Below are 71097 nucleotides of genomic sequence, written 5' to 3'. Positions count from 1 at the left end.
ACTGGTTCAATACAATAAGTGAACGACAGAGCTGCGTGTGACTTTCCTCAGTTCTCTCACTATTGTTTCCCTGTCTAAGGGCACAACACCAGAAGCACAAAAATGTGTAAGTCAGGGTAAAATGATGAATTCAGGGCTGTCGTGGGATGTTGCAGTCTGACTGCCTTGTTTTAACAATATAGTAAACAGGAAGTGTAAAAATGAAAATGCACAACCCACAAATCACGTTGCATACTGTCAAATGAGAGCTACTTACAGGCTGCACATGTGAGGGAACAGATCCACCAGCTGGTCTGACTTTATTGGTGTCATTTTGCTCATTGTACTGTCTCTTTATGTCCATCCGTCTGTTCTGGAACCAATACTTGACCTTCAAATAAGGAGATACAGTTGAGTGAACAACAAAGATAACATTGCTATACCTGTGGTTCAACAACTGTCTTAAAATAACTTGATTTGTCACCTGAGTGTAGGTCAGTCCTGTTTTTTGGGACAACTTCTTCGCTTCACGTAGGGTGAGATATTTCTGCACACTAAAGCTTTGTTGCAAGATGTCCATCTGACTACTTGAGAAGGTGGCACGGGTTTTTCTTTTTGGATGACGTGAGACATTTGGAGGGTCATCTGAGCTGCCACTGCCAGAACTCCGTGAATCTAAGTGAGAAGAATCTATGAGTGACACTATTAGGGGTCCAAATGGAATCAAGTCTATTACATCCAGGATCCAAGAAATCCTGACGGAACTCAATCAAAAAAAGAGACCCAAGAGATTTGTTCATGTATTTCATGGGGGTTTTTTAGTCATTTTAGTTTAGCTAAGAAATACGGACCTGGAGAACTCCGGCCCGGATCACTGGTGGAGCCGCTGCCTGTCTCCAAAGGATCTGTGTCGGTGCTGTCAGGTTTGACAACATTCGCTCCCTGAACGGAGGGGCGCTTCTCCTCGGTGTCCGGAGGAGACCTCTCGGTTCTGGTGGGGGCCCTTTGGCGGGTTTGTTCTACTTCTGGGTTCTCGGTGTTTCTCGCACAGGAAAGGTCCAGAGGTTCTGGTTCGTGGTTCAGGTAGGGATCGTCCGTGTGTTGGGGAGAACAGGATTCCCTGCGTCCGTTGTATGGAAGCAACATCCAGCGCGACATTCCACGTGTTGCGCTGCAACGAAAAACAAGCAATAAACCGGCGCCCAGCAAGAGCAGAAGTTGCTTCAGATCCAGCAGGAGTAAAAGATTCTAAAGATTCCGAAGGATATCTTGAAGTTTGAGGCAAATCAAACAGCGAAGCGACTCCAGTGAAGCCACCTGCCCGGTGGCTCTTTATAAATGCCCCGGCGCCTCATTGGTCGTCTTCTCAATTACTTCTCAATTTCAGGTTCCAGACAAAAGAATGAAGAAGGTGAAACAGACTCCAATAAAAAGGACTGAATTCGGTAACTGTGTCGCTTTACGCTCATCAAAATATGAATTTTATATGTAAATACATTGATTTTCTATTCTTGATGTCTTTACATCACATATCAGTCAATGTGTGAGTCATAGTGTTATATATCCATTTGTTTTTTTGTACTTTTCCTCAGGCTTAATCGCCACAATAAAGAAAATTAATTTTAGTCATTATTTGGTCAGACTTCTTGCTTTTGTTGGCATTTCATGAGATGTGATTTTTTGTTAAGAAGAATGTGCTCTCGTCTATCAGACGGGATTTTTGTATCTGAGACCATTTTAATACAACAATTTGTGTTGGTATCATGTTACCAGTGACAACCCACCTCATTAAGAGAGCTGTAACATTAAAGAACCAGATGTAAACAGGCGAAAATAAAATTATTTCATAAACCAAGAATTTTTCAAACCCTTTGAGGGAATTTTACATTAAAAAAAACAGCAATAGATGCTGCTCAGAGCAACAAAGAAACATAACCAAATCAGGACCTCAAAAATAGGGCTAAAGATTTTATCAATCAAGTTGAAAGAAGAATGGGAACAAAAACCTGCCGATGATACGATGATGCAAAAACAGAACGCAGCATCCCTAGAGTGTAAAACATGCAGATTCTAGGAAGCTGAGATAAATTCCGAATTGCTGAGCCCTTTTTCAGAAGCTGCCCCTCTGATTGATGCCCAGGTGTTGGTGTGAGGGGGCGTGTTGGACCAATCAGGAGCGAGGGTGGAACCAGGAAGTAGGAGTAGCCAGGTCCAGAGAGGAGCGAGGCTGAAGACCGCAGGGGACCAAACAGAGAAATGCTCTTTAAATTGACGAGCTACTGAAAAATGTTGGTGATGGAAACAACAATATAATTATTTGTCTGATTTTCCTTCTGATGTAAATAGTCTTTTAAATAAAATACAATCCCAAAAGCTCTTGTCAGATTTTCAAGAATGACACATTCATTGAAGTTTTTTCCTTTATTTAAAGTAAATATTCAATGTACAGCAACTTACTAAAACTTGAAAGACACGCATTACAGATTGGTGTTTGAGAAATGTGATTCTCTTGCAAATACATTGCTTTCCACCGTCTAGCACAGGAAACATGCAGGCCTTCTCTGTACATGCTTTTTCTTTGCACTCAGCTATACAATTAACTATGATGTACAGTAAAAATGAAGCAAGTGCAATACAAATGTTAATACCAATTGAATAAACATGCAAAAAATTGTCTAAAAAATCTGATCAAAAATGTGGGGCTCTCAGCAAAAATCTGTCTGACAAAAAACACACCACATGACATCAAAAGTTAATCCCCATTGAATAAAAAAGCAAAAATTTGTCTAAAAAATCTGATCAAAAATCTGGCGCTCTCAGCAGAAAGCTGTATGAATACACACACCAAATTACATCACATAAATGCTTTAAAAATTCAGGGTAAAATCAGTATGAATGGAGCCAGTATAGTACAAGCATTTGACAGAAGGAACTCAGTAACCAGTAATGATAAAATGAAACTATTACAGGTTGACATCACCCAAAATGGCACTAAGGTCATCTTGTCCAATCACTGGCAACTCGTCATTCATTTGAAAGTAGAAATCAATCGGGTCATCTTCATCGTGGTTGGTGCCTGGAGGCATTGACCAGCCACTGGCCTGTGGCTTTTTGGGCACTGCAGCCTGGTTTGAACCAGAAGAACTTGTGGGGTTGTCAGCTGGTCCCCCGGAGCCACAGGGGAGGAAAGCGGGTGCTCCTTGGAAACCAGACACCATAGGGTAGCTAGTAGATGCTCCATGGACACCAAAGCCCGTCGGGTAAAAAGCAGGCCCTCCAGGAACACCAGAGACCATTGGGTAGCCAGGAGATGCTCCATGGACACCATAGCAATTGGGGTGGACAGCAGGTGCTCCACCAGAGCCACTGGGGAAGAGAGCAGGCCCTCCAGGAACACCAGAGAAATTTGGGTAGCCAGGATATGGTCCATGGAGACCAAAGCCATTTGGGTGGACAGCAGGCCCGCCGTTGACACCAGAAATCTTGGGGTAGCTACAAGATGCTCCATGGGCACTGAAGCCATTGGGGTGGACAGCAGATCCTCCGTTGACACCACAGACCATGGGGTAACCAGAAGATACCCCACCGGAACCTGAAGCAAACAGGTTCTGTGGAGAAGGTTTCTGTACAGTTGCTCCAATCGTGTGCCGGGGCAGAGGATGTGAATGTCCTTGATACTAAAAGAAAAGTTAAAAAACGGAGAGAATGTATTATTACATTTCAAATATAAGTCACAATTTGATTTGATCTGACATCTTGTTGTAACACTGTAATAAACAGGAAACCTGGAAGTAAAAATGCAAAACCCACAAATCACGTTGCATACTGCCAAATGAGAGCTACTTACAGGCTGCACATGTGAGGGAACAGATCCACCAGCTGGTCTGACTCCACCGGAGCCATTGCGCTCAGACTCCCGGCGATTGTGATTCTGTTTTCTCCTTATGTTCATCCGTCGGTTCTGGAACCAAGTCTTGACCTTAAAGAAGATGCAGTTTTGTTTTTGTTTTTTTATTTTAATTTTATATACCGATTTGATCCCCGAGGGGCAATTAAGAAAGCTCACTCTAGTTAGTGGTTCGGCAGTGCTCCGGAGCTGAGCTCAGCTCACATTCCGGGTGTTTTTGGGCGATAGCGGGAAATCGAACCGCCGATCGCCCCTCAACGAAAACAACATTGATATGCCTGTAGTTCAACAAACTTTAAAAAAAATTCTCACCTGTTTGTGGGTCATTCCTGTTCTTTGCGCCAAGTTGTGCATTTCATCTCTGGAGAGGTATTCCTGCACATTGAAGGCCTCGACCAGCATCTCCATCTGACTTCTTGAGAAGCTGGAACGCGCTTTCTTTTTGGGCTGACGGGGGGCAGTCGGGAGTTCATCTGGAATTCCGCTGCCAGAACTGCACGAAACTAAGGGAGAAGAATGAAACTATTAGTAAAACTCATAGTTTCTCCAGGTCCGTATTACATTCATTCAAAGAAATACAGACCTGGAGAAATCCGGTCCGGATCGCTGGCCGAACCGCTGCCTGTCCGCTGGATCTCATTCCAGGGTTGAGGATCTGTGTCGGTGATTGGAGCGAATATGGACTGCGACATTTCGCTGTTGAGATGCAACGAAAAAACAAGTAATAAACCGGCGACCAGCAAGCGCAAAAGTTGCGAGAGAACCAGCAGCAGTAAAAGATGCTTAAAATTCAGCAGGAGGTCTTGAAGTTTGAGGCAAAAAAAACAACGAAGCGACTCCAGTGAAGCAGAACACGGAATAAAACTCGATCGTCACCAGTTCAGGCACAAAATGAACGTGGAAGGACATCCAAAAGTTTGGCCCCTCACCTGTCTGGTGGCTCCTTTTCAAGGCTCCCAGCGGGTGGGGGCAGGTAGATGAGGGTGTGGAAGCTGATTGGTCGTCTTCTCAGGTATTTCTCAATTCCAGGTTCCAGACAAAAGAATGAAAAAAGGTGAAAGAGACTCCCAATAAAAATGACTGAATCTGGTAACTGTGTTGCTTTATGTTCATTAAAATAAAAATGTAAGCACATTGACCTTTTGTTTTTGATGCCCCCACACCTAATATCAATGTGCAGGTCATATATAGTGTTACACATACATTTGTTGCTGTTTTTTTTTTTTTAAACTTTTCCTCTGGTGTAATCACCACATTAATAAATAAATTTAGTTTTAATTTTTAGTCAGTGAATCATTGTCACTTTCCAACAGTTCTTGAAAAGAGATTTTTCTCGTACACAGGAATTTGTTGTCAGACACAATTTTGTGTTGGTGTCATGAATGTTTCTTTAAATAATTTATCTTTAATAAAGGAAAATGATCTGTGATACAGTTGTGAAGTCAGGGCTGGAGTCAGGCTAGTGTTAAGTTTTTGTTCATATATTTTGTTGACCCTTTTTAAATCATTCAAAAAAAATACATCTTGCTTAAAACTTCATCAATGCAGTCATTTGAATCGAATTGTTTTTATTTCTTATTCGAAAGGATTTTCGTTCTAGAATTAATATTTTCGTTTACACACATGTTGTTTATTATTAATTTATGAACATAAGGTTGTTTATTATCTGTTAATAAAATGAAGGCCGGTCCGTGGTAATAAAGTCTTCGATGAAACCGATCCGTGGCGTAAGAAAAAAAGAAAAAGAAAAACCAGAGGTAGGAGAAAGATGCTTTAAACAAAACTGCATGATAAAAGTGTGTGTTCCAAACACATATAAGAGAGAAAATACAGTAAAATTCAACAAGTTGCCTTGTCAGTACATTAGAGTGTTTTTAGGAGTGATGAATCTGTAAAATCTCCTCCCGGCGTGATTAGTTAAGTTGTTGTTTTTTTCTTTTTAAATACAGGTTTTAATCTGAATTTTTTTTTCTTTTTAAATACAGGTTTTAATCTGAAATCAGTAAACCGCGTAGGATTCTGTGCAGAAAAAGTTTACAAATCAAAAATACTACAAGTCAGAAATCCCTGTTTATATATAAACAAATGGAAAGCTGTCGCCATTGTGTTATCTGTTGATATCATTAACAAATCTTAGACCTCGTCTACTAGATATTACATTGATTCAGGGATGGTCTGATGCTAATGGTATGGTCTGATGGTCCACTGGGGGCATTGTTCTCCACCGGGGTACTCAAAAACGCATCTGGTGGGGGGTTGTTGGGGTGTGTTTGACTGATCTACTCTGAAAGAAGTTTCGTTGAACTTTGATGACTAAGTAATCCATCTGTGAAACTGCTGCATCACCTTTGAAGCACCACACAATTAGACATGTTTCTGTGGTGTCTGAAGGTAATTATAGTGATATTTATTATAACTGAAATGGAATCAGCTCCACATCCAAGATTAAACACCATATTTTCCATTTACAACAATAATGTACAACAGTACAGTACAGTTCAACAATAATGACTACATTTTTATTTGCAAAATAACACATACCAAAACACACTCCATATAATTCCGAATAGATAAATAAAAATAAAATATGATAAACGTTTTTGGTCCCGCAATGGCGAAATTTCATTGTTGCTGCTTAATGAAATAAATAAGGGAGATATCATATAGCTGCACGTTGACTTCATGGGTTTGCAATAAATAAAGCGTTCAGTGTGCAGGACGGCTGCACCGCAGGTTGGTGCCGGTGTTTGATTCCACCGGGCTGAAACCAATGACAGCAGAAGTTTCCTCCAACTCCTCTCACATGGAAGGAGGGCAGTGGTATGAGATTCTGCACACAGTATTTTGGTAACAATCTGATAACAACTGAATAGGGGTCAGGATCGCCGATACCGATACTTTTGAATGAATATGTCATTGAATTGCTAAATCTCAAATATTTTTCATGGCCATCAGTGTTTTTACTTTGTTTCCTTTTCTTGACGTGAAATAGTTAACAACCAGAACAGAATTAGGACAGTTTAAAATTAATATAAATGTTTTATTGGATCGATCCGCCCACCACTAAATGAGGGGCAGCCTTAGTGCATTGAGGCAGCCACTATTAGTATTTTGTAAAAAAAATAAATAAATAAATAAAACTTCTGTAAAGAGTTTGAAATGAGTTTGATGATTCATTCCTTGACCACAGCATTTAGTCTTATTTAATTTAGGTAGAAAGATAAAACTTCCATAGCACAGGATACATCCTGGTCTAATTGAACATGGGCATAATATGTTCATTTTTTGCAAAAATGGAAAGCTTCGGAATTGTCTGCAATGGTTTAAAAATCAGTGACTGCCCTTTTTTCATTTTGACATTCATTCTCAAAGCTCCTCTGTTCCTAACATGGAGTGTAGAGAAGTCCAACAAAATACTCCTCTGGACTTACAAATGTGGCAACCTTGTTAAAGAAAATTTAAGCTACTCGTGATCAGGAAGACATGGATAAAATAAATGCTCTATAAATTGATGAGCTACTGAAAAATGTTGGTGATGGAAACAACAATATAATTGTTTGTCTGATTTCCCTTCTGATGTAAATAGTCAGGCTGGAGTGGAGTCAGGCTGCAGTTTAGTTTCCTTCATATTTTTTGTTGACCCTTTTTAAATTGTTCCAAAAAAAATAGAGCAGCTGCTCCTTTACTTTTGTGATTACAGTTGGCTAGCAGCTAAACTAAATGTTGTCTCGTTTCACTGTAACAGACGTAGCAGCCAAAAGAAATGTAAATGTGAGATGAAGGGTCACATTTTGTCTTAACTACTCATGGTGCCAGTAGGTTTCTCTTGCTGTCCCCTTTTCAGGGAGCCGCGAAGCTGAAACAGGCTTTCCAAGATCCGGCCATCATCCTGGCCCTTTGTGCTGTCATGAGGGGCTCCCTAAACCCTCAGGTATTGTGGGGAACTCTGTTTTTGTGGAAATTAGTAATCAGGGGGTCGGGGGTCACATCATGCCACACAGTAATTGTTCAGATATTAATTATCATTGAATATCACTCCAGTCCTTTGTGATTTCTACCCTTTAGATTTGACAGTCAGCTGCTGTGATGCTGAGGATGAGGGTGAAGAAACACTGGAGGAAGATCAGCCCCAGTGACAGAGAGAGGTTCATTCATTCAGTCTTCATTTTATTGAAGAGTTTCAAAATCAAACACATGATTTTAATTGTGATCAATCATGCAGCCTTGAAGCAGAGGTGCTGCAGGACTTGCATGCAGTAAGCTGCAACAGTCACAAAATAGCACGTTTTACTGAATCATATAAAAGACTTTTTCCTCAAGTGTGTGTGCACTTATTAGTCAGACTGCATATATTTGTGAGAGCTTATGTCTTAGTGAGCCTTACTTCTTACATGTTATTCAGACACACAGTTCAGCACTCGCTGTCTCAGCTGTGTGCAGTAATGGTAAAACACGAGACACCAGACCGCTGGCCTGCCCTGCTGCAGCTCCTCAATCAGTCAACCAAGACCAGCAACCCCCATGATAGACAGGTAGAAAACACATTCAATAGCTTTGAATTTAAATGAGGTGATTTTTTTTCTTCTTATTCAACTCTATTTTTATAGTCAGGACCTACAATGTTAATAAAACATGCCTGGACTCCTTTTTACACTGGCAACAAATGATATATTTTCCTGCATGCTTGAATGCCACAATTAAGTTGTCTTCAGTCAGTTTTCAAGATAGCTTTGTCAGAGTTACCAGATGATAACTATGTTTTCAGCTAAAAGTAGAGTACTTTATATATTTTGGTGTAGTTGACAACTCAGATTTACACTTCTGTAGTTAGTCCTTTTGTGATCGAAGTTACCTGCAGATATTTATGTGATTGACTCTCCTCTTATGTTGTATTACATGGTAAATAACCTTTGATTATCAGGTTGGCCTTCTGCTGCTCAATGTAGTGTAGCCTCACTACAATCAGCTGCTGCAGCTGTTTAGTTCTGTACTACAGGACCACAACAACCCAACAGCGTTGTACTACAGCATCCTCAGGTTCATCTCCACTGCGGCTTCCACCGGCTCAGAAGAGTTGGTAAGACAGTTTTACTCTTGGTATTTAACAGAAACAAAAGTTTAAGTAGGAAATTCAAACCTTTAAACATGGGGTCGTTTGGTGATGCATTCCTTCCCATAAATCAGTGGAATGTTAAATGAACCATGGTATGAGTCCTTTTTCTTTCTTCCTTTCTCTGAGTGACTCTCTGCGTGTGAAAAGCGCTGTCTTGTATTTCTTTCCTCATCAAGTTGAAGAGCAAGGTACAGTCATTATCAGCTGTTCTAAATAAATGAGGAACACCTCATTAATTTAGATGTGGTATCATGCAACTTCCTCCAGGATTAATAAAGTATCTATCTATCTATCTATTTACTAGGGACATTTTTTATTTAATGCAAATGAAACAAAATTGTCCTGGAAGACTGTCCGACACCTTAGGAGGAGGAAACGGGGGACCATCCAAGCTGTATGCAGCAAGGATGGAACACTGTTGACCTCAACTAAGCAGGTTGTATGTCGATGGGAGGAACACTTTGAGGAACTAAATCCAACCAGCCCAACTGACCCGTTCTCTGTTCCAGAGGCAGGGCTGGAGGATGATCGGAGATTTAAATCAATCTCTCTGGGTGAAGTCACCGAGGTGATAAAGCAACATCACGGAGGCAAAACCCCTAGTTTTGATGAGATTCGCCCTGAAATGCTGAAGGCCCTGGGTGTTGAGGGACTGTCAACACTGATGACACACCAGTTTAACATTCAATGGACGTCTGGAACAGTACCGAAAGAGTGGCAGAATGGGGTGGTGGTTCCTCTTTTTAAAAAGGGAGACCAGAGGGTGTGCTCAACTACAGGGGCATCAAACTCCTCAGCCTCCCTGGGAAAGTTTTCTCCAAGGTGCTGGAAAGGAGGGTTGGCCGATTGTCAAACCTCAGATTGAGGAGGACCAATGTGGGTTTCGTCCTGGTCTTGGAACAACGGACCAGCTCTTTACTCTCGCAGAGATCCTAGAGGGGGCTTGGGAGTATGCCCATCCAGTCTACATGTGTTTAATGAAGTTGTATCCTTCCACTACTAGAAGGATACAAGCGGCCGAAATAGGTTTCCTTAGGCGGGTAGCTGGTGTCTCCCTTAGAGATAGGGTGAGAAACAGTCCTGTTCATGAGGAGCTCAGGGTAGAGTAGCTGCTCCTTCATGTGGAAAAGAGTTATCTGAGGTGGTTTGGGCATGGGGTATGGATGCCGCCAGGGCACCTCCCTAGGGAGATGTTCCTGGCACGTCCAGCTGGGAATAGACCTCGGGGCAGACCCAGGACCAGGTGGAGGGATTATATCTCGACAAAGGCTTGGGAACACTTTGGAATCCCCAGGTCAGAGCTGGCTGATGTGGCCAGGGAAAGAGAAGTTTGGGATTCCCTGTTGAAGCTGTTGCCCATGTGACCTGACTCCAGAAAAGCGGAAGATGGATGGAAGTTTTATGTTTTGGTATCTACGTGTGAAATTTCATTACATGCTTTGAAAACATGAGTTATGCTCGTAATTTGGTTTGTTAAACCCCTTTATGTGATGGAAATTCCTCTGAATGCTAGACTAAAATAGCAAATTTTTTTTAATATTTATGTTATTTCATTATAACCACTGTCAGTTAATCTTTCTACACATTTTGATGAAGTAAAACAAGTCAAAATATTTCTAAAACATGTACATAATGTAATATAACAATAGTAATAATAATAAACAATGACAATTCTCTTTGTTAAACGAGATGTTAAACAGTCTGTGAAAATCTTAGCAAACAACATTTTCGATGGATCTTGAGCAGAGTTAATCACAGACATCTTGCAGCACTCTTTAAAGAGTTTAAAAAGAATTAACATGATCGGATTGTTGCAACACTTCTGCAGCATTAGCTGCACAGGTTTGCACATAGCATCTGCTAGATTATTCCTGGATTATTCCTAGATTATTTCTGTTTGGGGCTTCCATTTGATTCCACCAGGTTGAAACCAGTGACAGCCTAAATTTCCTTTAACTCCTTTCACATGGAAAGAGGGTTGTGTTGTGAGATTCTGCATGTTTTAGTATTGATCCGAGACCAAGTGAATAAAGGCCAGGCTCATCAATACTGATACTTTTCAATGAATAAATTGGATTTGTCATTTTTCATGACCTTAAAGGTTTTTATGATTTTTTCCCCGTTATTCTTTTCCTTTCGGCTTTTCCCCTTAAGGGGTCGCCACAGCAAATCAATTGCCTCCATCCAACCCTGTCTTCTCTCACACAAACTACCCTCTGTCCCCTTTCGCTAAATCCATAAACTTCCTCTTTGGTCTTCCTCTAGGCCTCCTGCCTGGTAGTTCAAAACTCAGCATCCTTCTACCAATATATTCACTATCCTCTGGTTATGTTCAAACCATCTCAGTCTTACTTTATCTCCAAGACCTCCAACATGTGCTGTCCCTCTGATGTACTCATTCCTGATACTATCCATCCTGGTCACTCAAAAAGAGAACCTCAGCATCTTCCTGTCTGTTACCTCCAGCTCTGTCTCCTGTTATTAATTATTCAAAAACCAGGTAAGAATTAGGACAGTTTCAAATTTAAATGCCCTTTTAAATAAATGGCTTTAATAAGATCCCAAAAACTCTTGTCAAATTTTCAAAGAATGACACATTAATTAATGCTGGTGCCTTTAAACAAAATATTCAATGTACAGCAAATTACTAAAACTTGAGAGGCATGCATTACAGATATAAATGAGAGAAATGTGATTCTCTTGTGAAGACATTGCCTTCCACCCTGTGGCACAAAGGAAACATGCAGGCCTTCTCAATCCATGTTTTTTCTTTGCGTTCCTGCAGAATTCGCTCACTTAAACAATTGACTATGATGTACAGTAAAAATGAAACAAATGCAATATCAAAGTTAATCCCTATTGGATAAAAAACAAAATGCCATTGTATATCACACTGTCCAAAAACCACATGAAGTCAAATACATACTTAAAAAACAGTTTCGTGGTAAAATCAGTATGAATGCAGCCAGTATGACCAGCCATCTGGCAGAAGGTAAGTAAGTCTAGATGATACAATCATACACCTACTGGCTGAAATCACCCAAAATGGCATTTAAGTCATCTTGTCCAATCACTGGCATCTTGTCATTAATTTAAAAGTCAAAATCACGTTTCAGCGGTAGTTATGCCTGCATGCTGAGTAGAAATCAATCGGTTCATCTTCATCGTGGTTGGTGCCCGGAGGCATTGGCAAGCCACTTGCTTGTGTCCTTTCAGGCACTGCAGCCCAGTTTGGACCAGAAGAACTCGCGGAGTCATCTGGTCCTCCACGGGACCCACTGTGGAGGACAGCAGGTGCTCCTTGGAAACCAGACATCATCAGGTAGCCAGTAGGCGCTCTATGGACACTGAAGCCAGTCGGGTAAACAGCAGGCCCTCCAGGAACACCAGAGACCATAGAGTAGCCAGAAGATGCTCCATGGATACCAAAGCCATTGGGGTGGACAGCAGGTACTCCGTTGACAACAGACATCATGGGGTAACCAGAATTTACCCCACCGGAACCCACAGCAAATCGGTTCTGTGAAGCAGTTTTTTGTACAGCTGCTCCCATCATGTGCTGGAGCAGAGGATGTGCATGTCCTTGATACTAAAAGAAAAGTCAAAAAATTTAGAGAATCTATTATTACCATTTCACAATGGTTGATCCCTCCTTTGAGGTCATTATTTAACCGTAAGTGTAAAAATAAAAATGCATAACCCACAAATCACGTTGCATACTGCCAAATGAGAGCTACTTACAGGCTGCACATGTGAGGGAACAAATCCACCAGCTGGTCTGACTCTACCCGAGCCATTGCGCTCAGACTCCCGGCGACTGCGATTCTGGTTCCTCTTTACAAGCATCCGTCGGTTCTGGAACCAAGTCCTGACCTTCAAACAAGGAGATACAGTTGAGTGAATAATGAAGACAACAATGCTATGCCTGTAGTTCAATAACGTTTTTAAAATTCTCACCTGTTTGTGGGTCAGTCCTATTCTTTGTGCCAGTTCCTTCGTTTGATCTGGGGCGAGGTATTTCTGCACACTGAAGCGTTTGCCCAGGGCTTTCATCTGTTCGTTTGAGAAACATTTATGCGCCTTTTGTTTATGAAGATTTGAGACAGTTTGGAGTTCAGTTCCGCTGCCGCTGCCAGAACTCCTTGAATCTAAGTGAGAAAAATCAAACTGTGAGCAAAACTCTAAAGCAGTGGTCCCCAAAGTAATGCCTGTGGGCCGAATGCAACCAGCCTCCACAGTTAGCATGGCCCCCTATACAGTACCAGGACCCCCCGTCCCAACATCACAGTACAAGAGCTGATCAATCCAGACATGACAGAAATGCTGAACAGCTTAACTTGCAGCTACGAGAACAGGGCAAACTCATTTGCACAGTCATGGATTTGATTTGCATGTTTGAGTTGGCCAAAGTTTTATGTTGGTTGCCCTTCCTGACAATACCCTCTGTATTTATCTGGGCTTGGGACCGGCACAATAAGACACTAGCTTTGTGCACTCTTCCGGCTACATTGCCCTCTTGCGGCTACATTTGCGATATGTATTCCTACATAAATGCATTTGAGGTGAAACAAGTGTTGGTTTTTAGAACAAGTGAAAACGCACAACTTCTCCCTGCTAACAAAAACCTCTCTACAGAGAATCCAGCGGTCCCGTTCCCAGCTGAAAGGTGTGTGGAAACACTGGGAACACTCAAGGTGGAGTTCAGTGTGCGATTCTGTGGCCTACATGCTAATGGAAAAGAAGTCCATCTTTTCCAGAAACCCTATGTTGCCGACATCAGTGAAGCCCATGCCTTATCAGTGTGAGTTGGCGTAGTTACAGAAGTATGATGTTCTGAAACACGCATTTGAGCCCAACAATCTCATTGACTTCTATGCCACCATCCCAAATGACACCCACCCTAACATTAAAAAAACCCAAAACAATGAAGATGTTCATACTTTTTGGAAGCACATATATCTGCAAACTTTTTCACACATGAAACTCCTAAAAAGTCTGACAAGATCAAGATTGACAGATGTCTGTGTACGCTCTCAGTTATCCAGTTCATGGTTATCCAAAGCTGTTTAAATGAATCTACAGCACTTTCTTAATATCCAGTGGATTGATTTAAACAGCTTTGGATAAAGATTGACAGATGAACAAATGCATCAGTGGATGAAACTGGCTATGACTCGCACGGAACCCGACCCTCAACTACTTACCAGCCAGATGCATAGGTAGGCTCTCATTTCTGACTTGAGTCAGAGTATAAACAAATGTAATCATAAAATCTAGTAAGAAATCCATATCCACAGCCATACTGGTAATGAAATGTATTGTGCTGTGTAGTTGCTGTATCACAGGTGCAGTTTGGTTTTGTTAACCTGCTTGCTTTGCTGTTTTCACAGGGAAGCCGATGAGCGAGAGGGAGCAAACAGTGGTGTCTACAAGCCTACTGGACCCTACAAAAGGATTATAAGGAAGGAACACAAGAACTTTGACAGGCTGCTCATATGAGTCGTGCTTTGTCAACAAAGCTGTACTTTTACCCGTTATGATTGTGCACAGCACAACAGAAAGTTAATGTCCATGACCTTTTTTCTGCGAAGATCCCAGAGAGGGTTATTTGATTATTATCTAATAAATAACCATTTCATAAATAAATATTGAGGAAGATATCCTGAAGGTACTCAACCCAAAAAAAAGAGACGTACGAGAGACTTTTAAGTATTTCATTGGGGGTTTTGATCATTTTAGTTTAGCTAAGAAATACGGACCTGGAGAACTCCGGCCCGGATCGCTGGTGGAGCCGCTGCCCGTCTGCTGGACCTCATTCCGGGGCAGAGGATCTGTGTCGGTGCTGTCAGGTTGGACAACATTCGCTCCCTGAACGGAGGGGCGCTTCTCTTCGGTGTCCGGAGGAGACCTCTCGGTTCTGGTGGGGGCCCTTTGGCGGGTTTGTTCTACTTCTGGGTTCTCGGTGTTTCTCACACAGGAAAGGTCCAGAGGTTCTGGTTCGTGGTTCAGGTGGGGATCGTCCGTGTGTTGGGGAGAACAGGATTCCCTGCGTCCGTTGTATGGAAGCAACATCCAGCGCGACATTCCACGTGTTGCGCTGCAACGAAAAACAAGCAATAAACCGGCGCCCAGCAAGAGCAGAAGTTGCTTCAGATCCAGCAGGAGTAAAAGATTCTAAAGATTCCGAAGGATATCTTGAAGTTTGAGGCTAAACAAACAGCGAAGCGACTCCAGTGAAGCAGAACACGAAGTCCACCGACCAAACGGAATAAAAGTCGATCGTCACCTGTTCAGTCACAAAATGTAACGTGAACAGGTGTTAAAAGTTTGGCCCCCCTCCCACCTGTGGCTCTTTTTAAATGCCCCGGCGTCTCATTGGTCTTTTTCTCAATTACTTCTCAATTTCGGGTTCCAGACAAAAGAATGAAGAAGGTGAAACAGACTCCAATAATATTATTAATATTATTAGAATATACACTTGTAAACACATTGATTTTCACATTTTCTGGTCTTGATATCTTTACACCACATCAGTCAATGTGTCAATCATAGTGTTACACATCCGTCTGTTTTTATACTTTCCCTCAGCCTGAATCACCACAATAATAAAGAAATTTCATTCGTCTTTATTTGGTTACAGATTTTTTCTTTTGTTGGCATTTCATGAAATGTGATTTCTTCTTAACAGGACTGTATTCTTGTCTATCTGATTGGACGTTGTGTCAAAGACAATTTTTACAAACAATTTGTTTTGGTCATCATGTTACTTGCAACCCAGCTTATTAAGAGAGCTGCAGCATTAAAGAATCAGATGTAAACAGGCTAAAATTAAATTATTTAACAAACCAAGAATTTTTCTAAACTATTGCAATGTGGAGTTTTACATAAAAAAAACAGCAACACAAGGGCCGATAGATGTTACTCAAAGAAACAAAGAAATATAACCAAATCAAGACCTTAGAAATATGGCTAAGGATTTGATCAATCTTGTTGAAATATTCTTCCTGATGCAAAAACAGAGCGCAGCATCCCTAGAGACTAAAACATGCAGATTCTATGAAGCTGAGATCAATTCTAAAATGCTGAGCTCTTTTTCAGAAGCTGTCAAAACAGTCCACAATTTCCCAACCAGCCAGCAGGGGGACTGCACACATGAAAAACCAGCTTCCACTTCTGCACAGCAGCAGCAGATTTGAACGCTGCCCCTCTGATTGATGCCCAGGTGTTGGTGTGAGGGGGCGTGTTGGACCAATCAGGAGCCAGGGTGGAACCAGGAAGTAGGAGGAGCCAGGTCCAGAGAGGAGCGAGGCTGTAGACCACAGGGGCCCAAACAGAGAAATACACACACGTCCACCCAGACATACAGCATTACTTATAAAACATTATCTTCACTTGAAGGAATATGATATGTGATGCAGCTGGAAAGAACAGCTGATCAAGTGTATGCAGTACCTGTAACTATTGACTTACAAAAGATCAATCACATTTTCCTGTTTATCTCAAGCAGGTGGCAGAGTCCCCTAATGGCATGACTAGTAATATTTTAATGGGTTTTAACCATAAATCAGCAAATCACTGTACGTACAGTCTTTTGTGCAGTAAAAAAGTTTATGTATCAGAACTACTTAAAGGGCGGCAGTGGCTCAGTGGCAGAGTGGCAGGTTGTCCAACGTTCAAATGATCAGCGGTTCAATTGATCAGGTGAGCTGACAGTGGGAGGTGTCAGCTCACCTGTGTGTGTGTGTGCGTGTGTGTGTGTGCGCGTGCGTGTGTGTCTGTGTGTTCGCGCGCGCGTTTGTGTGTGTGTGTGTGTGTGTGTGTGTGTGTGTGTGTGTGTGTGTGTGTGTTTCGGGCCTCTACATTATAGATGCATGTGTGTCAAGTGGAGTCTTAATTTCCTCTCGGGGATTAATACAGTTAATAAAATGAAGGGAAAAAATTAGTATTATTGTTGAAGTTACGAAATCCCTGTTTAAATGTAACCTCTAAAAACACTTACTCATGTATGTGACCAAATATGATGTTTGGAAGTGTTGTCTGTGAGAAGTGATCCCCATCATCTCAGATGGGATTTATATTTGATTTGTTTTCATGTAAACAGAGACAAAATCTTTTCATGTTTAATTGTAAGTTGTAACTATAATTTAGACTATTCGCTGCATGGCGAAGTACAGTATAGGGCAACACCACAAATCAAGAAAATATTGACATTAAAAACATCTGAAAGCAATATACGGTTCGTTTGTCGGGGGAGGGGCAATAGCAATTATTATTATTTTCTGTATAATAATAATAGCAAAAATAATATTAATAATATTAATAATTACTTCCATTATTAAACAATATTTAAAACCGGATATTTTGTAAAAAAAAAAAAAAAAAAAAAGGCAAACAACATCTAAAGGGATCTTGAGCAGGGAGAAACAAAAACAATAAATAATAACACATCACAAAAACCACTCGATATAATTCCAGTTAGAAAAAATTAAGATAGAATCAACTTGATTGATCCCGTAACGGTGAAATTGAATCGTTGCAGCAGCAAGAAGCCGCGTCATGGCGCATGAGTATACTGTAGTAATGATTTAATATGAATTGTTCTCTATATCGAGGTGTTGACACTACGTCTTTATACTGTTCACTTTATCGTTCATTCATCCACTTGATTTGAAGGCGGAACAATCAGTAATGGTTTTGTCCTCAGCCGCTTGTCCGAATACAGGTCACGGGTTGACGTTGGGGCCCATCAAGCTGATGTAAAACTGTTCAAAATTATTGATTATTTAGATGTAAGTCGTCATCTTTGGATCTATCGCTGTTTAATGAAATCGAAAGATCTGAGATCAAATTAATATACCGTTTCTAGTCTGGTGGAAACGAGATATTATATATAAAGAGTTAATGGTTCAATCATTTACCACACCATTCAGTCTTTGCAGGAGTATTTTAGGAAGAAAGAGTGATTTATAAAACTTCCATAGCACATGGAACCATAATTGAACAAGGGCATCATGGGTTAATTTTTTGCTCATTCTGGAAAGCTACGAAATTATCTGCAATGGTTTCAATATCATTGAGTGCCCCTTTTTCACTATGACATTCATTCTCAAAGCTCCTCTGTTCCTAACATGGAGTGTAGAAGTCCAAGAAAATAATCCTCTGGACTTACAAATGTGGCAACCTTGTTAAAGAAAATTTAAGCTACACGTGATCAGGAAGACATGGATAAAGTGAATGCTCTTTAAACTGATTAACTACTGAAAAATGTGATGGGAAAATACAATATAATTGTTTATCTGATTTTGCTTCTAGTGTAAATAGTTTTTAAAAAAAATAAAATGGTTTGAATACAATCCCAAAAACTCTTGTCAGATTTTCAAGAATGACACATTCATTGAAGTTTTTTTCCTTTATTTAAAGTAAATATTCAATGTACAGCAAATTACTGAAACTTGAAAGACACGCATTACAGATTGATGTTAAAGAAATGTGATTCTCATGGAAAGGCATTGCTTTTCACCCTCTGACACAGGAAACATGCAGGCCTTCTCTCAACATTCTTTGTCCTTGCACTTACTCAGATAAACAATTAACTATGATATACAGTAAAATGAAGCAAGTGCAATAAAAAAGTGAATCCACATTGAATAAAAAAGGAAAAAATTGTCTAAAAAATCTGACAAAAAATCTGGGGCTCTAAGGAAAAATCTTTCCAAAAAAAAACAACCCACACTACATGACATCAAATACATGATTACAATTTTTTAGGGTAAAATCTGTATGTATGTGTACAGTATAGTACAGGCATCTGATAGAAGGTAAGTAAGGAAGTAAGCCTATGGTACGATCAAACTATTACTGGCTGACATCACCCAAAATGGCATCTAGGTCATCTTGTCCAATCACTGGCAACTCGTCATTCATTTGAAAGTAGAAATCATGGTCAGCTTTATCCATGCCTGCTGAGTAGAAATTAGTCGGGTCATCTTCATCGTGGTTGGTGCCTGGAGGCATTGACCAGCCACTGGCCTGTGGCTTTTTGGGCACTGCAGCCTGGTTTGGACCAAAAGAACTTGTCGGGTTGTCAGCTGGTCCCCCAGAGCCACTGGGGAGGAAAGCAGGTGGTCCTTGGAAACCAGACACCATTGGGTAGCCGGGAGATGCAGCATGGACACCGAAGCCAGTCGGGTAAACAGTAGACCATCCAGGAACACCAGAGACCATGGGGTAGCCAGGTGATGCTCCATGGACACCGAAGCCATTGGGTTGGACAGCAGGTCCTCCTGCAGAGCCACTGGGGAAGAGAGCAGGCCCTCCAGGAACACCAGAGACCATTGAGTAGCCAGGAGATGCTCCATGGAGACCGAAGCCATTGGGTTGAACAGCAGGTCCTCCACCAGAGCAACTGGGGAAGAGAGCAGGCCCTCCAGGAACACCAGAGACCATTGGGTAGCCAGGAATTGCTCCATGGACACCAAAGCCATTTGGGTGGACAGCAGGTCCTCCGTTGAAACCAGAAATCTTGGGGTAACTACAAGATGCTCCATGGGCACCGAAGCCATTTGGGTGGACAGCAGGTCCTCCGTTGACACCACAGACCATGGGGTAACCAGAAGATACTCCACCGGAACCCACAGCAAATCGGTTCTGTGGAGAAGGTTTCTGTACAGTTGCTCCAATCATGTGCTGGGGCAGAGGATGTGAATGTCCTTGATACTAAAAGAAAAGTCAAAAAATGTAGAGAATCTATTATTACATTTCACATACAGTATTAGTCACAATTGGATTTGATCTGACATCTTGTTGTAACGCTGTACTAAACAGGAAGCCTGGAAGTAAAAATGGACAATCCACAGATCACGTTGCATACTGCCAAATGAGAGCTACTTACAGGCTGCACATGGGAGGGAACAGATCCACCAGCTGGTCTGACTCTACCGGAGCCATTGCGCTCAGACTCCCGGCGATTGTGATTCTGTTTTCTCCTTACGTTCATCCGTCGGTTCTGGAACCAAGTCTTAACCTTCAAACAAGGAGATGCAGTTTTGTTTTTTATTTTAAATTTATATACCGATTTGATGCCCGAAGGGAAATTAAGAAAGTTCATTTTAGTGGTTCGGCAGTGCTCCGGAGCTGAGCTGACACTTCCCACTGTCAGCTCACATTCCGGGTGTTTTCGGGCGGGAGCGGGAAATAGAACAGCCGATCCTGAATCAGGGCGAGCCGCTCCACCACTGGGCCTCTGCCGCCCCACAACGAAACAACATTGCTATGTCTGCAGTTAGGAGGTAAGATCGGGCCTGAAAAATCCCGGGTCGGGCTAAAAAGACCGTAATTATAATTACGGCCTTTTTAGCCCGACCCGGCCTGAATTTCGGGTCGGGTCGGGCCTGAACTCGGGCTTGGGCCTAAGATCTTGCCTCTACTGTAGTTTAACAACGTTTTAAAAATTCTCACCTGTTTATGGGTCAGTTTAGTTCTTTGTTCCAAGTTGTGCATGTCATCTTTGGAGAGGTATTGATGCTTATTGAAGGCCTGGACCAGCATCTTCATCTGACTTCTTGAGAAGCTTGAACGCGCTTTCTTTTTGGGCTGACGGGGGGCAGTCGGGAGTTCATCTGGAATTCCGCTGCCAGAACTGCACGAAACTAAGGAAGAATGAAACTATTAGTAAAAATCTGGAGAGTTGAAATGGAAAAAGTTCCATTGCATCGAGAATTAATCATCAGTCACTGAATGTACAAAGAAATACAGACCTGGAGAAATCCGGTCCGGATCGCTGGCCGAACCGCTGCCTGTCCGCTGGATCTCATTCCGGGATTGAGGATCTGTGTCGGTGATTGGAGCGAATATGGACTGCGACATTTCGCTGTTGAGATGCAACGAAAAACAAGTAATAAACCGGCGACCAGCAAGCGCAAAAGTTGCCAGAGAACCAGCAGCAGTAAAAGATGCTTAAAATTCAGCAGGAGGTCTTGAAGTTTGAGGCAAAAAAAACAACGAAGCGACTCCAGTGAAGCAGAACACGGAATAAAACTCGATCGTCACCAGTTCAGGCACAAAATGAACGTGGAAGGACATCCAAAAGTTTGGCCCCTCACCTGTCTGGTGGCTCCTTTTCAAGGCTCCCAGCGGGTGGGGGCAGGTAGATGAGGGCGTGGAAGCTGATTGGTCGTCTTCTTTTCAAGTTCCACACAAAAAAGTGAAAAGGATGAAAGTTACTCCAATAAAAATGACTGAATTCGGTAACTGTGTTGCTTTAAGTTTATTAAAATATAAATGTTATATGTAAACACTTGGATTTTTTGTTCTTGATGCCCCTACACCACATAATAATGTGTCAGTCTTACACATACATTTTAAAAAAAAACTTTTCCTCTGTTTTAATCACCAAAATAATAAATAAAATTAGCTTTAATTTTCATTCAGTGAATCATTATCACTTTCCAACATTTCTTGAAAAGAGATTTTTCTTGTTCAGACGAATTTGTTGTCAGACGGGGTTTCTGTGTCAGACACAATTTTAAAAAGATTGTTTGTGTTGGTGTCATGCATGTTGCTTTAAATCATTTATCTTTAATAAAGGAAAATGATCTGTGATACAGTTGTGAAGTCAGGGCTGGAGTCAGGCTAGTGTTAAGTTTTTGTTCATATATTTTGTTGACCCTTTTAAAATCATTCAAAAAATTACATCTTGCTTAAAACTTCATCGATGCAGTCATTCGAATCGAATTGTTTTTATTGTAATTATTTCTTATTCGAAATGATTTTCGTTCTAGAATTAATAATTTCGTTTACAGACATGTTGTTTATTATTAATTTATGAACATAAGGTTGTTTATTATCTGTTAATAAAATGAAGGCCGGTCCATGGTAATACAGACTTCGATGAAACCGATCCGTGGCGTAAGAAAGAAGTAAGAAGAAAAAAAAAACAGGTAGGAGAAAGATGCTCACGGCGTGAGTTAAGTTTCATGTTTTTTGTTTTTTTTTACTTCGGGTTTTAATCTAAAATCAGTAAACCACGTAGGATCTTGTGCAGAAAAAGTTCACAAATCGCAGGTACCTCAAGTCAGAAGTACTTGCGTTTGGTGAAGATAAGAAATCCCTGTTTATATATAAACAAATGGAAAGCTTCAGCCATTGTTGATATCAATAACAAATCTTAGTCATCGTCTACTAGATATTACATTGATTCAGGGATGGCATGCAAATGCCGTGGTCGTTAGTCCGTTTGATAGTCCACTATATGTGGGGGCATTGTTGTCCACCGGGGTAATCAGAAAGGTGTCTGGTGGGGGGTTGTTGGGGTGTGTTTGAATGATCTGCTCTGAAAGAAGTTTACTTGAACTTTGATGACCAAGTAATCCATCTGTGAAGCTGCTGCACCACCTTTAAAGCACCACACAATTAAACATGTTTCTGTGGTGTCTGAAAGGTAATTATAGTGATATTTATTATAACTGGAATGGAATCAGCTCCACATCCAAGATTAACCACCAAACTTTCTATTTGCAATCCAGTAATACAATAATGACTCATTTTTATTTGCAAAAGAACACAACACAAAACACACTCCATATAATTCCGAATAGATCAAAATGAAATATGTTATTGGTCCCACAACGGCGAAACTTTAATTGTTGCTGCTTAATGAAATACATAAAGGAGATATCATATAGCTGCACGTTGACTGCATGGGTTTGCCATAAACAGAGCGTTCAGTGTGCAGGACGGCTGCACCGCAGCCTCCTCTCTGGTTGGTGCCGCTGTTTGATTCCACCGGGGTGAAACCAGTGGCGGCAGAAGGTTCCTTTAACTCCTCTCACATGCAGCTTTTGGCCGGTTCTGATCCGCATGCAGACCGGGGCTCGAATTTGCCACAGTTACTTTTAGGCATATAAAAACGTTGTATATATAAATATATATTTCTGGACTTCTGGCGTGAATATTTACGTTAAAGTTGCTCGTTCATCGGGAAAAAAAGTGTCCGTTCCTGATTTGTTTACACACATGACACGAGTTAGCATCGTGGGGGGAAAGCGCACCAGAAGTTCAAGATCCTAATTTATCATCAGATTTATAATATTATATAAAACCCATCACGGAAGTTGTAGCTGTTTTCTGAGAAGATGACAGAGGAGCTTGAACAAATTCTGTCACAGCTGTCACAGCCTGACAATAACGTTATTCAGCAGGTAATGCTAATCACTAATTTGTCCATGCTAGCATCAGACAGACATGTGGGGCAACTTTGAACTCCCTGAAGAGGAAAGTTTCTTCTTTATTCTCCGAGTGGGGTTTCTGTCTGAGTCGCTATCAGATGCTTTTAATACATTATTATCTAATTCTGCTTTTTTATTCTTCTGATTACAGTTTGCTAGCAGCTAAACTAAATGTTGTCTCGTTTCTCTGTAACAGAGGTAGCAGCCAAAAGAAATGTAAATGTGAGATGAAGGGTCACATTTTGTCTTAACTACTCATGGTGCCAGTAGGTTTCTCTTGTTGTCCCCTTTTCAGGCCACCGCGAAGCTGAAACAGGCTTTCCAAGATCCGGCCATCATCCCAGCCCTTTGTGCTGTAATGAGGGGCTCCCTAAACCCTCAGGTATTGTGGGGAACTCGGTGTTTAGGGAAATTAGCAATCAGGGGGGGTCACACCAGGCCATACATGTTAATTGTTCAGATATCATTGAATATCACTCCAGTCCTTTGTGATTTCTACCCTTTAGATCCGACAATCAGCTGCTGTGATGCTGAGGATGAGGGTGAAGAAACACTGGAGGAAGATCAGCCCCAGTGACAGAGAGAGGTTCATTCATTCAGTCTTCATTTTATTGAAGAGTTTCAACATGAAAAACACGATTTTAATTGTGATGTTTGTCTTCAATCATGCAGCCTTAAAGCAGAGGTGCTGCAGGCCTTCATGCAGGAAACAGAGTAAGCTGCAACAGTCACAAAATGGACACTTTTAGTTGAATCGTACAAATGAATGTGACATCAAGTGTGTGCGCACTTAATAGTCAGACTGTATATATTTATTAATACATGTGTGTTTTTCAGACACACAGTTCAGCACTCGCTGTCTCAGCTGTGTGCAGTAATGGTAAAACACGAGACACCAGACCGCTGGCCTGCCCTGCTGCAGCTCCTCAATCAGTCAACCAAGAGCAGCAACCCCCATGACAGACAGGTAGAAAACACATTCAATAGCTTTGAATTTAAATGAGGTGTTTTTTCCCCCCTTCTTATTCCTTTTATCGTAAATACCTACAAATGATAATAAAACATGCCTGGACTCCTTTTTACACTGGCAACTAAATGAAACATTTTCCTGCCTGCTTGAATTCCACAATTAATTTGTCTTAAATCGGTTGTCAAGATAGCTTTGTCAGAGTTACCAGATGATAACTATGTTTTCAGCTAAAAGTAGAGTACTTTATATATTTTGGTGCAGTTGACAACTCAGATTTAAACTTTTGTAGTTAGTTCTTTTGTGATCAAAGTTACCTGCAGATATTTATGTGATTGACTCTCCTTTTATGTTGTATTACATGGTACATAACCTTTGATTATCAGGTTGGCCTTCTGCTGCTCAACAAAGTGATAGAATCCAATCCTGAACCTTTCAAGCCTCACTACAATCAGCTGCTGCAGCTGTTTAGTTCTGTACTACAGGACCACAACAACCCAACAGCGTTGTACTACAGCATCCTCAGTCTCACCGCCATTACGGCCTCCACCGGCTCAGAAGAGTTGGTACGATAGTTTTACTCTTGGTATTTAACAGAAACAAAATTTTTAGTTGGACATTCAAACCTTTAAACATGGGGTCGTTTGGTGATGCATTCCTTCCCATAAATCAGTGGAATGTTAAATGAACCATGGTATGAGTCCTTTTTCTTTTTTCAGAACCAAATGCGGTCGATCATCCCGAGCCTGATTGTGGCTCTAAAACACCTGATTAAGGCCAATGAGGTAGACTGTAATGTAATGTATGTTTTTACAATATGGCTGGGTTATTTTGTATGTGTATTTTTGTTTTTAGATTTTTTTTTTATCATGTGTAGGATCAAGCAAGTGAAGCAATGGAGGTTTTGAATGAACTCATGGAGAGTGAGGTGTCCATCATAGTCCCTTATGTGGCTAACATTGTCCTTTTCTGCTTGGAGGTGGGTACTGATGGTCTGAAATATCTTCTGTTGTGGATTTAAGGCCCGTCCGTGAGAAACTTTAACATTTGTTCACAATCAATGTTTGTGTCAGGTGGGCTGTGACGCCACTCTGAGTGACTCTCTGCGTGTGAAAGCGCTGTCTTGTATTTCTTTCCTCATCAAGTTGAAGAGCAAGGTACAGTAATAATCATCGGCTCTAAAGAGAAACGAGGAACACCTCATTAATTTAGATGTGGTATCATTTACTGGGGACATTTTTTATTGCAAGTGTAACTGTGCGGAGGATAATTGAAGTCCTTGGCTTGTTAACGTGTTATTAACTAAATAACTTCTGCTCTCGGTAGACGGTGCTGAAGCAGAAACTACTCAACCCCATCCTGCAGGGCATTTTCCCTGTGCTGGTTGCAGCTCCCCCACCTGGTCAGCAAGACCTGGAGGACGAGGAGGATGATGATGGTGATGGCACAGAGAATGACAGCCCCAAACATTGTGCTGCTCAGGTGGTTATCAGCTTTGATATGGAGTCTGTTTGTCTTTTGTGTAATTAAAAAAATTGGCATTCACTTCAACAGTTTGATCTCAATCATGACCTGTTGCAATTTGTTGACCTTATTTCTAGATCATCGATACTATGGCTCTGCATATGCCTCCAGAGAAACTGTTTCAGCAACTAGTAGGTCGCTCAGATGTCGACATGACAGTGAATTTTTGCAAAGCTACGACTCACACGTCTCCTCCTGACATTGTTCCATTGTGGTGTCACAGATGCCCCTCGCCAAGGCCTGCCTCACTAGTGAGAACCCTTATCAGAAGAAGGGGGGTATCATGTGTTTGGCTGTTTTGGCTGAAGGCTGCGCTGATCATATACGCACCAAGTATGTCGTGCTGATGTGACGAAATTCCCTGTTTTTTTTTTAATATTAAATAATTTTCCCCAAAGTTTTTGTTGGTTGACCAATAACACAGGATCTGAGGGTAATGCTGTCTGTGTCTGTGTTAGGATGCTCCCGACTGTGCTGCAGACGGTGTGCCAGAGTCTTTCAGACAGTAACCAGGTGGTGCGCTCCGCTGCCCTTTTTGCTCTGGGGCAGTTCTCTGAGCATTTACAGGTGATTCAATACACAATCCAAAGCTGTTGTTTCTTGAAGACGTTTCACAGTCATACAGTCACTTTGATGCAAAATCTAGTTCAAATATAAGTCCAGTTGTTTTTTCTGAGTCAGTCAGATTTCTATTGACTGTTTTTTACTTCTTCCTCCCAGCCTGAAGTGAGCAAGTACTGTACTGACTTGATGCCTTTGTTGCTTGGTTACCTGTCGTCCCTGAATCAAGCCAAGATCGGCCATATTACTAAGGTCTTTTACGCCCTGGAGAACTTTATGGAGAACTTAGGTCAGTAAAAATTTTTAAAAAACTAAATAAAAAGTTCACATTAAATAGTGTTTTTTTTGTTTTTTTTTTACTTTGAACGAGTAGAAATGATCAACAGTCCAAACTTTTTCCTGTAAGGGCCACATAACTTTTCGCTTCTCTAATGGGGGGCCGGGGTCAGTTTGTAACAGAAAAACTGAAGATTGGGTGTCTAAATGTAAACATTTATTGTCTTCCAGAAAGCCACACGTCACCAAACATTAATAACCCTTTATGGGTTCTTAACAGACTTTAAAAAAAATTCCTGGTACTGTTCAGGGGGCCATGCCAAATGTGGAGGCAGGCCGCATCCAGCCCGTGGGCCTTAGTTTGGGGATTACAGATCTATGTGAAACTTCAGCTTTGTTTGAGGTTTTGAGCTGAAGTGTTTTTGAAAACTCTTTACATAATATTTAGCTTTAGTCTTTACAACCATGCAATGACCTGGTGTCTTATCTGACGATGTGTGTGTTTTTGCAACAGTTTTCCGTCTTGTAAATATTTTATTTATTGCATTTGTTTTCTGAACAGGAGCTGATATTGAACCCTACTTGCCCACACTGATGGAGACAATGTTGTTGTCCCTTAATAACAGTGAAAATCTCAAGATAAAAGAGCTTGCTGTTTCTGCCATCGGTGCCATAGGTAACAAGAATTGTCCAGAAATCTGCACAATAAAGTTATCTGATTTTACCTGTTTCCTGTGTGAGCCTAGCACATTATAATTCATATTGACAGTCAATGTTCAGATTTTGTCATACTCAGACATTAATAAACAAAACAAGAATGTAACAGCAAGCATAATGTTGAATTTTAAACTTCTAAGCAATATTCCCCACAAAGGAAGCACTTTTACAGTCAAGAGTAACAAAACATTTGTTTTTGCTTCTGAAACGGCTTCAGATAAAATATCCTTTAGGGTTGTTGTGTAAAGTTTTTTTTTTTACACTTGGATTCTAAATGGACTATTTTTGAATCACTGTCTCATCAGCTAATGCTGCCAAGGAGCTGCTGGAGCCCTACTTCCCTCCAGTCATTGAGAGCCTTAAAGGCTTCTTGACTACCACCACAGAGGAAATGAGGTCTCTGCAAACCCAATCTTTGGGTGGGTAAAACACAATTGTGATTTTTGTACATTTATAAATGTTTCTGGACATATTTTTAATGGAAGTCATGTATTATTTTGTCGTGAATTGTTAGATACTCTCTCTGTGCTGGCCCGTACCATCGGCAAAGATGTCTTCAGCCCTCTTGCTGCAGAGTGTGTTCAACTTGGCCTCAACTTGACCGACACCATAGATGACCCTGATTTAAGACGCTGCACGTATGTGACAAAAGCATTGTTTTGTACATGGATCCCACTGAGTTACCCAAACTATTCTGGCACTGCTAGGGATAAACTGTTTACAGGTACAACTGTGTTCTGGAAAAAAAAAAATCCTTATCACACATTCAGAGGGTAATTCTGAAGTAGATGCTAATGGTGTCATTCAGACCATGGGGCGGTCTGTATGTTAATGATTACCTATGACTGCAATACTAAATTTAAATTCAGAAGACGATGGGGCGTGGCTTAGACTCCACAGCCACAGCCATCGTTTTCACCTGGTACATGTTGTCCTTCCCTGAATGGCCGATGGCTTTCAGGTGCAAAAGCAGGAGGCACAGAGGAGGCGGGTGATTGTGGTGGAGACGCCTCAAAGTTGAATATAAAAGGCCTGAAAGTGTCCCTTTGGCACCGGGGGTGAAAGTCCAACGGTTCGCTCGTTACACGTTTTGCATTCATGTATTGCTTCTTTATGTCGACCAGTCATTGGTCAGATCGTGCTCCTACTGATAAGTGTTGTGAAAAACACAGAGTTCCTCAATGACGAAATACCCACCAGGCCACATGAGGTCCTTTGATCGTTTTTTTTTGCACATTGTCCCCCAACAATGCTGTTTCCACTCACAACACAGCAGCTCTGGAAGCAGAGATTAGCCCAGGACATGAACCTGAATATGTCAGGAATTGACATGTTTGAAAGATTTTAGTGTGAGTCAGACAAAAAGCATCAACAAATTTATATGTATGTATAACCATGAGTTATACACACCATGGACACACAACATAAATGATCTGTAATAGGATTGTAGGGATAAGTATAATTACACTTTATTAGTCATGGGTTAAGAGTTAAGAGACGGTTAAGCTTCATAGCTGCATCCAGCTTACACAAAACATAAATGCACCCTAACCACACCATAACACATAAACCATATGTGTGCACAAAGACATGCACATAGTCTTGGTTACATGATAGGATGCTGCCCTCCTGTGGCGGTGGGAGGTAGTTTTTCTGATATTTCATGTTTTTTCTCAGTGTGGTAATTCTTCATAACACAGTCTGCAGCGAAAAAGTTCCAGGAAATCACAATCATAACAGGATGTAATGACCTAAAATTGTTCAATGTCTGTCTGTCATCCCGCTGACAGGTACAGTCTATTCTCTGCTGTATCCATAGTGAGCCCAGACTGCCTTACTCCTCACCTCACTGACATCACAACAGTCATGCTCCTCGCCCTCAAGTCCAATGACGGCATCACGGTATGAAACAGAGACGACATCCAGAGTTGATTTTACCTCCACAAAGTAGTGCATCCATGGGATGTGCTTCAAGAAAAAATTGTGCATCCCATTATGACATTTATGCATCCCAAAAGTAACAAGGCAGTCAAAGCACTAGCTTTGATCTATGGTCTTACACTGGCCTTGTCCCTCGTCTTTCTATCTTATCTCGTTCCTGAGATAGATAGATAGATAGATAGATAGATAGTGTACAAAAGTTGAAATTTGATCTTGATTTACTTTTCTCAAGGTCATCATCTCATTTTTATCCCCTTTGCCGCCTGAGTAATCTGCTTTTTGTTTCATCTTTCTATCTGCAATGGTTGCGAAGATATTTGGTGGACTAACGGACAAACGGACGAACGAACACTGACAATAGTAAAATATAAAAACTAAACTGTTAATTAACTGTTTAATTAAAAAGAAAAACGAGTAAAAATTATATATTAGTTTTATCAAAATGTAAAAGCCTGGTAATCATTTGAAAAACAGTTTTAGAAATAAAGATGTAATAGTTTTTTTTTTTTTCACTTTTTGGTTTTCACTAAATAGTTGTCTTTGCTTTTAATTCATATACTGTATTCTCCTGTGGGAACAGCCCCAAGCTGACAGAACCTTTAACTTTTGATCGTTTTTTATACAAGAAAGTACTCATTGTCACTTGGTTTTTTCTCCACCTTTTGCATCTTTTTCGGAGCCATGGTGATAATCAATCTTTATTTACAAAGCGCGTAATCACATCAGCAGATGTTTCATACCGCTTCCCGACAGGACTCTCCAAGTAGAACTGACAGATTATGTTCGCTCTGGAGGGTCTAACTAAGTCCTCGCTCTCACTGCAGCGTGTAAAACGATTTTAATGAGGCAGAATCACGCAGGTGAGTCTCCTCACGAGAAACTCGCGCAAGTTTAAAACATAATGGCAATTTCTGTTTTCTAAATTTAAGTGGAGAAATGGAAGAATTGTGAATATTTTTGTTGAATGGAAGGACGCACGCAAATGAGAACACTGGACATTATGAAGCTTGCAGCCTAGTGGTGATATATCATCATGTCTGACCCCCCCCCCCTCTTTTTGTCAGGCGCACCTTGAAGAGGACAAGACCTTTGTCCTGGTGGATGATGACGATGACGATGACAGCGGAGAGCAAAAAGATGAGGATGATATCCTTGAAGATGAGACAGAGATAGATGTTCATGATGTCGCGGGGTAGAGTTCACACACAAAGCACTCACATTCGTCAAATGGTTGAGCTGTTTCTCATAATGTGATCATGTGATCATCTCCACGTGTCTGTCTCTCAGGTTCAGTGTTGAGAATGCCTACATTGATGAGAAGGAAGATGCTTGTGAGGCTCTGGGAGAGATCGCCTTCAGCACAGGGTAACAGAGACACACACACACACACACACACACACACGGGTATATATAACGTTATCCTGGTATTCCTGTTCCAGTCTGACGCTATCATCAGAAATCTAATCTAATCTGTGAGTTTCATGTCAAACATTTCTTTGTGTGTGTGTGTGTGTGTGCGTGTTGTTTCTCCTGACAGCGTTGCTTTCCAGCCCTTCCTGGAGTCCAGCTTCGAGCAGGTTTATGAGATGAGAGATGTAAGTCACTGTAGCGCTGTCATGTAAAGAAAGCTTTTTCAGCCAATCACTGCAGCCGTTTGACGTAGACTTTCGGTGTATTTTTATTTTCCTCGTTTCTTTAATGAGAAATTCTTCAGGTGACAGTACGGTTAGTGATGCTTGATAAATTGCGGCTAATAATGAATTCAGCTGAAAACGGATATAATTTTCACCCAGATATCATGCTGCTGTTATTTAGTAGTACTGTTGTTGCTCTGTGTATTTAAGGGTATATTTTCTGGGACTTGAAACAACAGGAGGACATGAAATAAAGCTTGTGTGTAGTGTTTTGGTGGAAGGTCCTGGGCTGGCCTTTCTAGAGCTAGCTGAAGCCCATGTCCAAACACACACTCAACTCATCGTAGAACCCTTCTGTATGGCATGTCTGGTCAGTTTATTCTCCACACCCTGCATATTTACGGCATCATTTACAAACTTTCGTGTGTCCTCAGTTTCCCCATGACGACGTCCGCAAGGCAGCGTTTGGAGCCATGGGCCAGTTTTGTCGAGCTCAGCATCGGGTGTGGAAGGAGAATCCCTCGGAGGCCAACCACCAGGGTACAGCCGGGGGGGTTATTAATGAACATCAAATTAGACAAGTGGGTTCTACGCAGATCTGTGCTTAACCACTGCAAACAGTTCAGGCATTTTTCAGCCCACAGGAGGCAGCCTTTGTGCTATTTAGAAACTTTTTCTCCATTTAAATTTTTCTGATTCCAGTAAATAAATAAAAGTTGATCTGAGGCTCATTCTGAGTGGGATTTCAGACGGGGGCTTCTGAGCTGTCTCTAAGTGAGCTTCTTTCTCCCTCCGTCAGCCCTACTGAAGCTTCTCGACGCGGTGCTCGCTTGTTTTGTGGAATCGGTGCGAAAAGAACACGAGCGTCTTGTTGTCATGGGGATCCTGGAAGCCATGAACAACGTCATCAAGTCCTGCAAGGAGCAGGCGTTCAAAAACCCTTCGCACCTGAAGGAGGTCAGCTGCGTCATCCGTGACGTGCTCAAGAAGAAGGTGAGGCAGAGGAGGCCGCTGAGGATGAGAAGATAGCTTTATTTGTTAAATGAAAATGCAATAAAATAATTTCAGATAAATTATATGTAGCAGGCGGAGCTTTTTACTGGTAATCCTCCAATGGTTTTTCTTTCTGTTCTTTGTGTTCAGATTGTTTGTCAGGGCGACAGCGGTGATGAAGCTGATGATGAAGACCAGCAGGTTTGCTGTCATTGTGTTGAGCACCACAATCATGAACACTGAAGTTCATCTACGTATGTTTATATGTCTTGTGTGTCACCTTGTTCCTACTTACTGAGGAGGTGCTCTCTGGTTCAGGCAGAGTATGATTCCATGCTCCTGGAGATTGCTGGGGAAGGAATCCCCCTTGTGACGTCATCTGTACCTGGAGACAGCTTTGCCCCTTTCCTCAACGATCTGCTGCCTCTCATCATGAGCAAAACGGTGAGTCGGTACTCACTGCTGGACACGGCAGTTCAACAAAAGTCATTTTAACATATTTTCTCCGTTGAAACACCTGAAACTGCAGCGGTTGTAAGAACTTGTTCTAAACAATCAGCAACTACAAGATCCTTGTCAAACGTCAAATGTTCTTTTCATGATTGTGTAAATCTATTAAATAGAGGTACAAATCTGATTAGAAGAATCTACCAGGCTATTAATAGCCATCATGACCAGAGGGCATCACAATATTTTGTTTGTACCTTTTATATTTAGCCAATCAGTGTCTGAGTTGCAGTTGTGAATCTCTTTGTCCTCCAAAAGAAATCCTCATGCACCGTGGCGGAGCGATCCTTCTCCGTGGGAACCATTGGAGAAATCCTTCATGCCCTGGTGGGCGTGCTCGGCGGCCGGGGCGTGGCTGGCCGACTGTCCAATCGTTTGCTTCCTGTGTTTGTAGCGGGAATGAGGGATAGCGATCCCGAAGTTCGCAACAACAGTGTGTTTGGAATGGGATGTCTGGCGGAGGCAGCCGGACCATTGGTTGTGTCGTATCCTTCTCTCTTGTTTCTTGTATAACAGTGTGTTTTACCGCACCAACAACACACACGTGTTCCTTAATGAAGCGTGTTCCAGAGACTATCCCATGATGCTGTCGGTGTTTTCTAACCTGCTCACCAAAGAAACAGACCTCTTAGTGATCGACAATCTGTGTGCTGCCCTTTGCAGGATGATCATGAGCAACGTGGGCGCTGTCCCTCTAGAGCAGGTATGTTTATTTTACAACTCACAAGCAGCGACCTTTGAGAAAACCTCAAAGGTAGTTCAGCCAGATCACTAAGTGTGTTTTCTAACAGGTTGTTCCTGCACTGGTGGCTTGTCTCCCCCTCAAAAAAGACATGGAGGAGAACAAGACGGTGTTCAGCTGCTTGGCTATGCTGTACACAAATAGTCCTGATCTGGTACAGTACCAATGCCTTCTATACATACAGGATCTAAAAGTGATTTGACCTCTGTGTCTCTAAATGGTTTTATCACAGAGGTGCAATCACCTGAGGCACATAAATCAAATGTAATGTTTTCCAGGGTTTTGACTGCTACACCATGAATGCATCATAACTTCCTGCCTCGCTGTGTGCAGAATTTAGTCCTCACATGAGATTATAAACGTGATGCATTGTTAGTGTAAACCTTATGTCTCTAATAAAGGCTTCTCTGCGCATTTGAAGTTACTATATAGTATTTACAGTAATCCCTTCCGTATTCGCGCATCAACACTCGTGACTTCACCACATCGCTGATTTTTAGTAGGTAGTTTTTTTCGCTCTATCGCAGAATTCGTTATTTGTGTGTGGTTCCTGGAATGCATTAACCTCGAGTAACGAGGGGGGCACTGTATTAAAAATGTGTTGTACTTAATAAGATAACCACAAAATAAAGACTTTGTTTATACGTAGTTAAGAAAATGTTTCCTGTTCATCAAACTCTCCGAATGATCCCTGATATTTTCGACCGAGACCTTAAAGGATTATCTCATGACATGCAGGACTTGTGTAACAGAGACAAACACAAGCAGGACTGCTATGAGGTCATCTTTCAATATTTATTACATTTAATTTTACATAATATTAAAACATCATACATTCATTATACATGTTAACACTTTATGCAGTCCTACAGAATTTAGACAAAATTTCATATATTTCATTGAGAGTTTGACAACCTGTCACACTTTGTGAGTTCGTCCATAGACCTGGACATACAACAGTATTGTTTTATTTAAGTCTGATTTTATTCCTTTCAGATTGTGAAACTAATGAAGCCCATAGTTGCTGCTTCCAGTCATGTTCTGGGCAACAAGGATGTGGATCAAGGTGAATATTTCTCTCTTTTCCTTGTCCTGTTTGCTTTCTACGAACTAAGCTGAATAATGAAGCTCTGACATTCTGACAGCGTGTACCTGATCGATAAACATCCTGACTGAGCCCCTGCCTGAGACTCCTGTCAGCAAGCTGTCATAAAGTCGTGTTTGGGATATTTCTTCAGTGTTCTCCTATCATTCCTAAATTCTTCTCATGTTATTTTTCCACAGAGACCCAGAACTCTTTGTCCATGTTGATGACACAGTTTGCCCAACAGCAGCCTGCTCACTTCCAAGCAGCTGTGACCTCACTCCCTGCAGAGCAGCAAGCCAAACTTAGCGTAGCCATCTCCACTTTGTAGCGCGCTCACAAACACACACACACACATACACACACATCTTCCACTACTCTGTTAAAGCCCAGCCAAAATATTTTAAACCAGACATTTTATGTTTGCCTCAGATGGATCTAAATACAAGGACTTCAACCATTTGGTGTAGCCACCATCACATTCAGTAGTTATGCTTCCACTTTTAATTTATGTCCTGTTTTGCATGCATTCTTCACCTTTTATTATTCTACAAGTTAGCATGTGTTGCTCTGTGGTTTCATTCTAATGAAGTTCTATTAGTTTGACTCTACCATGCTGTTAAAGGCAATGAATGTGATCTCATGCATTCTCATTCCCAGCATTAGGCAGGGGGCTGTTAAATTTTGTTCCATTTTTTTCTCTTTTCATATTGCCTTACTCTAGATTTATCTTCTCTTTGCTCAGAGGTGTCTCTAATTGGTCATTTTTCCACTCAGCCAAAGCAGAAATAATGAGACCCTTCAGAACCTGGATTTCTTAGACCGTGGTCAGTTGCTGTGGTGTCGGTCCTTTCTCTCCTGACAGATTAGAGAGGTCTTTTTTAAAAATACAGTACCTCATGAACCACATAGTCTCCATGTGCTAACGTGCGAATGATGGAAAGGACAAATACCACACCTACATAGCAGCTATGAAATGTTTGTAAGAGTGTACATTAAAAACATTAAAATAATAGCATTACTATCTATTTCTGTGATGGATTTTATGCTTAAATTTAGTTACATGAACATTTATCATTTCTAGTGGAGAAAAGATAAATGCCTGTGATTTAAAAAAGACACAAATCCCTAGTTTTTATCTGGAGTGTTTCGGATGATCTCATTGATGGATGTGATCATCCTCATCCTCAGTCCACCCTATCTGTGGGAGACCTTTGAAGCATCGTAGCTCTTACGGATTTATTAGAGAAACTATGAGGTAAGAGATGCGCAGATAAGCAGGTCTGGAACTAACAGTGAGAGCTGAAGACACAACATGAGTCACGGTAAAAGCTTCACGGGTGTGAAATTACACAGACTGAATCCAGACCCGTTGAGTGTTTCCAGGGCAGGATGTTCATTCCTGTGCGACAGAAGGAGCGGTTAGTGTGAGCCTCAGTGCTGTACAGGACCTCCTGCAGCTGGCGGTCCCCAGGCCTCTGGGCTTTCACTCTCACCTACCAGAGGAAACACGTTACCTCCCTCCCTCAGACATGATTTTGTCACTTCAACAAGGATCAAGAGTCAAACATGAAATCTAGACGCTTTGTTCCTTCATACCTCTAGTATGGTGATCTCCTTCTCCTTCAGCTTCCCTGCTCTGTTCTTAACCTGGGTCTTCACGGTGTCAACCCAGACCACCCTCTCCTTCACCTCAGACCTGGAAACACAATCACACAAACCCGTCGGTAAACCTGGATGTCGTGGCTGTTTTAAGGCCCCTCGTGTTGAAGAGCAGACTCACTCTTGGATGCCCAGGTCAGCGAGTGTGGTGTCGAGGAAGGGGAACGTTTGGTGGGCTGGGTCGGTGTGCATCTGGATGGGCAGTGTGACCGACATGGGGATCTCCCACTCCAACTCCACTCGCACTAGTTTGCAGTGTGGCTGGGGTGAGTCCATGCTGACGGGGCCGACTGGGACGCCGTTGGCCTGCTCCACACCGACCTCTTCCCCCTCCAGTGGGTTGTTGGGTTGGTCCACCGCCAGCTTGACCTTCTGACGAGGATCTTAAAGCCGAGGATCTTCACTTTTTTGTTCTTTTATCTGTGGGAAGGATGTTCTGTAACGCCACCTTTAGTTTCCATCAGGCATTGCTGCTGATACCATTAGGTCCACTTTCGTCTCTGTGAATCGGAGCTATTGTAAAACCTTATGGAAAGCGTCTGTAATGCATGCAGGCTTGTGCTCTGCCCCTGGCTCTTATAAGCACTTGGTGTGAATGTGTACTATGTGTCACTCAGACGCTAGGTTCATTAGACTGTCTGGGGTGACGGGCAGATAGATTGATGGTGTTTGCCTGCTGGGGATCTTCACGGTTTATCAGTCTGAACAGTCGGTGCTTCCAGGCTGGGAATGAATAAATGCAAACTGATATAACGGATCCCTGTATAATTAATGACCAAATATGGATATTTTAAAAAAAGTGAAGCGGTCAGTCCAGTCCTTCACTCATCACGTGTGCCTCCCCAGACTCATCTCTGCCTGTTAAATTAAACAGGAAGTTGATAAATGGGGGTTTCACAGTGCTGTGTTAAAAGTACACTTTAACAAAAAAAAAGTGATCTTGTCTGAATATTACAAGAGGACGCAAACACGGAGCATGTGTGTGTTGTTCTGGACATTCCTTGAGTCGCCATAATAATGATCTCATACAGATAGCGTGACATCACCGCTGTGGAGGGAAGCATGATGTAAACACCTGGGAATGTATGAAGCCGAAGGGAGGCTGGCTGTCGCCAAACACAACACATAATGGGTTTTCTGCTTAATTTTAAACTGATACAATAAACTCTACTCTCGAATATCAAATCACCCTGCTGTGTTAATTTTTCTTTGGTAATTTGTGTTGCACGAAAAGAACAATTAACTTTTAATAATTGAAAGTTAAAAAAGTCAATAACACAACAACTAACACACAAGCACATTTTCTCTAGTGATAAAACTGAAATACAGTATATAACATTTCACACAATCAGTACTTAGTGCCCCCCCCCCCCAATCAGCAATGATTACAGTAGTAATCTTTCTCCCCATGGATTGACACAAAAGGTTTGTACCTGCATGACAGTTAATTACCAAGGCAACGAAAGGCAGGAGTCGGTGAGTTTTAGTTATCTTTGTTGTCAGCAAAACACAATGTGACTGGAAAGGACATTTCCTGGTCCAACACCCCAACCTGGCGTTTCACCAGTGGAAACAACAAAGCCATCAATCTACTATGATGATGTGAAACATGATCTCTTTTCTGTGACTGTGACTCTCAGCCACACCGAGGTGCCACATGGGTCTGACCCGACCAGTAGTCCTCTCAATGAGACAATGCTTCAACTGGATTACTGGTGAGGCAGTAATCCCTGAAAGAAGGTGCTTTCAGGGATTACTGTTTTCTGTAGAATAAACTAAATTCAGATGAGACCAGACCTCTATTAGACCTTTATGTTCAGGATAATTATAAGCTCAGTGAAGATTGTAATTGTGTGTAAGAATAAACTTCCGTTAAAATTTATTTGCAGTGACTTAAAATGTACATAGAATATATTAGAGAATAATTTGCTACAGAAAATCACAGTCCTCATTATAAATTTTTATTAAAAGCAGAAATAGAGTTATGAGGCAGTCTTGCTGTGATTGTTTCCAGAAGTGAGATATTCAAAATCTCTTGAGCATAAAACATTTCATTAAAAGTTACAAATAAGTAAAGTGGCAAACGTTTCATGCAGCCAATACAAAAAACATTCATTTAAACTCGTTGCGATGTGTGAAAATCCACACAGATGTTGTCTTTAAAACCTGAATAACATTATGGGTGGAAAAATACATTAAGTACAGAATCATGAGAACTTTAACAAGATAAAACTGTTAATATGTTTCAGTATTCCACCCTTCTTTCAAACAATCATATAAAACCAATAACTTCTATAATTTGATGGTCTTGTGGAACGGAAAACGTCACAACAATCCAACATATTCGTCAGAGGAGTCGGTTATCAGGAACTGGATGGGTAACCATGTGAGGATGTTCAGACAGCCATTCTGAGCACTGGAGGAAATATGATGATGTCACTGTAGGGTTCAGTCTGCTGGACCGTCACCTCTCCTGCAGACAGCAGCTCTGAAGACAAACATCTCCAATTAATACAATCACACTGGATACTGGGGTGGTCAGGGAGTAAACTCAAGAGTAAAGATTTATCACATTTCCTCACCCAGCAATTTATGAAGTGTGTGAGCTGCAGTGCTACGGCCGGCCTCTGGGGGCACCAGAGAGCCAAAGGTCACCTCTCCAAACCTCTGCAGGCTCGAGGCGATCCATCTGCAAAAGAAACCGTGTAAACCGTGTATGATGGGATCAATAGAGACACACTTCCAGCATTTCTTCTGATAAATAATAATATATGTAAAAGCCCATTTACTGCTGCTCCAGTACTAATGGTGAAAAGTGTGAACATTACTTAGTGAATATTTATGGTGAGCCAAGCGTCCTGGAGTATTTATTTAGATACCTTTGTTGATGCAGACAGTAGAACATAGTCTGTTTATTAAGGCCAAAAAAAGGGAAAGAAAATGACTTCCAGTAATATTGTTCCATAAATTCAAACATTTTTTTTTTGATGACCCACTTGATGACCCATGTCTATTTTCATGGACTTCTCCAGGCCTTTCTATTTTCGGATGAGCGACCTTTCAAGGGCTTATGAACCTTGATTTTAGACATAACTGAGCCTGAACATGTATGAAGGTCATGATGGAGAACAAAGTGTAACAGCCTTGTGCAGCAGCAGCAGGAGAAAATATGATCACAGTGAAGTCAGGGCCAGAAAAAAAAACTTTAATAAATGCTAATATTGAAATAGTGGAGGGTAAAGAGTGGGCATCCAATACATTCATGATGATTCTGGTGACAATTCTGTAATATAGAGCTTCAGTATATGCCAGTAACAACAATAAAGGGGAGATGAAGGCTTGCAGTATCAGTACGGAGCCAGAAAATGAAATTCAAAGTCTAGAAAGGAAGGAATTCTCTGGGAAATTGCAATGAAGGAATTAAGGAACAATGGATTTGTGTTCTATCATCCAAGTCTCTTCCAACATGATAATTTTGTGTTTCTCATGAAGGTGTGTGTTGTGAAAAGTGATTTCATGAGCTTGTTGAAATCAGCAGAAGATCTGGGTCGACCACGGTGTGTTGTGTGTAAGGAATTACCTCTTCATGTTGCTGTTCTCTATGTCAGCCTGAGCCTCAGGCATCTCAATGTTCTCCTCCACAATGGGCTCCATTGGTGGCTGGGCCTCCTCTTGTGGAGACCTGTGCAAACACACTGACCTACTGCATCACTTCATCCTTCAAACTGCCATTCTATCTTATGTGAGACTCACCATTTGCTGACAGGCGCGATCACATCGCTTATAGATCTGTCCTCTTTGGACGTTTCCTGCATTGCATCTAATGCAGCTGCTCACACAAACACAGAGGAACACATGACGGCTGCTGTCATCTCATTGTGTGTCTGTTAGACAGCAATACATGGACTGAGCAGAATGTGTGGGACGAAGGAGTCTTACATGAGCCCTGCAGTCCGGACTCAATGGACATCTGAGAGAGAGAGAGAGAGAGAGAGAGAGAGAGAGAGAGAGAGAGAGACATTGTTTCATGAAATAACCTGAATTGTCTCTGTTGTGACTTCAGGCTAATGGATTTCCTTTATAATCCCATTCATTTCATTCTTTAAATCATTAAGTGTAAAGAAACTCAGACGCACCTCCTTCAAGCTTGAGTGTTTCCTCTTCCTGTCTGTCCTCAGTATCTCTCTGTCCTGCTCCTCCTCCCCTGTCAACTCCTCATCTTCCTCGCCCTTCCAACTCTTCTTCTTTCCGTGTTCAGACGAGACTGTGAGCGAGGCATACTGCTTCCATAATGACATGAGGTCAGCATGGAGCAGTGCTGTTGGGGGGGGGGTTTCAACATTTTAAACAAGCTTAACTTTTACTTAGATTTTATATTCAGAAAATATTTTAGATTTTTTATTCATAAAATCTAAATAAAAGTATGTTTTTTGTATTTTCCTGTTGGTTAATTTTGTGTGTCTGTTTGTTTTCCATCATATGTGAATGTGATTTTATAATAATGAAGGTATTCAATGAGGGACTCAGTGAGGGGTGAAGTGCTGCACTTGGCACTGACATCCACAGGGGGCGCTGAAGAGCTGAGCAGGAGTGGCGTGCTTTGTCAAGGAGGGCAAATCCAGCAACACCATGAACTGAGAAGAAAAACAAAATGTTAGCCTGATGGTGCAGTTTCAATCGGAATTCTTTGTGTGTGTAGTTCCACAGGAGGGAGAGAGAGAGAGAGAGGGAAGGATTGAAAGTCAATGATTGTGTCTCAAAGGAAATTAAAGGAATATCGAAGAGAGATTGTAAGGTGGAAAAAAATCAGATCAATAAACAGCCTCCCAGTGGGTAGTTGTTGACTTTAATTATCTGACAAAATAGTGAACTGATTACAGCAGGGCAGAGACTGAAAATTCAATTGGGTTACAACTAAAAGAGTGTATTTATGTGTGTGTGGACACAGCCTACACAGTGTAAATGTTTTGTCTCTGTGTGTGTGATAAAGATAAAGAAAATGTCACATGTGTAAGTGCCACTTAATAGAACAAACTGTAAATAAGTAAATTGCATTTCAAGTCTGTGAAACTACTGAAGCGTGTAAACGGTGTCACTGTGTTTCTGTACCAGGTCTAGTGTTGCTGCCTGCGGGTCTCTGATCTGTTCCTTCATGGCTCTGTCAGAAATCTGGACCTCAGGGTCTGCAAAGACCAGCTGACGCCTGCGACCTCCAGCAGGTCTCCTTCGAGGTGGAACGGCCGCCTGCATGCAGACAAACACACAGGTCCAATGGTTATACACACCACACATCTTTTCCATTGCTTCTTTCTGAACAGGAGCTGCTCATGAGTCCCTGTGTGGAATGGAAATTAAAGTTGATGACAGCTGTCAGAGCAGCAAACACTGTCTTCTGTTTCCTAAATGTCACAATTTGATTTACGAGGAAAATGTAAAATGTTTCAACCCAATGTTCCAAAATAAATTTTCCTAAATGTGGAATAAAAGTTATGAAGTACTAAGTTTGGCTACATTAGCAATGTTAGCTTATTTACTGTACACAACTGACCTTTTATTGCTTTTATACATAAAACCAACAAAATGTCTTCCTGATCTCATTAACAGGGAGGCTCCCGTGTTGCAGTTTGACAGATTGCTTGTTGGTTGATACAGGATACCCAGATTATAATCCTATAGGTGACTACAATCCTGTGGATGACTATAATCCTGTAGGTGGAACAACTACAAACTCTGGAGAGGTGACCTATAACCAGAGGCTGTGTCTAGATTTTCTTCTTTTTATTGGTTATTACTGCTATAAATTCCCCCAAAAAAGAGCATCTATGGAAATCTGGAGCTGACAGATATCATCACCACCTCTAACTCATCAGTTGCTCTACGCTTCAATTTCAGAAAGTTTCAAGGAAAACAAAAATCCACATCTGGTAAAGTAGTTAGCTTGGCATAATGAGAAATGTAGCATCAATTGGTAGGTAAGACGTAAAAGTCCAACAGTGTTGCAGAAATTTGGATTTTCCACATGTATGTAAGATAGAACAAGACTTCTATTCTATAAGGACAAACTGGGTGAAATCTTATTCATGACTCTTTCTATGTTAGGGACTAAAAGAGAAGATACATAAAAAGGTATTGGTTTTGTTTTAGGTTCACAATGAGTGAAAAGTCACAAAATTTTAGATTATTAATAATCCTTTTTATTAATAGGTCTTTTCTTCTGCATGATATTAAATCTACTACTGGTAAATAGTAAAATGTCTCACCTCCTCATAAGAACTTCCTGTTTCTCTGCCTCCCTCTTTCCCAGGGGTCCCAGAGGATGGAGTTGGCATGGGAACCTGGATTGGGGTCATCTCTGGGCCAAAAGCCTCAAGAGGATGCTTGACAGGCTGACCTGTCTCTTCGTCTCGCAGATACACACTATCCGTTTCTGCCCCCAGCACCGTCTCCTTCAGCCTGGAAACAATAATGATGTTCATGCCAACAGCGTACAAAACGTTTCAACCCACAGCAAATACGTGTCGCGCCACAGGTCGAAGTCAAGCACACAGACTGACTGATGAACAAATATGCAGTCACTGCAGGATCAAGCCTTCCTTAATAATGCAGGACATTCTTTTTTTGTCAGTACTGATCCGTTTGTTAATACACATGAATAAACATCACATGTCCTCATTGCCCTGAAGACTTTCTTTAAATTTTGTAGCTGCTGTGGAAGATGGGCAGACATTTGTCAGGTTAAAGTTTTTCTACAAGCCTCACTGGTCGATGGAGACGATGCCTCTGTCAAGATCTCCGGTCTTGTCCGCCACTTCTATTTAACACAGGTAAATAAAAAAAAATTAAAACAGTGAAAACACAATCAGAAGCCACTAAAACAGTTGGTAAGTGTCATTATTGTATTTAAATGTTTTCTTGTTGCATCAACCATCTTCACGATTTCCCTGTCTACTAACTCACTGCTGTTTGAAAGCAGAATGTGAATATAGAGGGAGACTAGCGTTACCTGACTAAAGGCATGCTGCCGCCATGTTTTCCCTTTGCTACCTTTGCACTAGTGCTAGTCATACATTCTTGGTGTCCAAAGCAAAGCAGGCTTTCCCAAAATTACTTCATTCTTTCTCTATTTTCCCCTGTTAATAAATATTGTTTCTCTGCCAGCAAATACTCACACAGCCAGAATAGCTTTTTTCAATTACAGCAGCAGTAAATAAAAATTGACCTTGTTAACTGTAGCAGACACAAGACAAGAAAACAGGCCTTCACCAGAGTTAAATTTAGTACAAACACACAAAGACAGCTGAAACACAAAGATACGTTTTCAGTTCTTGCCGCACACAGAACCACACACCTCTCCGGAACTCGTCCGGTTGGTCCAGCAATAAGTCAATTTCTCTTGCGGTCGCCTCAGCAAGGTCATCTCCTTCAAAACGCTGGTAGAAAAAGAGGGTGATGACTTCAGTGTAAAAAGACGTGGGAGAGGAGTGAAATGAAATAATCTTGAAACAGTCAGGTAAAACAAACAGAACCAATGAGGATACGTTTGTTTAGAGTCTGTAGTGATGAACAATGGAAGGAAGGTGACATAAATCACAGCGGTAAAATACATCAATGAAAGAGGCAGAAGGATAAAAAAAGAAATGATTGCATGTTTTGGGCAAATCAAAAATAAACCCTGAGGCAAGGAGGGTGGTGACAGAAATGTGAGCCACGCGTCTCTGCAGAATGATGTAATTACGTCTGCTCTTGTCAAGGCAAAATGGATTTATTCAGCTGACCATGCTCCAGGAGGAGCAGGTTGGGTTCCTTAAGTGGCAGAACGAGGAGGCTAATAGTGTGCAGAGACACGTCCGGACCCAGACTCACAGCTCTTTTTATGACTAAGATGAAATAGTTTCCTTCCTTTAACTGCTGTGGCCATGAGGGGTGGATTCAGGATTCAGGCCAGGCATCTGGTATTTTATGTCTGCTTTCACACATTAGTAACTTCAACCAGTTTGGTAAAGTAATTGATTTTCAAAACACTAACAACTATAATCATCTGGTCTCCTTTGAGCAGCCACGGATGGACTAGATGATATAGAATCCGACTTTAATGCTGCAAAGTGTGACAGAAAAGATCAACATACAAGCAGCTACACAACAAGACCTTAACTAAAGCTGCTGTTGGCTCAGTGATTCACTGTGATGCCTGCTGGACCAAGGAATGATGACAGGGATGTTTCCTGTCCCTGGACACTAACAGAGATTACCTCAGTAGCAGGGATGAGCAACTGGTCCTTGTCTGTCATGGTGATTGCAGCTGGAGGTGACTGGAAACCTGGTGTAACACAACAGGAGGAGTTAGGACCGCTGGTTTGTAACATAAGAGGAAGAGACTTTCATGTGCTTTACTGAGGAAGAAAAACCTCCTGGACAATCAAATGGTCTCAACTGGGACTGATGTGATTTGAATTCAATATGGTGTGTGCCGATAAAATACGATTCATAAAACTAGAGCCTTTCTAGAACAATTATCTTGGCTTGAAAGATGCAAATTGTTGCTACAGCTACTCCAACACATCCTGACCTTTATTTAAAGTGCATATTCACAACTGTCACCAAGACAAGTATGATTCCTAAACTGTACATACAAATCTGGGGTCCATTTCAGGCTAAGCCTGCTTGAAAGGAGGTGATCTACAAAGGTGTTGTTTTCAGAGGAAAGCAGCTGAGGCTGCATCACTGCACCCTGTGGGATTTAGACTTTAAGATCATAAACAAAAGAACCACGCTCTTCAAAGTTTCTTTTGAAATTAGGCACCCTTATTAACTCGATGTGATGTTTGATGTTTAAATGTAGACTTGAAAGTTCGAGGTCACAAAAGTGGGACTCGGGTATAATCTTTCGCACGTCAAAATATCCATCTTACCCTCCTTGTCAGCTGTGGTATGGGCACTGGGCAGCAGGGAGTGCTGTGGACCCGCCTCTTCCATCACCAACATGGGCTAGAAATGCACATTACATAACACAATTACAATATTACATAACCAGGCAGAACACTGCAGCAAATTTAAGTTGACTTCATTTCTTTTTTTTGAACTCTGGTGTGATAAGTTTTCATTTTTAAGTTTTTACTTTTCTTCTTCATCAGTTTTACTGAAAAAAGGAAAGCAGCTTAGCTGTAGTTTCTTGGAAACGTGTGTTTACTTGTTAGTGTTCATTTAAATCACACAGTTGTTTTGGGGAAAATATTATATGAAGAAGAGAGTTCAGCCATGTCTGCATGATTTACAAAACACACAATAAGTAGAGGTTAACGGCTATGATTTGTTTCATGTGAGAATAACAAAATGGGATAGTGTGGATTTTGAATTTGTGAAATGTGTCAAAAAATGTAAGAAAATCCACAAATGTAGCATCAGGAGACTTCTGTCTGGAGGCAAGGTGCTCTACATTTTCTTCTGCTGGGCATGTTGGATCTACAGTATATTTGGACAGTGGTTTGAAAGCCTATCTTGGAGCAGCTGAGCTTTTTGTGCTGAATGTGTTCAAATCAAACTATTACATAATTCAAATCTCAGATCATGGACATGAAACTTTAATTTATTACTGAAAAATAAGAACTGGTATCGGTAAAAAAAACAACAAAACATTTAATTGATGACAACAACATTCAGTCCTGCTCATGTTTCCAGAGTAAATGTTTGATTAAAGTGCAAGAAGGTCACATTAATGCATAGCACATAAGCCTCTATGTATGTTCTGTTAATGCACCTGCTGTGTGTTAAAGGGGCTTGGGATTTGGCATGAATCCATGAAGCCAAAGAAAGGGTCCTGAGCTCCTTCAGCCTCCTCCATCATGCACAGGTTGTCAGGGACATCCAACGCCAGCCTGCCACATAAAACACTGTTATAACCCACAATGTAGAATATTTGTAGAATATGACTGTTTGGCGCCAGCTTTCAAATGCAGGGTGTATAAAGATATATTGCACTGGCAGAAACAAGAGCTCATACTTTACTGCTGTTCCATAACACTGCTTATTAAACATTCATAAAGTCATTCACAGGAAAGTAGCTCAATTAACTATCACTCGCTCCACAAAACATCACGTCTCCTTCTTATGGTCTTTTTTCCCCCAAACATTCTCCTTCATAAATATTCCACCAGATGTTCAGTGTTCCTGAGACATGCAGAACCTCTGCACAGGGCATCTTCAGATTGCCCCAGGACACAAAACACACTTTTGTCAAATTGTGTGTATATTTGCATGCATGTGTGCAAACCTGTCACCCTCAGCCAAGTCAATACGCATGCAGTTCTTAAAGCGCAGCAGACGGTCAATGGTTTGTTGAACCTCCTCTGGAAGATAAAAATGAAAAGGCAGATGTCGCATTTCAATAAAGAGCTAAAATATCTGGTATAGTAAATTAAATGAAGGTGACCGTGCATCCATCTCTAAACAAGAGGAGGAAGCAATAAAGAGAACACAGCATCCTGGTAGCTACAGCACATGTTCACCATCGTGGTAAAATCTAATACATAATCAGTTGAAATCATTGGCAGTCTGGACTGAACCAAAATATGTAAAACTATGTTAAGGGAATAATTCTTAGATGTTTTCAATCAAAACCTAAACTGATCATTCACAGACATGTACGCGAATCATATTTTAATGGGGGGGGGGGCGTATCTCAGTCCACAAGGACTGGCTTGAGCACTTCTGTGGTGCCCTTGAGCAAAGCATCGGACCCCACAAGTTGCTCCTATGGTGATGCTCGGTGGTACCCTTGTATGTGAGGGTGTGTGTTTGTTCTGTGCTCTATGTGTGTGAAAATGTACGTGAAAAAAAAGAACTTCCTCATTGAGGGATTAATAAAAAGAACTTAAACTTTAATGAAACTGAGAAAACACGATTTGCAGATGTGTTTGGCCTAACACCACAAAGAAACAATTTCTGAGATTACAACATTTTGCAAATGACGAGACAATTTATCATTTTGCTTTATACACGAGTTGAGAAAACTTTTTTCATGTTTCCTTGTAAAATCCATTTTTTACCCAAATGATCCCGCTCACTAATTACATTTTCAGCAAATCATTTATCAACCAGGAGCCAAGAAAAACCATTCCTGAGTTTTTATCCAAACAACTCATTCTATTCTTTGATTTCTGGTAACAGTTATAAAATGAAAATGCTGCCACAGTAATTGAACATCCATATATCAGACTCTTTTTTTCTGCATTTTGCACACTTTTCCATCTCACCTAGCAGGAGCGTGAATTATACACAGACAGTGTCATGCAGTGAGGATGATGATAATGTTGTCTCTCTGTTATTATTGTTTGATCATTATCTTATTTCTATCCTTGCTTGTTACACCTTCCACTCACCGAGAAGGAAGCCACACTGCCTGTGGTAGACCAAAACCACTCCGTACTGTAGCTGGGACGACAGGTAGAGGGAGAACAGAGGCTTGGGCAGGTGGGCCTGGGGTGGGGGAACTTGAGCTGTCAGATAGTCCATGATGTCGTTGCTGTAAACATTTACACAAAAGTATTATAAGCATGTGTTTACCAGTCCACATAATCTTAAACAAAATACACCGGATCCTGGTTATTCATACAGAATGTCTACATTCAAACAGGAAATAATGCACTGAGTAAAATTCTGGTTCTCTTTTATTTTCATACTGTATTATGTTAAGTTTGGAATACCTTGACATTAAATTGCAATACAGCAAGCTAATTAAAACACACACTAGCACTGTTCAAAGTATAGAAACCCCCCCCATCTACTTTAGTAAGATGGGTGTATGGTATAGATGATGATAGGTGTGGTATAGCTGATGGTTTCCAATAGTACTTTAAATCATAAAGATGCAATTAAATAGACAATTCATCAGGTTTTACTTGGTTTAATTTAGTTTAACAGTGAATTAACAAGACCAGTCATATAGGCTAAAGTTAGCCTCCTGTTTGTCCATGTTCTTACCATGTTCGCTTGACATTGACTCTGAGAAACTCTCTGCGACTAATCCTCATCCCTCTGGTGGCGGCTAGCCTGAAAAACAAAACATTCTTTTATTTAGAAGAAACCATGAAGCTGGAGGTGAATCCGTCATGTTGCGTCAGACATTTTTGTTTAGTATAAGAACTGAGGTGAAAATTTAGTCCACACAAAATAATGAGCTGACTTTTTTTTAAAAAAACTTACCAAATTGTTGAAAAACATCCAGTATGCCGTTGAAGAACATTTGGATAGTAAAACATTTTCACTGTTTTGATAATGAATACCAAATATGTTGGTAAACACGGCTTTGATTTGAGATATTGTTCAATGTTCAAATCATTAAATGCTTAGTCAGTCCGTAGCCAGCCTGACCAATCAGGTTGCTAGATTCATCAACACTGCACGTAAACGTGCGTGATGCATTCAAATCGTAGGAAATTAGACACTTTAATGTTTTTTTATGCTGTCGTGTTTTAAAAATAAATACAGAAAGACTAATGGTTTACGTGGAAAGTACAGTACAGTATTAGTATACTTTCTACATCTACACGTGTAATTTCGACACTTATGCCTATGAGTAGATTATCAGGTGAAGTACATTTGGTCAACAACTGTAATCTACTGTAATACTAGCATGTCGCTCCAATTTCCATGAATTATGCTGCGTAAATGCAGCATAATTACTGTACTGCCCCCACACTACTACATTCATAACTACAAGGTTCCCCACGTCATGATTGCAGTTTGTGCATTTCGAGAAACACATGAAATTTTTTTTATAAAATATATAAGTAAAAATAGCAGATAACTGCTTAACATAGTTAATGTTAAACCAATATAGACTAGTGGCTGCTTTGAGGGATCGATGTGTGATAAAACATGGCATCTGTAGTAATGATCCAATATCACAACATTTACAGGAGTAATTTATTTTTCTTTACTTTTTCTTCATTTTCAAGTCTGTGTACTGCAGGGACAGAAATGAGAAGGAATTTGTACTTAAAAATAATCAATATGGATTTTGGACACATGCTTGACTTAAAACAAACGATAAACCAGCAGGTTGCTATAAAGTCAATCAGAAATTGACAAATTTATTTTATTTATTTTATATATTTGCAAACGGAATTAATCTCATGGAAACTATTTTAAAACATTACACGATACGGTTTCTATTTTTACACGGATAAGGGGAGGGGCAGGTCTGACGTCATCCTCTTTCTGCGTGAGGGTGAATGATTGGCCCCGCCTCTGCGCGCGAGCAGGAAGGCAGGGCCGTTAGTGGGTGTTGGAGTCTGATTGAAGCGTAACAGGGAGGAAACTACAGAAGGAGGAAGAGCAGTCTGTGGGTGTCATTAGCACATTTCTGACAGAGCAGTCCCCTAAAAATGGCGTATCACAGTCCGTACAAAGCTCCGCCGCACATCAACGCTCCCCCGGACCAGGGCTTCCTGTGGAATATCTTTCAGAGGTGAGTGTCACTCGGGCTCCGCAGTGAAAAGTACTGCCGTTTTCTGCGCGGAGAGGACGAGAGAGCGGTTAGACTGTTTCCTTCCTATTTGTGTCTTTACTTTTGAGCCGATGAAACTGTTGTGGCACACGGTGGTGCCCCGCGGTGACACTGAGATTTTTCAATTATAAGGTTACCTCTCAGTTGTGGAGCTTCCTGGAAATACAACTACACGAATAGCAAGTAGCTATTCCACGTCACTCACCGGTGACATTAGTACTAGCTCGGCTCCTGTCATTGTTCTTGATGGAGTCATGTCAACCAGTTGTTATAACCGGTGACTTGTCTTCTTCACCAGTGACATTTGGGGTCCAAGGACCTCCAAGAGTCCTTGAGTGTGTTTGTTCTGGTGTTCCGCTTTCATTCAAAACCAGGGGTGTGAGATAATATTCATGAATGAATCATTCTACTGTCTGTTTCTGAACCTAAACATCTCCAGATGAGATTTTCTAAAAATAAAAATAAAAATCCTTACAATTGTTAACATGTTTTGTGCAGTGTGGTGTCTATTCAGGGGAATCTGACCACTTTATAATACATCTGTGTCAATAACATGTCGTAAACTAATTTTGATTCTGGCCTGATGTTACACTAACAATGTCTGATAGAAATCAGTTTTCTCCTAGGAGTGAAAAGTGTGCCAGCGGCAGAGAAGGTCACCGTGTTGGTGGCAGAAGGGAATAGTTGATTTGCTTTTGCCCCTGGAGTAGTAAGATATCCAGTTATGTAATACTGCAGAGGATTTTTTTTCTTCTCCTGCTTTGGTTTCTCACAACATTTCAATGCTGCATGTGCTGCTAAGCTCCAAACAATCCTTACGAATTATTGATGTGTGGTGTAAATCAGCTTGGCTGCACATATATCTTCACTTCTGCTGATATCATTCTCTCACATTCGTATTCGCAGCACATCTCATGACTACCACAGCCATCACCTTACATCACACAGGTATAGAAATATGACTGCCATGAACACAAATACACAGTCATCACTCACGTGGGCATTGTGGTGCCTTATCAGCTGCCTCTTGGTGGAAAAATGACAAAGCCCTGCTGGAATTCCCTCAGTCATGTGATCAGTTTAAGTCAATAGTGCACAGATGATGCAGGACGGCTCTCAATCTCATTTACACACTATGACTCACCATCCCACAGTTGCATTATTTCTGGTAATCCCTTTATTTTAAGGATCACATTGAAGCTGTAAGCCTCATTAAAGGATCATTAAATCCAAAAGTTAATGACTGAAGAAGACTGCAGTCCATTTTTTCTTCTATTAAGTTACCTTTGTTTACTTGACTTCACACTGAATGAATCATGAGGGAATCATTCTCTTGTGTGACCTGCTATGACAAAAATGTTTTTAGCCCAGCCCTCCAAGAGCAAAGAACGACAACAGGAGTTAGATTTAGAAGGAACACAGTTGTTGCTATGTCATTTAATGAATTAGAATTAAGAATAAAAACTGAATTAGAACTTGGAATATTTAGAAGAATTTGGAATAATTAAATAAATGTTTTAGGAAAGATAATGTCTGATGTAGAGTAAATGAACAGGACCGATTATGAAAGCAAAACCCACCAAAAATTACAGAGAATTAGAAAGTGACTCAGGCAAAAGGATTTCCTTGTGAAGTATTTGGAGATTTCTATTTTCTGCTCTGTGAACCGCGGCGACTTTGCCAAACTTTAGACTGTATGTGGAAAGTAAGACGGCCTTTGTTCCACAAGCAGTAGTCCAACTTGACTGGTTAATGGGAAACACTGAAACATGGGAAAATGTGAGACGGATAATTGAAGGAGCAATGATTTGTTTTTTTTCTGCACCATCCATCTGTTTCATGTACAAATTCCGTATTTGACAGCATGAAAGATAGAAACGCCAGATGTTCAACTGTCTGCGCTGCAGGAGAGAAGTTTTGATTTAAAAAAAAAAAACTTTTTCATCTCAATTTACATAAAAGTCTGGTGAGGTAACTTGACTTGAGGCAGAGCAAATTAGTTAGGGGGAGGTGGAGAATTGGGGGGGGGTCAGACTCTACACACATGCTTCTTTGAGTTAATCTATGTGTTTGTAAAGGTTGTGTACCTCGACATCCTCCACCACCCCATCAGTCCTACACCGTGACAAAGCTCTCATTTATGGAGGCTATGAGAGCTGTTTCTTCTCCCCTGAGAGACCAGACAGGTCTCTTTATATTTGTTTTTCCTATTTCAGGTTGGGGGGGGGGGGTGTATGCAGACATATAGGCGATTGCCATATAGAAATCACTGAAATCTGTAGAGGTGGAGATATGACGACACAGCGTCACACCTCAGCACTGGGACATACTGTATTTGTGTGTAGGGTTTCCCCCATCGTGTACCTCCCTCTTCTTCCCCGCTGTTATTCAGACGTTGTTTGTCTAGCGTGTTCTTTGTGTACAGGCTGGCCAGGTATGTTGCTAAGGAACAGCTGAGTCACTAGGCTACATGTCAAACTGTGACCCTGCTGTTTGTGTCAATTTCCATCTCATGAATGGTTTTGTCCCTTCATCTCAGGGAGACATGACTCAGCTTGGAGTTATGGCTGTGCGTATCTTCACAGTCGAGTTGCGCCGTATTTGAGGAGATGGTTTGAAATTCAGAAGAATGCCGTCACAGTGCTGAGATCTGTATTCATGTCATGCCTTACTTTCTGAAGGGGTTTTCCTCATGCTTACTCACTCCAGACTACTGGTATGTTTTTTCCATGATCTAAAAACTCTGTGTCAGCCAGAAGATGACACAGCCAGAAGCTATTCCTACTTTGACCAACAGTGATAAGACAATTCCAGAAGCTTCTCATCACACAAAAGAACATGAGTTTAACATTGATTCAGAGTGTTTCAACAGGAGACATTGAAGGGTTCATTTAAAAGCAATTAGACTGATCTCTTTAGACACTGAAGTGCTTTCCCTTCCTTGCTCCTCTGCAGTAGATGTGCACATTTCTCAGTTCTAACTTTATACATGGATGCTGTAGATTAGCACACACCCTAAAGAGGAAAACTTAATTTCCTATAAGTTAATCACGTCTTGAATTACTTAGTTCTGACGTTTAACCAGACATTTTAGCAACATTTAGACATTTGCATCCTGTTATACAAGTAATTTTCCTCATTAATCCAGTCTAACACTAATCTGTAATCACTCGTGATGAAGGTGTATGTAAAGCGGCAGGGATGACATGAGCAAAAACACCTAGCCAACAAATATGACACAACCAGAGGACATAAATACCTTAAAGGAAGTCACTTGTCCATCCAGTCCCAGGGGCTGTGAGTGTATTATCTGCTTTGTGTGTCCTGATCATAGGACTCCATTCATTCTCAGTAAACTGTTGAAACCCTGACACGTGCCAGGACGATAAAGTTTCAGCTGGTGAGAGTTTATGCCCACTACTATTGTGTGTTGGATTGTGTGGGTGTGTGAAGTGGATAATGCAGGCAGTATCTAATCTGTGTATCCTCCCCAGGGTGGACAAGGACCGGAGTGGAGTGATATCAGACTCAGAGCTTCAGCAGGCCTTATCGAATGGTGCGTAGCAGGCTGTCCTGCAGCCTCTATTTGTTCTTTTTTCTGACTATTCCTGTGCTTTTCTGCTGTTTTTTTTTTTTTGACCCAGTTGCCTCTTTTCCATCTCTTTGTTACACACCATCAACTGCTTTTTGATTTAAGCAACCACCATGAGGATGCAGGAAATATATGTATTTTTTCTCCCAGAGGGGCAGGTGAACACAATAAAAAGAAACACTTCTATTTTTATCCAAGGACAACAAAGAAGAAGAGGATGGTGAAATGTTTCAGTGTAGCTTCAAGGATAAGGGCTCATTGTGTCAATGATGAGGACCTGTTGTTTCAAACATGACTGAATTCCAGTTTACAGTTATAAACTGCATGCAGTATTGTGAAAATGTAAAGTTTGCCCGGTCAATGTGGTGGAGATACTTAGCGATTGTAATCCAGTGAGGAGTGTCTGTGGCAGAAGGGGAGTTTATCTGAGAATGATGGGAGTATAATTGCTCTTGGATCCATTTGGCTCAAGAGTAGGAGGAGGAGGAGGATTCAAACAGGATTAAGGGGCGACTTCCCACTGGGTCCTTGTGATTCTGCAAGGCAGGTTATGGAGCGGTGATGAATAAAAGATGCAAGTAGAGTTCTCTGCTGAAATCCCTAAGTTTTACTCTGGCTTGGACCGAGAAGAGCAGCAGGCTGATAAAATATCTGCTTTCGTACCTAAACAAAAACCGCGCCAGCATCATTCCTGTCTTTGCTCACAGTGAAAATACGTCTATGTTTAACAACACGTATGTAGAGACACACAAGTCACCCAGAAGCTGCAGCACATGTTGATGCTTAGTTCGTCATCAGCATATGTTCCATACCAAGGTTATGGCTGAATCACTCCGACAGTTTTTTCCAAAGACTTTTCACCAAATCGTTTTTCACGAACACTTCAGACAACAGCGGGCGTTGTAGAAGCAAGCAGCAGAGAAGCGGACGATGTAGAAGCCAGCAGCAGAGAAACAAGCTGTTATCAGGCTGCGCAGTGGCTCTGGCTCCGCATACTGATTAGTGTGTGAGTGAGTGGGTCTCTGTGCATGCATGCATGAGCTGCGCGCATGTTTATCCTCATCATGTGTGAGGGTTGTTCATTTCATCAGCAGTTGTTCTAAGGCTCGACGTGATGCCTTTTTGCTTTGACAGTCGAGGCATAAACTTCTTTAGTTAGGTGTTGTGTGTCTCTTTTTGTGCTTCTTTCTTGGGCTCCACCAGCTCATAAGTCTCACTGTGATATGAATCAGAGCCAGTGAGGATGAGTGCACACTGCGCCACATCCTGTCCTGCATTACGAGCTGAAGCCACCAATCCTGACTGGCCTGTCTGTCGGAGTATTTGTCGTTGAGCCTCCAATGACCTGTACCGCAACTCCTGTCCCTCTGTTTTACTTCTCCTCCCTCAGGGGGATGGCAGAAGAAGAAGGGGAGGTTATGGAGGGTAGACGTGGCATTTCTCTATTGTTACTGCACAATTTACTGATCCCTTCTCTCACTATGTTCAATAATTGTCTTTTCTCAAATCTGTCAGCCTCCCTCTCCACTTTCTCACTTTGAAGATGTCACTTTGTCTTGTGTTAGTGTTATCATCAGTGTTTCTACCTGTCTGACACTCCTCTCCTCTCCTCTCCTCTCCTCTCCTCTCCTCTCCTCTCCTCTCCTCTCCTCTCCTCTCCTCTCCTCTCCTCTCCTCTCCTCTCCTCTCCTCTCCTCTCCTCTCCTCTCCTCTCCTCTCCTCTCCTCTCCTCTCCTCTCCTCTCCTCTCCTCTCCTCTCCTCTCCTCTCCTCTCCTCTCCTCTCCTCTCCTCTCCTCTCCTCTCCTCTCCTCTCCTCTCCCTGTGTGTGACTACTGTATGTGTAACTTACTTATTAATAACACGTACAACATTTTCTGCACTATAAGGCGCACTGGATTATAAGGCGCATCTGATTATAAGGTGTGTCTGATTATAAGTCAATGAATGGCCTATTCTAAAATGGATTTCATATATAAGGCGCACTGGATTATAAGGTGCACTGTCAGTTTTTGAGAAAATGAAAGGCTTTTAGGTGTGCCTTATAATGTGCAAAATACTGTATAGGTTCTTTGTATTTCTGTGTTGAGTTGCAGTATGTTTTTGTGCCTCCTTCCTATGCGTAGATCGCACCAGATTGCCATTATTTCCCTGCTCTTTTCCACCCACAAACTTCTTTTCAAGTACCTGTACTTACTGAAGTGTGCAGTAGCAGTAAAATCCTGCTGCTTGCTTTGCAGATTGCAAAGTTGGAACAACAGCAGGACTCGGGGGTTGTATGTTACTGTCAGACTGGAGGTCAGTCATAAGGGCATGAGCATCGGTTATTTTAAACCAATGCCGATCTTTCTCCTCTTCTTTCTCTTTAGCCTTTTCCGTTACAGTGAACCAAATCCAGCCTGATGTCCTCAGCTAACGCTCTGAGTCACCAGTGCTGTTCCTGAGTGACAAGATTTCTTCAGTATAGCCTGCTGGTGTGTGTGTCATGCATCATGAGGTGTTATCTGACATAAATTACAAAAACAAACAGAAATTGAGAATGACATGCTGACCTACCCACTGGCTGGAGGCTTTATGACAAGTAGGCAATAGTTTTCAGATCAGTAAATGCTGCACAGAGAGGGGAAGTAACAAAATACAAATACCAAGTATTTTTCAAATAGAACTATAGCTCCTAATCCCTGAATTCAGTATGTTCTCATAGAATCTTATATTAGTATAACATGAGGTTCACTTAGAATCACATAAAAAATGCAGTGGAAATGTCTTACATACATTTACCTTTATTCTTAGAGTACTTTTCAGAGCCTGTGCTGAAGAACTTGAATCCTTTCTTATTTCTAAGTAAATTCTGTTGTACTTTTGCCTCATCTGATGCTGGAAAACATCAGCTATTACAAACATAAATGCCCAAACTGCAGATGTTTCAGAAGGATGTTATTGAGGATTATGACGATGAAAACTTAGTTTGTTTGATGGTTGTGTTATGTTAACACTACTAAATAAACAACCATGAGATTTGGTGGGAGGAAGAGTCCTGGACCAGAACAGACTACATTTGATGCAGACCCAGATAAAGGAGGACTGTTACGACTGAGTTATTTAGTTATTTCTCTCTGGTTAAGCATGTGTGTGTTCTGTGAAGTTTGTGGCTGTAAATGTTTGGTTCATACCATGTATGTGCGCATATATCAAGTGTATATTTCACTGAGTTCTAGCTCAGCCCTTCTGAACACACGGCTCTCACTTCAATCTGTTTTTCCACCGAGTTGCCTCTCTCTTCACCTCCTACATGCCCTCTTTCCCCTCCTTTCTCCTCCCTCCCTCCCCACCTCAGCAGTGAGAGAGTCCAGTGTATGGACCAGACAGAGGGGTTATTGTACAAATTGGTCATCAGACGTACACATAGACACACACAAACATCTTGACTATACTCATGCTGGGCAGTCACAGTGTGGCCAGGAAGTCCGTGCTTGTTCCTCTGTATTTGTAAGAGCTCTGATGCAGCAGCAACATTTATGCAGTCACCAAAGGAGAATTGTGCCTAACAGGCCGACCACCTGGCAGATTCAACCAGAAGCGTAACATTTTGTCATGTAACTGTAGTTTTTTTTTAAAGTAAGCTAGAAATAGACCAAAAAGGAAATCATCCAGGCTGTTATACTGCTGACATAAGCTTATTTCAGAATGAAGGAAAACATAAATGACAGGTAACTTATTAACGCTATCCCTTTGGGTTGTTTGTCCACCTGAGACGACTGGTAGTTTAATTTTTAAGCTCCTAAATTTGTGGGAGATTACTATTACACGTAAGAAATTGTTGAAGGCACTCTTATCAAAAATCTTTAATAATGTGGTTCAAGGTCAAATGAATACTGAGGAGTCTACCTCCATTTTAGCAGACTAACTCAAAACTAACATAACAAGTGACAATTCTCACAGCTAAATCAGCATTTACTTTTTCAGTTTAGCATGTTAGCATGCTAACAAAGTTCAGCACTAAACACAAACACAACAAAGACTGAATGTCAAAACTGACGGCGTCTGTCTGATAGCCAGTCAGTCCAGTTTCGTAGCTGCTGTTCAAAATCTAATCTAATCATCGGTGTTGGTTCAGTGGACAAAATAGGTTAGGGGGAAAATGAGGTATTTTTAGGACTGTATTGCAGTAAATTAACTCATATAATTGTATCGTGCTGCGATCGGAATCTCAATAAATGTTGTACAATGTCAGTGGATGTAGATCGTGCCTCCTAACAAAGCTCCAGTCAGGGCTTTAAGCGTAGTCCCAGAACAACTCACCCACCGTCTCAAAAAGACTCACCCATCAATAGAACCAACCATTAAGACCCTCTAAGACTTCTTCAAAGGTGAAATTTCAGTTCAAACAAATGAAATGTAAAACAGATTTTTGTGTTCTTTTATTTTTCTTTAAACAAGAGTCTACATAAAAAAGATTGAAGCTCCTATGACTGTTTGTGAACATGCTAGTGTAAATAAACTGGTGGGAAATCACAAACAAGAAGGACCAGGTCAATGAGAAGATAGTTCAAACCTCACAAATGAGGTTTTAGGGTTTAGTTGGAGGTTCAGGGAAATAGTTTCTGTCAAATGTAGGTGAGACAGTTCAGTTGCTCACAAATCAAACAAAACCTCATGCATGATGTTCTTTTCATCTCCTCAAGTCTGTTTATGTGGTTTCCTCTCCTTTCTGTTTTCTCATTCCCTCTTATGTTCATCCTCTTTTTTTGTTTGTTACGTCTTTGGAATAAAGTGAGATAAGTCATCAAAGATTTATATATCTTAATAAATCTTAGTTTTGGAGGTGGCATTAAAATGTCACATGGAGTGATTGCTTTCAAGTATTTTTTAAAATAATGGCTTCGAAGCAGCTTGTCATTTTTCTGCTCACATTTGTGAGCAGAATTGTTACTGTCTCACTAGAAAACAACAACCCATAAAACAGGAGGTGGAAGTCTGCTCCAGCTGGCTAAATCCAAAAAGGGTTTGGTTGTACCTCAAACCCAGGAATTAAAAGATAATTAAAAAGAATTATCATGATCAGCTGTAAACATGTTCAAACTGGTTTCTAATGAAATCAAACAGTGAATTATTTAGTTTCACACTTCCCTCATCATCCTCCACCATTGAGCTCATAATTGGGAGTGTGACTGCAGCACATTTCTTTGTGACAACATGCCCCATTCTTTATATTCTTCTTGCTTATATTGTGGTGTATTAGACAGCATACCATGTACTCTAGTAATGAGAGTCTCTTCTTATTCGGTTGCTGCTCTCATCTCTACCACATCACAAAGAAACATGAGAACCAACACTCTGTGGCTCTCGGCAAACCCAGTGGCCTGGGATCCCACTAATCAGCCTCGTGCTGCTAGCTCTCTCCATACAACAAACAAATTCCAGTTACCACCAGAACCTTACCTAAACGTAATGTAAACTGACCTTATTATTGATATTATTTATCTGTGAATTGAGATCAAATTTGCCTTCATTGGTTGTCTGAAGATAATGAGGTGATGACTCTATGAATAAATGAAAGATAGTAAATGATAGACAAGCTGTCATACGAAAACATTGTGAAACCAAAGATAAAGGTTTTATTTTCTCATAATTGTCGTGTCTAGAGATGTATTATCAGTTATAACCAATTTATCTTGTATTTTTAACTTCCATTCAAGTGGAGCTACTCTATGTTGTAATGGACTGGTTTGTTTTTAACTGGTGTTCTGTCCCACAGGCACATGGACTCCATTCAACCCGGTGACGGTACGCTCCATCATATGTAAGTAGCTGTTGACAAAGGTAGCTCTCAGACGTTCCCATGAAAACCGGATAGATTAATTTTTAGAGCAATCTGAGAGTAGAAACTAAAGTGTCCTTTGATTAACTGGGTACCGCTGTAGAGGAAACGGGTGGCCATCAATAAAAAGAGTGGGAGAGTTTACTTTCTAGTTTGATTCCAGCCCTATGTAGATTTGATTTAAAATTCAATATTGAATGGTATTGTTTCTCATGTAGACATAAAATACACAGTACATTTTCTTCCTTTTCTGTTGTGTGACTTGCAGAATAAATACCATAATTCCATGGCTTTCCTTTCACACTGTACCATACTCTGTAAATCCATCCTATGATATCACTCCCTTTGTTGGGAGCTAATGAGATTAAACTGCGCAGAGATGAGGAGTGGAGTTTTGTTTGGGAGGATAAACAGTTTTCTGTCTTATAACGGAGGCTTTTGGTGCAGAAAAGTTGTCTGGTCTCTGATGGCCAGTTTACACTGTGTGTGGTTACAGTACATCTGTAAATGAGTCATGCTTTAACATATGAGACGGGGTGAATCATTAACCCCCCTCTCTTTTCTTCAGCCATGTTTGATAGGGAAAATAAAGGCGGGGTGAACTTCAATGAGTTTGCTGGCGTGTGGAAGTACATCACCGACTGGCAGAACATCTTCAGGACCTACGACAGGGACAACTCTGGGTTCATCGATAAGAACGAGCTCAGACAAGCCCTGACTGGATTTGGTGAGCAGCAAAGTATGCATGTGTAGTTAAATCTCATTACTGGTGGTGGGCTACATAGCTGTCACCCATCTCTGGGTTAAAAGGTCGGATTCCATTTTTTCAGTAATTGGTATTTTTAGATTGTTCATTGAAATAATAGTTCAGAATTTAGTTAATAATTGTATCTTGTGTAATAAGTGCTTGCTTAGCTTAATGTTAGCAATCGCTATCAGGCATGAAAAGACAAAATGATCACTTTGGAAACAGAATTTACAGATGGAGAACTGGAACATAAAGTTTTGTCTGTAATCATTGGGGACCATTTGAAGACTGTAGTCACCTCCTATTCGCTTTGCTATCACTGGATTCATCCTCTTCTAGTTACAAAGACCTAAATTCAATTATCTAAAACTCAAAAATGTTCTCTCAATCTACTTGCGTTCAATGTTTCATGATTTCTGTTTGTTTTTGATTTCAGGTGTTTGCACAAAAAATTTAAAATTCTGTTCAGTAAAATCCTTAAAGCTTCAGTTTTTCAGCAATTCCAGAACAGCAACATTTAAAATTGATGACAATACATTGTAGCTAAAGCTGCACTACTAGTTCAGTGAAAAGCAGCAAAACTGTGAACAGTACCTGAGATTAAAGCCTGTAATTTGTCACTACCGGCCCAGTCAACCCAACCATCAGATCTGACTGACCTGACTCTTCTCCAACAGTCAAGGTCACATCTGATTTAAAGACTCTGCAGACGCTGGTGTCACTGAGGATCCATGCCCGCTATATTGTTAATGATTATTTATGTTTCTTGCAGGCTATCGTCTATCAGATCAGTTTTACAGCATACTGATAGAAAAGTTTGACCGTCAGAGGAAGGGACAAGTTGCCTTTGATGACTTCATCCAGTGCTGCATTGTACTCCAGGTAACAAATGTACACTAAATAAAATAAACTGCTTTTAATTTCCACGTTGATGCTATTGGAACCGCATGGAGCTGCATATAAACCCTCTATTTGATAGGACAGATGACCAGAGAACCTCCCGTTTGTGGAGTTATATTGTCAATATTGTGGAGAAGAATTACTCATCAATTCAGATCCATCAACGGGATTTTTCAATCCTGTTTTCAAATACACATGATGAATATTCAATGCCGTTTTGTTTAGCACTTGAATCACAACATGCCTACTCTTTTATTCCTCAGATTCAGAGGGGAATTTTAATTATGCAAACACATTAGTCTTCTCTTTTAGATTATTAATCTCCTGCGGAAGTTCCACTTTGAGCCTGCAGTAAGTCTACACATATTCCGCTGTAGAGAAGCTGAAGTAGCTCTCGAGATGCTCTGCATAACTGTCGTTATTAAAATACCTCATTCAAGGTGTCACAATATCTCCAGCTCCAAAAATACAGATTCGTATTAGTGACCTTGTGCTGAATATATTCATATCCCTGCCAAGCAATAAATAATTCAAGCCCTTAGATATATTCAGTATCCCTGAACTTAATGTCTTTTTACTGTAAAATAATTGTGTGAAATGTAAATTGTGACTGAAAAGGCAGTCTTCCAAAGTGATTTTTTTAATTTGTAGTAGAGACTTTATAAAAATAAGAAATTAGAGGTTGGTGTTATGATTAAAGCGTTTAATTTCCTTTTCTTCTCCCCTTTGCATAGAGGTTGACTGACGTCTTCAGGCGGTACGACACAGACCAGGATGGCTGGATCCAAGTTTCATATGAACAGTATTTATCAATGGTCTTCAATATAGTATAACGCACATGGATCACCACAATAGAGCACAACTGGACACAACTGTGCCAAAGCTACCCCCACCTCCCAGATGTATGACATGTTGCACACTGCAAGATTTAAAAGTGATTATTAGTCCCAGTTCAGCTGTTGCACACAAATTTAGAAAAATAATACAAATGGCTTTAAATGAGCCTTCTTTTGTTTGGGTTGTAAAATCTCTTGTTTGGAGGTGCAACTGGGAAAGCTTGATGTCTGAAGAAAAATCTTGTAGTGATTTGTTTGATGACCAATCTGAGCTATGTCTGTGAAAGGGTTGGGGATATAATGGGCACACTGTCTTTTTGTCTGTTATTGTCGATAAACTTTTTAATGTCTTAACTTAAATTGAAACAATTTAAGAAAATAACATGTCGAGAGTAAAGATGATGCATTGTAAATATGATTTAAAATGCATTGCATGCTTTAAAGGGAAATTCGATCCCACATTGAAGCATGCTATCCCTTTCTCTTGTCTTTTCCTATGTCCAGTTTTGCTCAAAGCTATGTTTACAAAAACAGTGAAAGCGGGTGTTGACCTGCTTTGAGATTCACTTACATGCCAGCTTTACATGCCATATTTGTACAAACTTATTTTAAGGGAAAACTTCCGACGTTAGAACCTATAATTTTTGGTAGAGTAAGCATAACGCCTTTAGTAGGACTTTTTTTTTTTTTGCATGATGCCTTAACAATGTATAAAAAGAATACAAAAAGAGAAATCTTTTATTAAAAAAGATAAAACATTTTCCTGGAGTTCTATCTTTGTTTAATGGTTGTGGAAGACAAGGAAACTGTCGATTTAACTTTGTCTAATGCCGCCCTCTTCTGTCAGTAGGGAGTTAGCAGTGCTGCAGTCCATCAAATGTGTCCCAGAACCTTGTTGTGCTTTTGTTTCTCCTGGGAAGAATAAAAGTGGTGCACTGTCGTCCTATACTTGTTGAGCGCAAACTTCCCCGACGGTTCCGCAGTATAAATATCTATTACTGTACTATCATTAGACAGTTAAATTAATTCTGCTCAATTTGGTGAATGACAGTTACGTGATTTTAATGGGTTTAAGTTTTCTGAGGCGATGATTTTTAGAGTTTAAGCGCTGTCAGGAAGACCGGCACAGGAATGAGTTGAAACATGCAGTGACTTCATAAAGACTGTAGGTGGCAGCACAGGTCCCCATGATATTGGCATATATAGTACAGTATAACGCTTGAGCCCGTAGTCTGCAAAAACCGGGTAAATATGAGTTAACTCAGTTCAGCAAATAAACGAGAACACAACTGCATAGTTAAACTCAAATTCCCTGTATAAAGTATTAATTTTTGGGGTCATGTTTCAGTGATAATGTGATTTTATTCCCAAAGCATACACGTTGGTAAATAGAACAAGTACATTTGTCACCTTAACCGATGGATAATATCCATTGACCAGAATGCCACCGCACACTTATTCGCTTTTCTGCTAAATTTATTTTAAAAACGGATTGATTTATTGGAAGCAGGAAAAATACTATCATAAATTATAACCAGAAATGTACAGTATTTACATGACAAAAACATGATTTTGCATTTCTCTCACAAAATTGTGGCTTAACTCTCAAAATTCTAACTTTGAGCACCCCTCCTACATGACCTAAGGTAACATCAGAAAAGTACAAGAGGTGTTTCATGCTCCATCCAAAAAAAAAAAGATTTCAGTCTCTCCTGGCTGAGTTTAGTTTATGAGCGTCTTCTTCTTAGACTAGACTGTGTGCATGAGGTGAACGCATCCTGTAGCTTTGTTTTTCTTGCTGTCTTGGTTGCAGCCTTTGTGGTTGACAACTAGAATTCTTGGGGTGATCCCAACAATGTCAGGTCAACTGCCTGCTGCAACCGCAAACCATAACCACTCATAAATACAGACTGAAGCGGAGAAAGAACCTTAGACTTCACCTCAGTCCAGACAATCACTTCATTTTTTCACTATTGTCGTGAGTTCTGTCGTCAGATCTGCCCACATAAATGGACTTCATGTACTGTGGGGTTTGAACTTACAGTCTGAGCTGTGGTCTGTATTAGCTACTGTCTGTGTATCTACGACACATCATTCAGACCCGGGTCTGTTGTTACTCTGGGGTAGAGCTGATGTCCATAATGTGGTGAGATGACCTGGAGGCTTTCGACAGGGTCCCAGACTTGACTCTGTGCTGATTGAGGAGGGTGAATTTGTTCTTCATCTCTCATTGTGTTCGATGAGATAATTTCCATATGTCTGTTTACTACTTCTGTAGCTACAGCTGATGAGCTTCCTTTACCACACAGACGGACAGGGAAACTGTGGAAAAACTGCAAGCCTGGCTTGGTGTAACCCAACCCACCAAGCAGAACTTCAGTGACATGTAATATCTTTATGTTTAATCTTCACGAGTGCTGAAGCATGGAAACATATTGGGGTATTTATTATGTGCTAGACTGCTTCTTGAACAGGATCAGCAGTGTCCTGGAGTCTCCTCTGATTGCTTGGCAACTCTGTAATGTCATAAAATGTATGGAATTGTTTTAGTCCAGCTTCTTTACACCCCTTGAGTCTGTGGATTGAGCTGACATGGCATAAAGAACACACACCTGTGAGCTGGACTTCAACTGCCCAAAGCCAGGGTCCTGCCATGGCTCCTAATACCTCTAAAAATAATCATCACAAACTGAATGGGCGCCTTCCCCCCCCGGTAGAAATAATGTCTTCAACCTGTCTGCTTTGGAACGTGCACCCTGGCCTCCAAACACACGAGTGTATACTTTGTCTGGGTACTTCAGAGGTTGGAGCCTCTCCAGCTGAAGGCTGCTCGATGCCACTGGTCCCCGCTGTGGAGAAGAAAGTGTCAGAGAGTCGTTAGCTCATGTTGAGACACAGTAGGTTGTTCCAGCTGAAGTGTCTCTTCTGCGTTTCCCACCATGTCTGTAATGGGATTTTAATCGTCTGACCACACATTCCTGTCAGCAGCTTGTCCCGTATCTCTGCCCCGACATAACAAGAACACTGACCTTCGCTGGTGATTAGCAGTCTGTCTGCGTTAGGAGATGACAAGGAGGGAGGTTCAGGTTTGGATGTAGTGTTTCTTAAAACATAAGGAATCCATTTTGCTCAAATTAACATCAACGTGAACGCTCTCTCAGCTCTTGTTTTTTTTAGTGTTGGCATACTTTTTTTGGTGTCTTTTTAACCCCACAAATTAAAAGTAATTGCTTGCTTTAGGTTTTGATTACTCTAGCACACACTTAGAGTGTATGGATTTGTATATTTGTGGGTGTTCACGGTCATGTGGGGTCAAAATGTCAACCCAGCTGTTTCACTATAGTGTAGGTTCAACTGTGCTGGGAGGTGAATCCATTTTTAATATCTATAAATCCTCATTAGTTTTTCTGTTCTTATTTTACCTCCACAAAGTCCGGTAGATGCATGTTGTGAATAAGAGAGGACTGACAGTGTTCCCCAAACCTTTTAAGAAACTTCATATTTTCAACACATTTTCACCATGGACCACAGGGTGTCGGGGATAAGCCGTAGGGACATGTGGGGGACATGCAAACTCCTCACACAAAGGCATCAAGGATGGGAATGAAACCAGAAGCCTCTTGCTGTGAGGTTTAACTGAACAACTTGGTTTTGTTTTTACACTCCTGGAAAGACTTTGCCAATCACTGTTCATCACTCAAATTATAAGTAAATATAATATGTGTTTGGCTTCATGGTTCACTAACTCCCCTTCCCCAAAGTGAAATAATGCCTGAAGAGCTTCTGCTCACTGGGTCCTGCAGGGACAGAAGAGTTTAGGGAGCTCTGTCACGTCGCTGCTCCCATTAACAACATGACGCACAGTTTTTGTGTAATTGCTCTGTGCTGGCCCACAGCTGTAATCAAAGCTCCCAGATGATGGGTGTTGCTGGCACATGAGTGCGTTATAGTCATTTTCATTACAGCTGCAATAAGCAGAGAGGAGGATTTTACGAGTCTCTGCCTGAGCCTGTGACATAGTGTTTGTAGGCCTCTTGGGTAATGTTGCAATTACCACATGAATCCATCTGAAGGGGATGTGGTTGGAGTATGTTAGTCTTCCATTAATGAGGATATTGTGTATGTGCATATGTGAACACATGCATGCCCTGCAACTGCGCATTGGATTTGGGCTCTTGAGGCAAGAGAAGCATTTGTATGCCCGCCAGCCCAAAGCAAGCTGCAATCCAAATTGCAGCTCTCAGACTCCAGCTCAACTTGTTGTTTTTTTCATCCTCATCATTTTCCCTTCCTCTCTGACTTTCCAGCTGCCATACTTTGTAATTTTGTGGTCTCCTCCAGGAGGGAATTTCTGTGCTGGTTATGATCTGAAAGAGCTGGCCAATCACACAGCCTCCCTCAAATTGGAGCAAGATGTCACCAAGGGTCCCGGTCTGATGGAGAGCGCTGTTTAGGCTGTGTGTACGTACTGGTAGAGCTATATCTATATTTCCACATCATTTAATGGAGGGCCAAAAAAGTTTCCTCAAAAAACATGACACCAGAAGATGCAGCATGTAGTGCCTGTGAATATTTTAAGGGTGTGAGGAGACAGGTAGTTGAGTCTAAGGAGTGGTGTCTGTTGTGTGTGTGAGAGAGTGTGTGTGTGTGTGTGGAGAAAATCCTCTGTCCACAACTGACCACAACACAACTGCAAGCTATACAAACTGCATCCTACATATCATCTGTCTGGACTGCGTATTTTCCAGTATTTTGGACAGAGCCATCAGCCTGGAGCTAATCTCCTTTAGCAATAGTCAGAAACTGGATCAGGAAAGAAAATGTGGACCACTTTTAGTAGAATTACCATGAAAAAAAAAAAAAAAAAGCATGAAATGATTGCGAAAATATACACATGAAGACACGCTTCTAATATACCAGAGACGAGGCGTATTCATCAGGAAGCTGCTGCTACTTTGTTTAAATTGTGTTCCTCCTGTCACGATTTCCCTGAACTGGAGCTGCACAGCTTTACTCATTTATCGTGTTTTTGGTGGATTCATCTGGTTGCTGCCTTCAGGGTTTCCTGTGTTTTTGGTGCCGTTGAAGCTTCGTATAGCAGCAGTGACTGACGTTGCTCTGGAGCTGAACTCAATCTGCCTGCAGCTCAGAGGGCAATGGAGGAAGGGTGTTTCATAGGTGGTCATGGTAATTTGTTAAAAGACTACCAGTTTTGGAACTGTTATCTTTGCTCAAAGTAGTTTTACTTGAATATTTAGACATTTTCACATCTCAAGCTTCATTGGTAGAAGTCTGCTTTAATCCAGTCACTACTAGCATTGCTAATAATTGCTGTTGCCGTTGTTATAGTGATAAAAGTATTTCTGCTGCCCTAACTGCTGCTGAAGAAGAGTAGCAGGTTGTATTTTCAGCCCACCTCACCCCTTCTGTTGGGCTTCTGTCTGTTCAAGACGGCGCCGTTGTTATTCTTTGCATCCAATCATACATCATTTGTCTGTGAACACCAGGAAGCCAATGCTGTTTCTATTTTTCGACATCATCGCTCTATCATGTGTTATCACACCGGCCTTCTCTTGTTTTCTGTGCGAGGACGGAGCTATAGTCCGATAACACCAGTGACGGTGACCTTTTGGCATCCCAGCCAGAGTCTGCTGGGCAGTGTTGATAAGTAGGAGAGGAAGCAACCGACTGCCAGGTTTCCACTATGGAGCCAAACAGGGCTTACATATTATTTATGTCACACCATTTCCTTATAAACAACATTTTCCTTTTTTGGCGTCTCGCAGCTTACTGGCACGGATCGCTCCCTGACTCACCTATAGTTCCTCAGCTGTAAACACCTTCTGCTAATTCTGGTCCTTTACATTGTAAAAGTGGCTCATATAGTTGTCACTGCTTTGGCCGTGCTGCTCAGTGGTTTTAAATTTGACCATGGTGTTTATAAATACAGCTTTTGTGCTATAATTTCCTCTGAGTAGCAGATTTAGACTGTAAACTTTCAGAGCTTATCATCTCAGGCCTGTAATTTAACATCAGAGCATCCCAGCAGTTCTCTTGTATTTCTGACTTGTTTGATACATGCCAAAAATATGTCTGTCATCCAAGCATTTTTAGTTTCCTTTTACTTATTTTCAGGTGGTTGTTTTAGACGACTTAATGAATGTCCTGCAGCTGTTCTCTGCAGTGGATCATCTAATCTGTGTGAATGATTTACAGTGATGTAGACATTTTACACTGGATGTCCTTCCAGATGCAGCGCGTCTCAGTTTATCTGAGGTCCAATCCCATGGGTGCCCTGCCTGTCATCGGTCTTGATTTTCACCATTAATGGTGCTTTAACTGCTGCGGATACAAATAGAAAAAAAATCTCTGTGAAAAATCTCTTTGTGTCCCATTTAGTCATGAGAATAATCTGACTCCTGCACCCAGACCTCATCTATTTCTTCCAGGCAGTCTTTGTGAGGATCTGGTTTCGACATAGTCTTCACACGTTTCTTCCTGACAGTTCCTTCTCTGCATCTTCAACCACTTTTCTTCAAGGCTTATTTGTCAACACGTTTGCGTTGTTTCCCTCTGCTTAGTGGAAACCGCTGTGGTTTTTCAGTCGGATACGTGTTTAACAAAGTCATTATGACTTTGAATGCTGGCTTTCATCATTTTAAAACCAGCTTAATGCTGCATAGCTACCATCGCCATCTTTCCAAGCCTGTTAGCAGTTTACAGTTTAAATCCTGCTATGAGTGAAGGAACGTGAAGGTTTAATGGGGTTGCATTCCGGAATGCATTCTTTTAAGACCTCAGGTTTAAAAAAAAAAAAAGACTCCAGTGTGTAGGAAAGACGTAGCAGCATGCATTTAACCTTACTTTATTCTGCCATCAATAAACAATGAAAACCAGACTTCCTTCCCCATTTACATCAAACCTAGGGCTGCCTTGTGGGAAGCAGGGTTTATTTAAAGATGCAGTTTCTTACCCATTATTTCCTTTTAATGGTTGAATTCTGTGACTGGTTTGGGGTTGGGTGCAGATGGCAGCAGCTGGAGGGAATCCCTGGTTGCTTTGGAAGTCCAAAAACCCTCAGAAGCTCACTACACTACTCTGATGTGGGCCAATGGCCACCATAAGGATCAGACAGTTTTCTGGCACGTGATTGGCTGCCGAACCTGCGGCTTCCTGTCTGGGGCCCCTCTGGCTCGCCAAGGAGGAAATGAGAAGGAAGAGATGGTTGCGTCACAGGGGTCTGGTATTAATGCCTACTCCCTTTTGAATTTTGAGGGACTTGAATTAAAAACCTTTGCTTACCTAATTCTCCAATGTTATTTTGGTTTGTTAAACCAGAAGAACATCACCAAAAAAGGAAATTTAAAATAGCTCGGTCACGCTTCATTTGATGGTTTTGAGGATAAGCGAGGCGACCACGGAGTTTGCTCGGGATTGTCATGGCAGAAGTTGTCTGATTTTCCTGTTGGAAAAGGAAAGTGCTAAATGGAGACCCATCACACACGTGCACACACACACACACAAACACGTACACCCCACCCCACCCCCACACACACACACCAATCGATCATGAACGTGTCTGTTTCCTCCACAGCTCTAAGTCTTGTCTCACTGCCGGATGAGAGATTAACGAACGCCGAATCAGAAGAAGCCACATGCTGAATCAACGTCAAACCTCAGTCCAAAGCTTACATAACATCGGCCAATTCAAACACCCGATCGGCGAATTTGAAACTGGGTGACATTATCCAGCAATTACATCATCTTGCTTCAAAACTGGCACTGCTAAGCATGTTTTCCATGAAGAATGACTGGTCACGGAAGTCGAGTGGCGAGATGAAAATCAGTCATGCTAATTGGATAAATAGATGGGAAAATATGGACGTCATTTAAACTGTCACAAACAGTTGAATTGATTATCAAAAGACAAATGGTGACTATTCTTTCTTTCCAATGAGGTGCTGCCATTTCCACTGTTCGCTGCCTTGGTGGTCTTGCAAAACGCCGCTCTGCAAACTAAAGAATACAGACCCTGGTATTAAATATGTAGGCTAAATACATGAAATCAAGTTAACTGTGATCCAGCCCACTCGCAGCTATTTCAGTCATTCCGAGCGAATATTTCAAAGTCGGTCTCCAGCTGAAGGCTTCCTCTTTTTGCCTCTGTCCGTTTCAGTCTGCAGCAGGCCGGAAACAGTTAATCCACATCAAATTTAATCGCATTACCCCCATAAGCTTTTGTGGACCATTGTAGTGGATTTGACTTTGATGTGGTGCGGATGCCAGCAGCACCAGCGGCAAACCACAACGCTGCAGTGTGTCATGTTTCACACTGGGATCTGGGGTTCTTAGCAGCTGTAGGTGGGAGATGTGGAGTCCCGTAGCGCGTGGTCTCCTCTCCTCTAACTCGGCACCAATATCAAGTATGAAACTGAATCCTTTTCTGATTCGTTGCAAAGTCTACAATGTGTCAAGAACTCACCTACAGATCGATAAACCGAACAAGGTGGGCTCAGAGTTACAGAAGAAAAAGCTCAGCAGGCCTGTAGATGAGGCTGGCTGGATACTTCAGGGGCAGTAGGACAAACCAACTCAACAATTGCAGAACTGCCAGCGCAACAGGTGGTGTTATTTGAAGCAAATAAATGCTGACGGATGCTGCTGTAGAACAAAATCACTAACTTGCAATTTTTTCATGAAGATTTAAATCACAGCAAATTCTTGGTAATAAAAATACAAGAATAATGAATGTCTTCTTTCCTCCACATGACAGGTCAGTCAGAGATGCTGTGACGGGCTTGTGACGCAGGGATAGAACCATCTATCTATCTTATTAGTATGTTTTGCTGACTCAGGATCAGCTTTCATAATAATCCGTTGTGCTGACAGTCGGCTTATGTGAGTTGAACAAGGAGGCAGACGAGCTCCTTTGCGAATGTTTTACTCATTACGGAATACCCATAATGACAAATCCACACTTTTATTTTGAGGAAGCTGACTGATTATCTTGTATCAGGATCACTGCCAGAAATTTCCCTCAGATCAGAAGGGATCAGAAGCCATCAGTATCCGCCTCAGCCATCATCTTTCAAGGCAAACATGCCTTTTGAGTTAAAACTACTTCAAGGATGTGCTCCGAGCCTCCCAGTTCCCATTCATGTGGGACAAAGGACAGGTCTGTGTAAAGTCCCTCAAACAGGACACATCAGAGACAGGACTATCAAGACGCAGTGAGGAGGGTGAGGGTTGAGGTGCTGGAGACGAGTGCTGCGGATAAGAGGGGAGATTCTTCCGGAGGCTGATAGCCGTGGTGCCAGCAGCAGCAACAAAGAAAGACAAACTGGAGGTCATTCCGGCTCTTTATCTAACCTTTTTAGAGCCAAGGTCTGTCTTCCTCTGCTACATTACATCCCTGCGTCTGCTACTGGTTTATAGACAACCCCTCTCTCTCTGTCACTCTCTCTGTCACATGATTGTAGAAGAGATGATTATGAAGAACGGATAATTGTTTTTTTTTCTTAATTTTGTCTGTTTTTTTTTTAGTTTGATAAATGTTAAAAGGTTAGATGGTTCTTTGTTCAGAAAACGCAAAGTACTGTTGAAAATCCTCTTTACGTTAATCTCTTGGATTTTCTGTCAACGTGGTTATTTTGTAATCTGACTTTTATGAATAAACGTGATGTTAACAATTAAAAAAAATCTCTCTCCCCCTTCTCTCGTGCTTTCTGTTCTCTTCTACTGCAATCAAAGATGATTGTATCAAACTCAGCCTAGAGAAACTGTTTGCACTAATCAACCTTCTGTCGCTGAGGAGTAATAAAGTTACAAAAAAGGGGGGGTGAATGTACCACAGATGCTGCTGCTGC

At 41.2% G+C, this 71097-nt stretch overlaps 4 protein-coding genes across 4 annotated transcripts; 2 read left to right on the top strand and 2 right to left on the bottom strand.

Annotated features, from left to right (window-relative positions):
- The first annotated feature begins 22853 nt into the window (after positions 1-22853).
- Positions 22854-35166, top strand: ipo4 (importin 4). Its single transcript, XM_068343932.1, has 30 exons — positions 22854-23197; positions 23520-23606; positions 23731-23810; positions 23897-23938; positions 24062-24191; positions 24578-24757; positions 24911-24976; positions 25069-25170; positions 25265-25348; positions 25518-25673; positions 25793-25846; positions 25939-26048; positions 26174-26282; positions 26436-26565; positions 27115-27228; positions 27575-27688; positions 27784-27907; positions 29060-29171; positions 30275-30402; positions 30498-30575; positions 30748-30805; positions 31279-31384; positions 31644-31837; positions 31988-32038; positions 32156-32281; positions 32603-32829; positions 32915-33047; positions 33136-33240; positions 34083-34152; positions 34371-35166. The coding sequence occupies exons 1-30, from the start codon at positions 23132-23134 to the stop codon at positions 34499-34501; spliced, it is 3267 nt and encodes a 1088-aa protein (XP_068200033.1). The 5' UTR covers positions 22854-23131; the 3' UTR covers positions 34502-35166.
- Positions 35167-35400: 234 nt separating this feature from the next.
- si:ch211-196f5.2 (uncharacterized protein LOC556372 homolog) lies at positions 35401-36979 on the bottom strand. Its single transcript, XM_068343933.1, has 3 exons — positions 35954-36979; positions 35770-35869; positions 35401-35666 (listed from the first exon to the last, which is right to left on the bottom strand). Exons 1-3 carry the CDS (start codon positions 36106-36108, stop codon positions 35505-35507), a joined length of 417 nt encoding a protein of 138 aa, XP_068200034.1. The 5' UTR covers positions 36109-36979; the 3' UTR covers positions 35401-35504.
- An 801-nt stretch (positions 36980-37780) lies between these two features.
- On the bottom strand, positions 37781-48165 carry rec8b (REC8 meiotic recombination protein b). The gene is made up of 18 exons (XM_068304297.1): positions 48031-48165; positions 47809-47877; positions 47208-47350; positions 46100-46175; positions 45587-45704; positions 44742-44817; positions 44082-44149; positions 43181-43262; positions 42592-42643; positions 42093-42285; positions 40942-41076; positions 40391-40466; positions 39969-40150; positions 39772-39802; positions 39586-39661; positions 39413-39514; positions 38415-38521; positions 37781-38320 (listed from the first exon to the last, which is right to left on the bottom strand). Exons 1-18 carry the CDS (start codon positions 48084-48086, stop codon positions 38229-38231), a joined length of 1734 nt encoding a protein of 577 aa, XP_068160398.1. The 5' UTR covers positions 48087-48165; the 3' UTR covers positions 37781-38228.
- A 937-nt stretch (positions 48166-49102) lies between these two features.
- Positions 49103-61991, top strand: pdcd6 (programmed cell death 6). Its single transcript, XM_068304448.1, has 6 exons — positions 49103-49297; positions 52831-52892; positions 58685-58729; positions 59316-59474; positions 60268-60377; positions 61130-61991. The coding sequence occupies exons 1-6, from the start codon at positions 49215-49217 to the stop codon at positions 61226-61228; spliced, it is 558 nt and encodes a 185-aa protein (XP_068160549.1). The 5' UTR covers positions 49103-49214; the 3' UTR covers positions 61229-61991.
- Positions 61992-71097: the final 9106 nt, after the last annotated feature.

This window comes from Antennarius striatus, chromosome 20 (assembly GCF_040054535.1).
Source record: "Antennarius striatus isolate MH-2024 chromosome 20, ASM4005453v1, whole genome shotgun sequence".
NCBI classification, from domain to species: Eukaryota; Metazoa; Chordata; class Actinopteri; order Lophiiformes; family Antennariidae; genus Antennarius; species Antennarius striatus.
Note: the sequence above shows the minus strand (reverse complement) of the source record. Positions and strands in the feature narration are given on the sequence as shown.

Coding starts and splice junctions, on each gene's coding strand:
- rec8b (XM_068304297.1), bottom strand. CDS start 48,086: ATGTTTTACTATCCAAATGTTCTTCAACGGCATACTGGATGTTTTTCA. Junction 47,878..48,030: donor GGATGTTTTTCAACAATTTG/GTAAGTTTTTTT, acceptor TTTGTTTTTCAG/GCTAGCCGCCACCAGAGGGA. Junction 38,321..38,414: donor CACACTTCATAAATTGCTGG/GTGAGGAAATGT, acceptor GTTTGTCTTCAG/AGCTGCTGTCTGCAGGAGAG.
- pdcd6 (XM_068304448.1), top strand. CDS start 49,215: ATGGCGTATCACAGTCCGTACAAAGCTCCGCCGCACATCAACGCTCCC. Junction 52,893..58,684: donor TCAGCAGGCCTTATCGAATG/GTGCGTAGCAGG, acceptor TCTGTCCCACAG/GCACATGGACTCCATTCAAC. Junction 58,730..59,315: donor GACGGTACGCTCCATCATAT/GTAAGTAGCTGT, acceptor TCTTTTCTTCAG/CCATGTTTGATAGGGAAAAT.
- ipo4 (XM_068343932.1), top strand. CDS start 23,132: ATGACAGAGGAGCTTGAACAAATTCTGTCACAGCTGTCACAGCCTGAC. Junction 26,049..26,173: donor GCTGATCATATACGCACCAA/GTATGTCGTGCT, acceptor TGTCTGTGTTAG/GATGCTCCCGACTGTGCTGC. Junction 29,172..30,274: donor AGTCCAATGACGGCATCACG/GTATGAAACAGA, acceptor TCTTTTTGTCAG/GCGCACCTTGAAGAGGACAA.
- si:ch211-196f5.2 (XM_068343933.1), bottom strand. CDS start 36,108: ATGGACTCACCCCAGCCACACTGCAAACTAGTGCGAGTGGAGTTGGAG. Junction 35,870..35,953: donor GCTGACCTGGGCATCCAAGA/GTGAGTCTGCTC, acceptor TTGTGTTTCCAG/GTCTGAGGTGAAGGAGAGGG. Junction 35,667..35,769: donor AGGAGATCACCATACTAGAG/GTATGAAGGAAC, acceptor TTCCTCTGGTAG/GTGAGAGTGAAAGCCCAGAG.